The following is a 62572-nucleotide window of genomic DNA, read 5'->3' as shown; positions in this document are numbered from 1 at the left end:
GCCGCCGCTTCCCGGCCGCTGCTCCCGTGAGCCTCCCCCTCAGGTCCGGCTAGGCTGGGCCTCTGCTGAGGGGAAGCTCCGAGGGGGGAAAGGCTGGGGCTCTGAGGCGGCGGCGGCGACGCGGGAGTCGCGCCCGAGTGGTGGTGGTGATGCTGCTGCTGCTGCTGGGAGCGACGCGACGACGATGCCGCCGCCATTTCCCAGCTCTTAAGAGCGGCCCGGTCCTGTCACTGCGGCAACGGCGACGGAGCGCCCGCCCTCGCTTCCGCCTCCTCGCAGCCAATCGGCGCCCAGGCTGAGGGGACGTGACGTCACGCGCTGGGATGGCTACGGAAGCGCGTAGGGAACTGGTTCCCTGCGCGGGGCCTAAAAGTGAGCCAGCTCTTTCTTGCCTGCTGGCTTGGGAGTAAGCCCTGCTGAACAGGGGAACTTACTTCCAAGGAAACAGACAGATTAGGGCTTAAGACTCTCTTCTTTGTGTTTTTATTGTATTTTAGTGTTTTGTTGGAAAACACTAAAATGGGCGCGGTATAAATAAATAAATAATAATTATTATTATTATTATTATTATTATTATTATTATTATTATTATTCTCTTTCCTACACACTTTGATGACATCAGAAGGGTCTGCCGCTATCCATTTCACCTGTACTTAGCCAATTCTTTAGTTATGCAAAGTCTCCTTCTCACAAAAAGGGGTTATCTGCTAGATTAAGCTCACCCAGCTGGTTTGACCTCTTTATCAGCCACTTCTATAGGAAGGGCTATAAAATCAGAGGCCTGGAGGGGATGCCGGAAACCTATTTACACTCCCAATTCTAAACTTAATTAATTTACAACAAGATAACTGCAATCTCAGCTTAGGCACATGCACTCTTGAGAGCCTTCCTGCCTGCTTGAATTCTTCTGCTTTTAAAGCTGGGCTTCTCTTTGTTCCTGTGGATGTTTACTATCCCAAGCTTCATTAGTGTGTGACCAAGAAATTCTGGATGCCAAAGTTTTGTGCTAGTTTTGTGCAGTTTTTGCTGCAAACCTCATGTTTTGTGCTGCTCTCCGAAATGAGTAATTTACACTTGTTATAAGAAAAAAACTGCTCCCTTTCCCTTTTGGGATATTCCAGAGCCCAAATAGAGTCCTTAAGTGGGTTCCCTATCTGTACGAGAAAAATAACAAAGGCCAACCAGAAGTAAAGCGGCTAGTAAGCCTGATCTTCATTGAAGGAAAATAAACTTGCAACAGGGTCCCCACTCACCACAAGCAGGAGGGAGGGAAACTCTGAACAATGGGGCGCAAGCCCTTACATAGACTTGAAGTTGCCCACCCTGTAGCCCAAGACCATCCCCCCTTCCCAAAATCATACATACATCACAGAAGCAGGTGGTATACAGCAGAAATCCTGTCTGCCAGGATACCTGATAATTGTCACTGATTGCATTACCTGGGCAGTTTGGCCATTCTTTTGTGATGCTTAACACTTTTGTTCCTGACTCCAGGTCACAGGCTCAACCTATTCATACACAAATATGCCCTTAAGACAGGATTTACAATCAAAAAGACAATGGGAAGGATTTCCCCATTTGCCTCCCTTACTGTAGTGTAGAGAAATATTTGAGGTCATTGGGAGAGTCAAAATGGCTTCAGGATTGCTCTCCCATACTAGTTCAGACTCATGGTTCATATATTTAGATATGTGTGCATTTATGAATAAAAAAGGTAAAAATAAAGGACGCCTGGATGGTTTAGTCCAGTCAAATGCGACTATGGGGTTGCGGCGCTCATCTCGCTTTCAAGCCAAGGGAGCCGGCGTTTGTCCACAGACAGCTTTCCGGGTCATGTGGCTAGCATGACTAAACCGCTTCTGGCGCAACAGAATACCATGATGGAAACCAGAGTGCATGGAAACACTGTTTACCTTCCCGCCACAGCGATACTTAATTATCTACTTGCACTGGTGTGCTTTCGAATTGCTTGGTTGGCAGGAGCTGGGACAGAGCAACAGGAGCTCACTCCATCACGTGGATTCGAACCTCCGACCTTCTGATCGGCAAGCCCAAGAGGCTCAGTGGTTTAGACCACAGCGCCACCCGTGTCGCATTTATGAATATTCTATATTTGAGACCTTAAAATTCTTATAACACACTCAAACAGGGGTCACAAGGAAATGGCTAAACCTCCAACTTTGTCCAACTGATTGCAAACTGGTGCCAAAGTGGTGTGTTGGTTTGCTGCTGGTTTATGCTGCAAACCTCACTTTCTTCTTTTGCCAATTAATTTTTATTCATTTTTAAAATTTATAACACATCAACACCAAATTAAAGCTAATTTAATACATTTCCAAAAAAAAAAAAAACTGGCTTCCCAGTCTCTTTCTCAGATATTTCCATTTCTTCCCCTTTTTCATTCTGCTTATTTTACAGATTTATCTCTAATTAACATCCATTTCTTTAACGCAAATTCCTCATCCCACAGTTGTTCGTTTACCAACGCCTGCGTCTACATAAAACAAAATTATCTGAGACTGACTGACATTTACAGACTCACTCTGAGGCAGACAGCAGCATAACACAATATACCGGTACTTGCTGCTCTAACAGTTAAAACTTAACAACAGTTGATAATTCAACTAACTGGGGGTGGGAAATGCCTCAGGCATATGACATAGCAGGATTCTGTGCTACAGCATTAACCCTTTGCATATAATTTTGGATGCACCATTTCCACATTTCGGAATAATAACTGGAGGAATCTCCACCTAAGGGGAGAATCTTTCAATCAGAATTCTTTAAGCCCTTGGTAGCTGAGGCAAGATGGATTCTAGAACTACCAGATGAGCAGCCAAAAGCCTTGGAAACAACAGAACCAACTTCATCCAAAGTTGAATAAAGAGTTTCATTTGATTATGTTACTTAAAATGTGGCACTGTTATTCATATTAGGGATGGTGTTTGGTTTTGCATGTGGAATTTGTGTTGTATTTCTTATGCTGGGCTGTATCCAGCATTCTCTTACAGATAAGCTTTAATGTTGCCCAACAGAGGAATCCGACACATCATTTGCAAGGGGAATTGTGTGAGATATAAAATATGGTCACCAGGGGGTGTTCTCTACTAAGGATGGGATGATCAGAGAATTCCAATGTGTTTTTGGTCTCACTGGAACTCAGAGGTTCCTTGCACCCTGTTCCATCCTGCTGCGTGCACTCTTTATGTGAAATACATGCTTTTCAATGCATACACCAGAAAGAAATTTGTATGCAACTGTTTACATTTTAAAAAATTGCTAGTGCACAGAAATACATTGCAAAATGTAGAGAAGTGGGGGTTTGTTTTCAGGAGCATAGGGTATAATTCTCTCCCCAAACTGCCCCCTGCCAAATTTGTCTTCTGGACAGCCCAGGCCCTCCATACACACTGCCCAGACTTGCACCCTGGGTAGGTCACTTTGGTCCTGCTAATGCAGCAATTTGACTTCACCTCCTGAGGCACACTCCATTGTCTCTGGAGACAGACATATGCCAGCAACAACCATAAAGGTTCAGCATCCAAAATGGACCAAAAAGGGGAGGGGGGAAATCACAAGATACATTTCAGCCTCACAGATTTCAGGCCTTCAATTTGGGTCGAAATGCAGAGTTGAAACCAACTGCAGCGATCTCTGATGATACAAGTCTTCCTTTTATCTTTGCTGTCAGCAGCCAAGGCCAAAAGTTAATCACGTTACTCAGATAACCACATGGAGGCAGTCTTGCTGCATTTACTAGTTAAGTTTATTCCACCTTACTCAGCCAAACCTTGTCCAACAGTAACTTTTTTTGAGCTACAGCTGCGTACACCCACAACCACCTTCAAAGCACATTCCCCCTCCCAAATAATTCTGAGCACTGTTGCTGACTTCCCACAGAGTTGCAATTCCCAGCAGCAACCCTTACCAAATACAGTTAAAACTTTGTTAAGGGAGAGGTTTTCAGACTTTCCACCTCCGGGGGAACTCTTTCCACATTAGCTTGTCTGCTGAGCACATCTGTCAGTGCGTTACAGATTGTCCTGGGGCATATTTGGGAGGGAGGGAGGGAGGGAGGGAGGAAAAAGCATGCTGTCCCATGCAGGGCACCGGCCAGGATTCTTGGAACGCACGATGAACCAAGAGTGACCCCCTGACACGCCAAACATGGCAGAATTTCAGTGGAAGCAGGCATGTTATCCCTCAAGAAAGCATGCCTGTCAATAGTGATCTTCTCTTTGAATATCATCTAAAAAGCCTTGCAAGGTTCCCCAGCACATTACAAAGGTACCTCAGGTTAAGAACCTAATTCGTTCTGGAGGTCCGTTCTTAACCTGAAACTGTTCTTAACCTGAGGCACCACTTTAGTTAATGGGGCCTCCCGCTGCTGCCGCATGACTTCTGTTCTCATCCTGAAGCAAAGTTTTTAACCCTGTGATAGGAATTTTGAGGTCTTAGATACATGGTAATGTTCATAAGTGTACCAAAAGCACGTACATAGATCAGCACAGGAATACTGACCTGAAACCATTTTGATTCCCAAACTGACCAAATGTTCTCACTGCAAGGAGGGAGGGGGGTCAGGGAGCCTTCCCATTGTCTCAGGAATTGAGTAATCAGCATTCTAATGGGTGACAGACTATCAGGAAAGACAATCAGGGAAGGCAATCATAACCTGGGGGGGAAAGGAAATACAACATTCAAATTTCTGTTTTAGACCGCCTTTTCTGTGATGTATGTATGATGTTTCTGGGGGTGGTCTTGATCTTTGTTGTTGTTTAGTCCTTTAGTCATGTCCGACTCTTCGCGACCCCATGGATCTACAGGGTAGCAATTTCAAAAATCTTTATAAGGCCTTGCACGCCATTGTTCTGAGTTCCTCCTCCTTTCCTGCGGGTGAGGAGAGCACCCTGTTGCAACAGATCAATAAAGATCAGGCTTACTAGCTGCTTTGCTTCTCAGTATTCTCTGGTTGGCCTCTGTTATTTTCTCCTACCAATAGGGAACCTAATGTAAGGACTCTTTATGGGCTCTTGGATACCCCATAAGGGAAAAGGGCAATTTTTGTTTACAACAACCCGAGGTACTATTTTTGGGTTAGCGGAGTCTGTAACCTGAAGCGTCTGTAACCTGAAGCGTCTGTAACCTGAGGTACCACTGTACTGGAAAACACTACTCTCATACCCTCTAAGTGTCCCTATTTTCCAGGGACAGTCCCAGAATTACGAAACCCACCCCGACTTCTGATTTGATCCTGGAATGTCCCCATTTCCCCCGCCAGCAGTGGGCCCAGGGAAGATGGGCTGGCGCTCGTCTCAAGCGGCAGTGGCAGTGGCGGCTAAAAGGGAGCATCCCATTGCCTCTCCATGGCCACTGCTCCTTGCCTCCCTCCCTTGGGCAGTTCAAAGCAGCCACTGGAGTGCAGGTGAGGAGGATGAGAGTCTGTCACTGCCAAGGCTCAGCCCCTCTTGACTCAATAGCTCTGGGGGGTAGGCAGAGGGCAGGGCTGCCCTGGATGGGAAGAAAGAGGGAGCAGAGCAGAGTGCAATGGGATTTCCCAAAGTGTGGCACCTAGCAGCTCTCTACTCAACTACCCTCTCCCCAGCAATCTAGTCAAATACAGTGATACCTCGGGTTACATATTCTTCAGGTTACAGACACTTCAGGTTACAGATGCCACTAACCCAGAAATAGTACCTCCAGTTAAGAACTTTACCTCAGGATAAGAACAGAAATCGTGCAGCGGCAGTGGGAGGCCCCATTAGCTAAAGTGGTACCTCAGGTTAAGAACAGTTTCAGGTTAAGAACGGACCTCCGGAACGAATTAAGTTCTTAACCCGAGGTACCACTGTACTCGCTTACACTTAGAAGACAAGTCCATCCAGAGCCAATGTGGGCCTAAGCTTAAATATTTGTATTTATTACTTATTTACCATATTTATATCCCATCTCGTCTCCCAAGAAGCTCAAGGCAGCGCAGCACACATGGTTCTCTTTTTCCCCATTTTATCCTCACAACAACCCTGTGAGGTAGGTTAAGGCTGAGAAACTGTGACTGGCCTAAAATCACCCTGCGAGTATCACAGCTGACAGGTTCCACTCTCCTGCTCCGAATGGATGTTTGTACTAGTGGGGAGGCTGGACCCTTTGTGGAGCTGCCTCACCTAGCAGTTCTCTCTTCTGGATCTGTGCTCCTCTGGATCTGCAGCCCGGTATCTGCATCTCCAGAGCTCATCTCGCTTAGCCGGCTGCACGGACCACCATTCAAAGGAAAGCAATAAGACTGTAGCTTATAGGAGAGGTGATGAAAGGTGATGAAGGAGAGTTATTGCTTGGACACAAGGGCATTTCTTCTGTCCCACAGTTAGCTTTGGTGGAACACGTTTTGCAGCTTTTGAGATGCTATGGAAAGTTGCCAGGCTTGTTTTCCCAGCGCAGTTGCAAAATTCAGGGGAGGGGGTGTCTGCACTTATCACAGGTGTCAGTCTTGCTTTCAAGGTTTCCTCCAATTCTCTGGAATAAGCACTATTTGCCTCCAGCAGAAGCGTGCATCCACATCACATCTGATCCCAGTTCAAAGGCCACCTTGGCCAGTGGAAAGTACTAGGAGGCCTTTGGCAAGCCTCTGTCCTCCGCCCCCCCCACCTCCACAATTGTGTTATGGAATGTGGGGCCCACCTCCCCCCCCAGCCTTCCCTTTGTGCTTCAACAGTAGTCTTAGGTGCAGAGATTTAACGAAAGAATCTCCCCGCCCCCACATTCTCTCTCTCCATTCCTGGAAAAAGCACCATCTGCTAGATTCCCTTACTGCAGGCTGTCATGAAAGACTCAGGAGCCACCGGGCCAATAAGGCAAGTGGCAACCTTGCATTGGAATAATACACCAACTCAACTGATAGGGCAGCACCTGAAGAAAGTACAGAGGTGGCAGGGTTGTCAACTGCGTACTCTAACATTTCTCCGATGAAAATAGGGATGTCCTATTCCATAATAATTGTGAAATAAAAAAATTTAAGGTCATATATATATATATATATATATATATATATATATATAATGTTCATAACTGCATATGTAAACCACATGTCTGAAACCCCACAGAAAACCGTTTTGTCCTTCCCAAATTGACCTCAAATATTTCTCAGCAAGGTCGAAGGAAAATGGAAAAGCCTCCCCATTGTCTTTTTGTTCACAAATCCTGTCTTTAAGGGTATGTCTGTGTAGGAATAGGGTGAGCCTGTGACCTGGCTCAGGAACTAAGTATTTATCATTACAAAAGACTGGCCAGGCTTCCCAGGTAATCCAATCAAATGACCATTAACAGGTAACCTGCCAGACAGGAGATAAACAACGCACTCAGATTTCTCTTGTAGACCGCCCTTTCTGTGATGTAGCTATGATGTATCTGGGGGGTGGTCTTGAGCTACACCCCTTCTGTGATGTATGTATGATGTTTCTGGGGGTGGTCTTGGACTCCAGGGTGGGCAATTTAAAATGTCTATATAAGGGTGGGCACACCTTTGTTCTGGGTCCTCCTCCTTTCCTGTGTGTGAGGGGAGCAACCTGTTGCAACAGTTTCAATAAAGATCAGGCTTACTAGCTGCTTTGCTTCTCAATATTCTCTGGTTGGCCTCTGTTATTTTCTCCTACCGATGGAGAACCTACAAAGGACTCTATAAGGGCTCTTGTGTCCCCCATAAGGGAATATGGGAAGATTTTTGTTTATTACAATTGTAATAATAATTTTGTTATTTATACCCCACCCATCTGATTGGGTTGCCCCAGACACTCTGGGCGGCTTCCAACATATATAAAAACATAATTAGACATTTTAAATTTTCCTATGTGGGGCTGTCTTTATATGTCTTCTAAAGGTTGTATAAGGGACGCGGGTGGCGCTGTGGGCTAAACCACAGAGACTAGGACTTGCCGATCAGAAGGTCGGCAGTTCGAATCCCCGCGACGGGGTGACCTCCCGTTGTTTGGTTCCTGCTCCTGCCAACCTAGCAGTTCGAAAGCACCTCAAAGTGCAAGTAGATAAATAGGTACTGCTCCGGCGGGAAGGTAAACGGCATTTCTGTGCGCTGCTCTGGTTCGCCAGAAGCGGCTTAGTCATGCTGGCCACATAACCCGGAAGCTGTACGTCGGCTCCCTCGGCCAATAAAGCGAGATGAGCACCGCAACCCCAGAGTCGATCACGACTGGACCTAATGGTCAGGGGTCCCTTTACCTTTACCTTTACAGGTTATATAGTTACATGGAGAACATGGCTCAGGGGTCGCAGAACTGCATACCCTCCAACCTTTCTCCGATGAAAATAGGGATGTCCCAAGGGAAAGTGGGACCTTCTGGGATCAAATCAGAAACCAGGACGGCTTCTGTATATCCAGGATTGTCCCTGGAAAATAGGGACACTTGGAGGGTCTGGCACTGGCCAGAGAAAAAGCAGCCTGGTTTGCTCTTGGAACTCTGAAGGAGCTGAGCTGGGGTCAGGAAGCTCAGATTCCAGGAACAAACATGGCCCTCCCAGACTACACCCATCACCAGTCTCACTCCACATCTTCCTTGAGTGGATTGTGTCCTCCCCCTGATAATGCCTCTAGCATGCTGTGATGGAGGTGTGTGCGCATGTGTTTAAGAGTTGCATCCCTTGCTCTGTCTACAATTGCCTCTGGCCCCACCCACTATCAGTATGTGGCTCCTAAAGGGTTGTGCAATAAGGAATGAGGCCCTCAGGCTGATGGAAGGGGATGTACAATGAAAAAGAAGAAGACATCTGAAGGCAGCCCTGTTTAGGGAAGCTTTTAATGGGCGGGGTATAAATAAATTATTATTATTATTTAGAAATTAAAGAGCCTTTCTCCCTCTTCTGCAACCATGTTCAACCTCGTACAGATCCTGGGGAAGTGGGATATTGGGGAGCAAAAGCAATGACAAAGCCAGACAGCATCTTAAAAAGCCGAGACATCACTTGCCAACAAAGGTCCATATAGTTAAAGCTATGGTTTTACATCAGTAGTGATGTATGGAAGTGAGAGCTGGACCATAAAGAAGGCTGATCGCCAAAGAATTGATGCTTTTGAATTATGGTGCTGGAGGAGACTCTTGAGAGTCCCATGGACTGCAAGAAGATCAAACGTATCCATTCTTAAGGAAATCAGCCCTGAGTGCTCACTGGAAGGACAGATCCTGAAGCTGAGACTCCAAGACTTTGGCTACCTCATGAGAAGAGAAGACTCCCTGGAAAAGACCCTGATGTTGGGAAAGATGGAGGGCACAAGGAGAAGGGGACAACAGAGGACGAGATGGTTGGATAGTGTTCTGGAAGCTACCAGCATGAGTTTGACCAAACTGCGGGAGGCAGTGGAAGACAGGAGTGCCTGGCGTGCTCTGATCCATGGGGTCACAAAGAGGCGGACACGACTAAACGACAACAACAACAATTTTAATATTCTGTTGAAAGCCGCCCACAGTGGCTGGGGAAACCCAGCCAGATGGGCGGGGTAAAAATAATAAATTATTATTATTATTATTATTAAGGAAGCTTGGGAGCCTGAAAGGGTCCATATTTCTCAGACATGCTTCTCACCCCTGGAGTAGACAGCATTATCACCAACCAACCTCTGCAGCGCAAGCTCTCACTAATGGCTACAGAAACCACTGGAAAAACAGGCAACCCGAACAGAAAGAGAAAAACCAAAGAAAACTGTTTTTGAATACTTCCTTGGTACAGTTGGTGATAACAGATCTGCAGTCAAGATGCCAGTGATTATTTTTAGAAGAGCTCCCTGGCCAGGCTCACGTTCAAGAGTGTATGTATTTCCTTCTCCTGCAAGGCCCTGTGTTGCACATAGCTTGGCCAAGCCAAGGGAACTACCATATTTTTCACTCTATAAGACGCACCAGACCACAAGACGCACCTAGTTTTTGGAGGAGGAAAACAAGAAAAAAATTATTCTGAATCTCAGAAGCCAGAACAGCAAGAGGGATCGCTGCGCAGTGAAAGCAGCAATCCTTCTTGCTGTTCTGGCTTCTGGGATAGCTGTGCAGCCTGCATTCGCTCCATAAGACGCACACACATTTCCTCTTACTTTTCAGGAGGGAAAAAGTGAGTCTTATAGAGCAAAAAATACGGTAACTGCAAGAGGATTTTGCTTTGGACTTGCCTTTCGCAAGAGGGCATATTTATAGAAAACTGAAAGTAAGAGACACTTCAAAGTGCCCTCATGAAACATTCTTGGACTGGTCAAATGTACCCCAGAAATGGGTAGTCTGGAAAATTTCCAAGGGGTTAGCCTCTCATGCCATCCAACAACAAAAGAGAATTGGATAGCTCTCTCTGAAAACAAAACATTAGCGCCACTCTGGTCAGGCTAATATACACAGGCAGGGATAATAACAGAGAGTCAAGATGTGAGACTTCAGAATTCAAATGCTCACAGGCTGCTTTTCTCCTCCTGCCTAGCAGTGTTGGAGCTGGAATTCGGTTTCAGAGGCCGCTTTTTAATTCCAAGTGACCTTCCTAGCACAAAAGGTCCTGGGATATCTTGTAAAACCAGCAGTCAGCTCTGCCGCATTAAACCGGGAAGGAAAAGAAATGATACATTAAGCTGAATTGTCCAGAAAACACGTCAGCTGCACATCAGCTGAAAGACCCCCACCCAAAAGACCATCTAAACACAACACCCAACTATTATCTTTTCCCGAGGAAAGAAAACCAACAGGTTTCTCAGAAGTTTGCATTAATTCCATCCTTCATACAGATTAATTGTTCCAAAATTACAAAACAGTCATTTGAGGCAAAATGGTCCTCTCTCTCTCCCTCTCTCCTGGTACAGTATATGAATTTGCTCCCCAAAATTCTCCATATGAAACTTGATGCTAAAAATTCATCAGATACTCTCAAAATAATTTGGTGTTTCATTTTGTTCTGGAATACTGACACCCCATAAAATATTATTTCAGTATCTGACATTTTGCTTCTATCGCTGTTGGATAAAAATAACAAAGAGTCTAATCACACCTTAAAGAGTGACACATTTATACAGCATAAGTTCCCCTGGACAACAGTCCATTTCTCAACCCTCCAAGTGTCCCTATTTTCCAGGTACGTCTCTGATTTAGAGAAGCCATCCCAGTTTCTTATTTGATCCGGGAATGTCCCACTTTTCCTTAGGATGTCCCTTTTTTCATTGGAGAAATGTTGGAGGGTATGGAGTTATCCGACCCCCAAGCTATCTGAAAGCAATCCTGTATAGGGAAGCTTTTTTTAATGTTTAGTGTCTTGTTATATTTTTGTATATGTTGGAAGCTGCCCAGAGTGACTGGGGCAACTCAGTAAGATGTGTGGGGTATACAGTAGATAGTAAAATTATCATTATGAAACCAGAGAAATGTTGGAGGGTATGAGATACATGAAGCATTTTCCCACGTTGCAGGCACATATATACATGGCAACAGGGGCCGGGGGGAGGTTGTAAACAATGAGGTCAGAGAGCAATGATCCTTTGTCTTGTTCGGCCCACAAGTGATATCAATAAAACGCTTGCTGAATTGTAATTCAGTGACTCCATGCTGCTGTCTCCCTTTGAAATTGCTCCAGGGTGACTACTCCAGGATGGTCATTTACAGAGTGCCCAGAAGAATGAAATGTTCCCCCACTAGTTTTTGAGTATTTCCATTTGCGTGGACAGGCGGAGTCCCCCCAACCCCCAGGCAACCCCTGAGCAGAATAATGACTCAAGACAACGTGCTATGGGATTAAAATTGGCCACAACTTTATTAAATTTCAGATTCAATTACTCTTTTGCACAAACTAGCGTGTTTGCCCTTTGCAGAAGGGCATTGCTGGCATTGGAAAATGAGCAAGTAAATGAGACTTTGGTGTTGTGGATTACCATCTGAAGTCCTGTCACAGTTTTGCCCAAGTAAATATGTGGACCAATATTTGACTGTTTTCATAGTTGCAATGGAATTAAGTACGGTATCTGACTTAACTGGTTGGGTGGCATTTAAGGTAAAGGTAAAGGGACCCCTGACCATTAGGTCCAGTCGTGACCGACTCTGGGGTTGTGGCGCTCATCTCGCTTTATTGGCTGAGGGAGCCGGCGTACAGCTTCCAGGTCATGTGGCCAGCATGACTAAGTCGCTTCTGGCGAACCAGAGTAGCGCATGGAAACGCCGTTTACCTTCCCGCCAGAGTGGTACCTATTTATCTACTTGCACATGACGTGCTTTCAAACTGCTAGGTTGGCATGTAGTGATTGGTAATTATAACATCTGATTTTTTGGCAATTTTTTAAAAACAGCATTTGATCTCACCTTTAACGCAGACCAATGCAAAACCTGTCAAGGGTCCAGTCTTTATGTCTAGCTGTGCTGCAGCAGCTGAACCTGGAATAAGGGTCTCTTATCCCAGCCCAAGTGCAAGGGAATCACTCCCTACCTTGCACCAACATGGCGTCCTGCTTCCTGCACCCAGGCAGCCACCGCTGAGGGAGAGACCCAGGCAGAAGCATATAGTTGCCTCCTATGCCATCAGTCCATTCGTCTCTCTAGCCTAAGCTGTCCATAACAGCTCTTCAAGGTCTTCAGCTGAGAACTTCCTCAATTCTGCTACCTGAGAGCCTTTTGGCTGGAGAGATCAAGAGAAGAGCCTGAACTTTCGACATGCAGAATGTGTTCTCTTCCATGAAGCCACAGCATGGTGCACATGCACCACAAAATTCTTTAACACAGTGTCTGGTTCCTGCTGCCATCTAAAGGACATTTTTCTCAGAGGTCATAGCGTGATTTATGTATTTTGGTTTTAGCTCATATATTGTCAGTTTGGCTTCAAATGAGTGTGTGTACCTCACCAAGACCTTTGGGTGAGGGGTGTGTGGGTGTGGGTGTGGGTGTGGGTGTGAGAGAGAGACTTAACCCTGTGTTTTTGCACTGTTTTGAGTATGCTCCAGAAAGGTCAAGACTAGGTCTAGAGCAGGCTCATAGTAATGCAACAGGCTGCCTCTTTTGAGGACAGGGAAATTCACTGCATCTCTGTTTCCATATAATTTAATTTATCCTGGATGATAGATAAATAGATAAATTTAATTTATCACACCTACTAGAAAATTATACACAGCCCACGGTTGTTTCCTTAGCTTAGTGGCCCTTTGTTCAACGCATTGGGTTTCCTCTGTATTTCAACATGGCGGGGAGGGGGCTTCCCTTTCCCATGAACTCCAAATCTCCAGCGACCACTCATGAGCAATGAGCTGCTGTTTCAACTTCTAATTCACAGCGCACAATATCCACCGATACGCAGGATCGCCTTGCTGTGTAAATAAGCAATAAAACAAAAGCCGAGAGATGTTCTGAATTTAAGCACAAATCTTCACTTCCTGTGCGTTTTCTGAGGTACTTTTCTCAGCGGACTTCTATACCATTTTTAACCCCTAATCGTTCCCCCCCCAAGTTTCGCACAGCAATTGTACTTTTGATCTCCTCCTGACACATTCCCTCCCCACCTCCTGTGTAGCGGTGGAGGAACACTCTCTGGCTTTTCATAACAGGAGCCACGTTATATGCCAAGCAACTCCAACCTGCAGAGGGGTGTGCTTCTCAACAGGGGCTGGTTCCTGGTAGGTGTTTACACAGGGTGTAGCACAATGAGGCCTGTGGCTATTACAGTAAGGTAAATATTGGAACTGGCAATTTGAGACATTCCATAAGTGTAGGCATGGTGAGAGACCAGGCAAGCCCTTCCCTTCATTTATGCCGCATGTCAGAGTCCCTGCTACATTTGTAAACAATGGCCCAGCTTTGTCTGGGTGTCTATCTTTTGGTGCACTCTCTGGGCTTTTCATTCAACGACCTTTTCCTCCACCTTAAACCCACCCTTCTCAATCATTTACAACCCTCACCCTCTGCCACCAGCCAAGAAATGATGGAGAATGGCAACGTCGCTTTTACAGTGTGGTTCTTACACATGTAAGAAGGAGGGAGCGGGTACCGCTGTGGTCAAAACCACTGAGCCTCTTGGGCTTAGCGATCGGAAGGTCAGCAGTTTGAGTATGTGGGACAGGGTGAGCTACCATTGCTCTGTCCGAGCTCCTACCAACCTAGCAGTTCGAAAGCACACCCGCACGAGTAGATGAATAGGTACCACTGCGGCAGGAAGGTAAACGCTGTTTCCGTGCGCGCTGGCACTCGTCGTGGTGTTCTGTGTGCCAGAAGCGGTTTAGCCATGCTGGCCACATGACCTGGAAAGTTGTCTGTGGACAAACGCCAGCTCCTTGGCCTGAAAGCGAAATGAGCACCGCACCCCATAGTCAAGTTTGACTGGACTTAACCATCCAGGAGTCCTTTACCTTTTACCTTCTTATACCTGTCTACCCAGACGTATGTGACGCTCAGTTCAGCGGGGCTTACGCCTGGGTAGGTGGGCATAAGATTGCAGCCTTAACGTGTGGCTTCCTGTGAGGCATTTCACACCTGCCAGTCTAAAACCATTTAAGATTTCAATTTTGCCCCCAGGGTATGTCATTCTTCTCCATCATCCTGCACTAAGCCTAAGAATCTGTCACACTCTTGGCTACAGTCTTGATCTTCTGGAATGGAATGATTGGGCAGGATTCATTTAATCAATCCTGTCAGTGCAAGTCCTGTGCAAGGGCTGTTGCTGGAGCAATAGGGCTTTCCTCTCCCCGACTTTAGCCCTCCACCCCACAAATTGGCTTGGGGGCTCTGGAAAACCCCAGAACAGCACACGGGCAGTGGGGCAGAAGTGGGGGGGGGGGCAGAACGCAGCGCTGACAGAACGCTCACCATAATGTGATGTTGAATTCCACCCTCAGAAATTAATTTTTGGCATTACAAGACATGTATAATTTGTTTCACAATGGCTGAGAAAATTACTGCGCAATCCAAAGTATTAAGCTCAATGGAACTCACCCTCAAAGATGTGCATAGGCTTGCAGCCCCTTAACTATTCTGTAACACAGGGCCTCCAATATCCATCCTACTAAGACAGCTCAGAAGGATACCATGGTTAAAGGTACCAAAACCTGCTAAGAGATTCAAGTAAGAATAACAGGGTGACATTCCCCTTGTCCTTCTCTAGATAAAGGTCCATCTGGTCCTTTGTGTGTTTTAAAGGATTGTTGCATTTTTTCCTTTATTTTCTTGTTTTTATCTTTTCACAAACTGCTTTTATAATCTTTTATAATCAAGTGGTGTGTAAATTTTATGCCAGAAAATAAATAACAAGGCCTGAACCCAGATTGAAATGGGTCAAGGTAATATGTTTCACCAAAACAGCACCTGCAGTTGGTGCACCACAACGCTTGAAATTGACTTCTCTATAAAAGGCGGCGGGGCGGGGGGGTATTTGCAATGGGGCAGTAGTTGTCACAAAGCAACAAAGGATCCAGGGTGGACTTTTTCAGGAGTGGGAAATTTCAGGATGCCTGGGACCACAATGTTTGATTGCTACAGCTGCAAAATAAATAAGGGGCTTATTGCAGTTTAAGCCAATCATGAGGCAATATGTGTTATAATAGTACAATAAACTTTTCCCACAATCTTGGAAAACCCATCTGCACAGACAGGCAAACTATGTGGTAACACAGTCCCTGAGCCTCAAGGAAGTTTTATATATATATAAATATGGGAAATGGATATTCAACCATGAGCTGATGTTGGCCTTTATGTCCGGTCGGGTTTTTCTGTTTTGCTCAGATCCTGCTGACGTATTGCTTTTATGTTGTTTGTTTTTATATCTAATCTGAACAGTTACTGCTTTTGTCATTTCTGCACAGTGCTGTTAGCAGGGTGGCAGCATGTCCTAGTTTACACAGGACAGCTGTCTAACTGTTGTCAATTGTCCTGGTGTTTCCCACAATAGTGAGACTGTATTACATTTATATTTAAACTGAACTACAGTGGTACCTTGGCTTACATACACTTCAGGTTACACACGCTTCAGGTTACAGACTCTGCTAACCCAGAAATAGTGCTTCAGGTTAAGAACTTTGCTTCAGGATGAGAACAGAAATCGTGCTCCAGCGGCGCAGGAGCAGCGGGAGGTGCCATTGGCTAAAGTGGTGCTTCAGGTTAAGAACAGTTTCAGGTTAAGTACGGACCTCCGGAACGAATTAAGTACTTAACCCGAGGTACCACTGTAATTAATTCCAAATTTGCATCTATATTCATACATTAGCACATGCAATCTTTAATGCAAATCAGTCATCTTTTGAGGTATGCTTAAGCGATCATCCTAGTTGCAGGACCAAGCCCATGGCTCATGAATGGTCACTGAGGTGGAACAAAGATCATAAGAAGAACCATTTGGACCAAGCCAAAGGCCCATCTTCTCCAACTTCCTATCCTCAGAGTGAGCCTTTTTTTCCTCCCATAAAATTTATCTGCCGCTTGATTGTAAAGAGGAAGAAAAAACAAAGCGGTTTAAAAACCTTAAAGAAGCTTATGGGAAGCTCAGAAGCAAGAGCTGAGTGTAACAGCATTCTACCTAACTGCGATTCACAGCAATTAGTATTCAGAGGCATACTGTCTCCAACAATGAATTTATACCCCTGTCTGCGTCAAGAGATCAGAACTGCTCCTGCCAAATTGGGGGAAGAACTGAGGGTTTTTTTCCTGCCAAAAAAACATTTATTCAAAAGGTACAATGCAGTTACAATACAATACGTTTTCAATCAATATATCACCTCTGCAGACACCTCTGTGATGGTGGCATTAAAATATCCTCTTATCCTTCTATAAAAAAGAAAAAGGGAGACCAGATCGTGCCAAAGGTATTTGAACTGATTTGATGGCAGAATCCTTGATGGAGCCCTCCCTCACCAACATTTGGTTGTCTAGGCTTTGGCAAAAGAGGAGCCCCTTTGCAGGAGTTTCTCACTACCGAGAAAGACCTATTTATCGTTGAGGGAAATCATGGCTCTGTAGCACCAGAGCCTACTAAAAACTTTCCCTCACAGACCTTGACAAATGGGGAGATATATATATGCGAGAAGGAACTCTCCATCAGATATTCCAGGCTCAGGTCATGTAGGGTTAAGAACCAGCATCTTAAATTTAGCCCAGAAACAAACAGGCAGCCATTCAACCCCTTGAAATCTGAAATGGCATCATCCAGCGAACTCTGCATCATGTGATTTAGCTGACTGCATAGATTGGTTCGGAGACAGGAACAAGGAGGAGAGACCATGAAAAAGTTTAGAGGCTTCAAAAGAAAGCATATGCCATTCCCAGCTGTTATCATTGGTATTCTTCTGACCGGGTTTTGCTCTTAAGAACACTTCCCTTGGCTGACCAAAATGCCTTTCCTTAAATAGCCTGCTCATAAAATTCTGCAGAACTATCCCGAGCTATTTAGAGCTCCTAACAAATTCCACGTTGGAAAACAGTACCATATTTACAAAAAGCCTGGTGTGATGCACCTCAGCCCATGCTACTTATGTACTTCTGCTTCTGTTAAATACAAGCAAACGATGTATCTACAAATAGCACCCAATGAATGTGTGATCTGGCAAAGTGACGTTGATCTAAGCCTCCTAGTGACTACAGAGAAGTGGATGCTATCATACTGTACATGTGTGGCACTACAACCCGGCAGTGGTTTATTCCATTGCAAATCAGACACCTGGCCCATAAGTTGCCAAGAAGGTGCATCAGCCCACATTCTTGCTCCTTTGCATTGGGCGGGCTATCCAACTTTTTAAATAATAGTAACAATAATTACAATGACACTGTAAAGGTATCAGGGGGTTGCTCGAGAGCAATTAGGCAAATGCCTCCCTGGTCGGCTCTAAAGCCTTGTTTTTGGTGCCAAATAAACTTTCTCCATGCAGAGCGCCACTCTCCCATGGCTCGCTCATTCACTGGCAGAATCTGAGAGTGGGCGGTCCTTGAATCTTCCCCAGCAAAGTAATCTCTTGACACCCAGTCTACGCCTCCCTTCTTGGCGCGTTAGCCTACTGCGCACGAAAGGCGTGGGCAACGGGGGACCTCCCTCCTCCCCGCTTTGCTCAGGCAAGGTGTCCTAGCACCGCCTTGCAGCCTCCGGGCCCTGCTTCTCCTCCCCACTAGAGGCGTGGCTTCTTTCCTCCGCTAAGGAGGTGCTGCTTCCCACGATCCCTGGGGGCTCTCTGTAATCCATCCGCTCCTTCCCCTCTCGTCCCTGAGCTGATGGCAGTTCCCTGACAGACATATATTCATTTATGTGTATCTGTGCCATCAACGTCGTACAAGTGCTGCTAAAAACCGCCTTGGGCTGTGCCTCAGGAGGACCCTGTCACCAGGTAGACGTGTCCTTTGGGAGAAGATGACTCAAGAGGGCCTACAATAAGAGCAGGTCTGTTACGTCTCCAACTTTCCAAGCATCTATTCTTATCCAGATCAGTCACACTGCCGAGCATCATAGTCACATGGGATTATTGCTGAGCTGCAATTTGACACCAGCATTTTAATGGGCGCTATTAATTTGAGCTGTTAAACCAGTATTTTTATTGGTAGAAAGGAGAGGCATCCAGCAGGCAATTCAGAGCAAAACCAACTCTGGGCCAAATTACACATTATATGGAAGATTCAGGAGCAGTGGCGTGGTGTGGTATGGCTGTTGTCGGCATGCAGAGGGCCGGGAGGCCAGCTGGCTAGCCCCGGCTGGGCCATTCCCTTCCAGCAGTCCTGCTACGAAGACCATCACCACTGCTCCGACGTAAATCAGCGACCCGGGCTTCAAAGCCTGGGCACACTATCAGCAGATCGAACTGCGCACACAGAATAGGCGTGAGGCTTGTGGAAGCATACTACAACTACACATTTATTAATCATAAATCAGGACAAAGAAACATGTCGTCTCTCTCTCATGTCGTCTCAGAGAGAACAGTAAAAGCAAAAGCTATACAGTGGTACCTCAGGTTAAGTACTTAATTCGTTCCGGAGGTCCGTTCTTAACCTAAAACTGTTCTTAACCTGAAGCACCACTTTAGCTAATGGGGCCTCCCGCTGCAGCCGTGCTGCCAGAGCACAATTTCTGTTCTCATCCTGAAGCAAAGTTCTTAACCCGAGGTAATATTTCTGGGTTAGCGGAGTCTGTAACCTGAAGCGTATGTAAGCTGAAGCGTATATAACCCGAGGTACACAATGGAAGATCCCAGCAAGCTGTGCTGGAATGTAAACAGACATGTGACACGTAACAATCCCATGTCTGTTCCTTAAGGTGGAATGGAAATGTCAACAGTGGCACGGGTTGCCAGTGCCCATCTCCTCCTCTTCCACTGTGCAACCACCTGTGCGCCCAGCAGCAGTGGGCAGGCAGCATGCAGAGGAGGAGGCAGGTCCAGGTAGTGGCGCAACAGTGGCAGTGAGGGGCAAATGGTGCCACCTCCTTCCACTTGCCTAGAGCTTGTTGCTTCAACTCACTTCATGGGCAGGCCAGCCCTGGCATTGGCTGGGGAGGAAGGGACAACCACCAATGGGCTCAGCTGCTCTCTGCCCCAGCCAGCATGGCTAATGGTCAGGGGAGATAAGAGTCCAACCGCACCCCAAAGGCTAGAGGTTTATCATCCCTGCCCCACAGGGATGCTGCTGCAGAAGTCTTCACATTACTGGCCCTTGGAATTTCAGACATAGCCCTGATTCTTTAGTTGGTTTAGTCTTTAGAATCATGGAAAGAAAAATTGATGGACTATGCAGAACTGGCAAAACTGACATACAAGCTACGGGACAAGGATAACTGTGACTTTAAAGATGAATGGGAACCCTTTACAAAGTATTTGAAGACGCAACAAATCAAACTGGACTCCTTGGATGCTTTTGAATAAACATTCACAAACTTTTTATTGCTAATAATCAGCTAAATAGTTTGAGGATCTATACAACTGTGTGACATGCAGAAAACAGCATTTTTAGAGAAATCAAAGACTGGAACTGAGGAAAGTCGGGGGGGGTTCTGTGGGGGGAGGGAGGAAAAATGGGGGGGAATAAGGATGATATGTTTCTGGATAATATGTTTTGTTTTAATAAAGTTATATTTTTTTAAAAAAAAGAAATTTTCAGAGATAGCCCAAGGCAAGATGAGACAACATAAGGAATGCATGTCTGTTGCCAAGAACAGCAGCCTCAGGTCTCCTTGCTTCACCTCCACAGCAATGTCCAGGAAAGGAAGACCTGTGAATTAATGCCGCCACAGTCAATTTCCTGGCCCTGGCAGCCAATGAAGCGGTGCAGGAAGCAAGGTCCTGTGAGACTTATTTTCCTAGGCTTTAGGAATAAGATAGGAAAGTACCTTCTAAGAAATCAGAACATTGGCTCCACCTAGTCCAGCAGTGACTCTCCAGGATCTGAGAGAGAGAGAGAGATCGATCTTTTCCAGAGATGCTTGAGATTGAACGTGGGACCTTCTGAGGTCATGAGCGTAGCCAGGAATTATGTTATGAGAGAGCAGGACATCCACCTGTCACCATCCTCTGTCCGGCTCCATCCAGCAGATTCGGAATGAAATCTCTCAACAACAGTTATTTTAAATTGTTTTCTTTCGACCCCAAGTGCTCAGGAAAATCTGTCAAAATCTTCAGTCATTTGAAACCTAGGAAGTTAAATTTTTAAAAAAGTAACCTTTCATGCGGTTAACGAGTACAGTTTGCAAAATTATAAAGCACACGTCTTTTTCATTTAAAAAAAATCTAAACTAAAACAAGTTTTATTGGATTTGCGGAAAACCATTTCAGCACTTTCTTCTCAAATTTTTCTTTTGCCCTCCAATGAACTATATCATCGATTGAGCCCTGAGGGCTTTCTGCAGTATAAATAGTCTGTGGGAAACTTCCAATTCATTTCTAGACAGGCCTTGCAGGTGCAGGCTCTCAGGAGAAAATGCCAGAAACTATGAGAAGCTTCCAGAACCGAGCTACCTGTGACACGATTGGTCAGCTCATGGAAGCCACACCTATCGCTCAGTCAGGTTGCCAGTTGCATCACTAGAACGCACCACATCTTCCAAGCGACCTCAGAGAGCATTTCAATTTCAAATATTCTGATTATTTCTACTTTTAGTTAAGTTTCTTTTTTTTATGTACCGTATTTTTCGCCCTATAGGACGCACTTTTTCCCCTCCAAAAATGAAGGGGAAATCTGTGTGCGTCCTATGGGGTGAATACAGGCTTTCGCTGAAGCTTGGAGAGTGAGAGGGGTCGGTGTGCACCGACTTCTCTCGCTCTCCAGGCTTCAGGAAGCTATCAGAAAGCCTGGGGAGCCCGCGGGAGTTCCCGCAGGGCTCCCTAGGCTGCGGGTAGCAGCCTGCCGTCCGGCGCGTGGGAGCCCTGAAGCAAAGTGCCCCTCGCGCTGGGCAGACATCGGTCAGCCCCACAAGCTCGGGGGACAGCGGAGAGGTGCAGTGCCACCATCCCGCTGTTCCCCGACCTGGTTTGGAGGCTGGCTCTGGGGAGAAGCGCGCTTCTCCCTGCCGCCAGCCCCACAAGCTCGGGGGACAGCGGGGAGGCGCAGCGCCGACATCCCGCTGTTCCCCGACCTGGTTTGGATTCCCCGACCTGGTTTTTGGGGGGAAATAAAGGGGGGGGAAATTTCCTTTATTTCCCCCCCAAAAAAACTAGGTGCATCCTATGGGATGGAGCATCCTATGGGACGAAAAATATGGTACTTGATTGGGGGCCAGCTGCCGCCCCCCCAACTATGCCCCTGGCTGAGGTAAGGAGACGCATAGGAAGCTAAGAAAAAAATGGCTATTTAGTATTGCTTGCTTTTTGACCAGCCCGTTTTTCCCTTGAAGGCCAGGATGACCCTTACAAATATCAGATACAGAAGCAGAAAATCCTGCATTTAGCTTTCTTGCATAACTGGGGTTACATTCTTTTAAAGAATATTGTGCCAAAAAATCACCACTGACTTCAATTATTCTCTTTTAAAAAAATTAGCAGTCTCATCAAACCATGTGACTTTTATTCAAGTATAAGTAATTTGTAACAGCTGGGGTTTTTTTTAAAAAAAAAAAGACAGAAGATACCTTTAACCGGGTGGCATGACTGAGAGCTTCATTGGTCAATAAGACTTGGCAGTGCCAAGGGAACTCCGTGATAACTAGCAGGCAAACTCACAGGCTTCCTGCCAACCAGATAAGCATTGCAGGAGGTGTATGAACCGGGAACCAAGTCCAGTTTCATCCTCAAACACATTCAAGTGGAACTCAACTGCAGTAACATCTCGCAAATTCCCACATTGCCTCATCCTTTCTCACATCAGAGTACATATTACACAATCTATTTTATGTGGTGTGCAGAGTCATGCAGGCTCACAGATGCAGGTGAGAAGTAACTTTGAGTGCAACAGTGCCTATAGTATCCCCAGGCGAGCACAGAATGGCAATTAGGGTAGCACTAGTGAGTAGAGAGAAACGTTGCTCCTGATTGAATGTACCGTAGTTTTCGCTCTATAAGATGCACTTTTCCCCTCCTAAAAACTAAGGGGAAATGTGTGTGCGTCTTATGGAGTGAATGCAGCCGGGAGGCTCTGCTCAGTGCTCCCTTTAAAGAGCTGCGTGGAGCATGTGTGTGGCTCTTCGGGACTTTTCCCCGAGGAGGGAGAAGGGCTCCCCCAGACCTCTCATGGGGGAGGCCCACAAAGAAGGGCCTCAGAAGATGATCCTGGTCGGCTCATATGGAGAGAGGCGGTCCTTGCGGTATTGCAGTCCTGTGTTATTAAAGGTAAAGGGACCCCTGACCATTAGGTCCAGTCGTGACCGACTCTGGGGTTGCGGCGCTCATCTCGCTTTATTGGCCAAGGGAGCCAGTGTACAGCTTCCAGGTCATGTGGCCAGCATGACTAAGCAGCATGACTAATGCCGTTTACCTTCCTGCTAGAGCAGTACCTATTTATCTACTTGCACTTTGACGTGCTTTCAAACTGCTAGGTTGGCAGGAGCAGGGACTGAGCAACGGGAGCTCACCCTATCACGGGGATTCGAACTGCCGACCTTCTGATCGGCAAGTTCTAGGCTCTGTGGTTTAACCCACAGCACCACCCGAGTCTCTGTGTTATTAGAAGACACCTATTCCTCTCACAAACCTGCAGTTCTCAGAGTCGTTTAATAGTCAATTGCTCTTCCTGGGGGCGAAAATTGCCGGTTCTCTATTACTGAGGCAGAGCAGCTTCACCTTATGTCCTGCAGTATAGTAGCTTCAACATGACCTTCTTACAGTTCATAATGGAAGCATGAGGCAAATCCAGTAGGATCAGAACGGCTCACAGGAGTAATGAGTCCAGAAAGTCATTGGTAGCATTTCTCCTATGTTTCCACTTCAATATCCTCCATTGGAACCAACCATGTTTAAGGGTGCTTGCTGATGAAAGTTCAAGGCCCAGTTTTCATGGGTCAGGGAGCCTACTTCTGCTCAGGAACTGGGCTTCTGCTGTCCATAGGAACACAGGAAGGTGCCTTTTACCAAGTCAGATCATTGGTGCATCTAGGTACCAGGAATAAACCTTCTGCCGCCAATGTCACAAGTTCTGTTTTTATCCTTTCCACTATCAGTAGTCAGTGGCAGGAATGTGTTTTTCTGCGCTAAACTGCTGCAGACACAGGGCCACCAATGAGAAGGTGCAAGAGAGGCACTCTGCCTGGCCTTCACTAAGACTCTGAACAAGTTTTCCAGCTACTGACTTGAAAAGGCATGCTAGGATCTCTGTCATTTTACGGCGCAGAGGAAGAACAGCCTCTTCCCACCCCCACCCTTTATTAACAAGTCAGTTCATCATCAGAACCAAATAATGTTTGTTTAAAAGACATGCTCATGTTATGCAACCCCTGTTTAGAACTGACCCATTGACCTCCACGTAGATATCAATTTAGTACAAGCTCTGTTGGGGAATGAAACCTTGTCAATTTATTCCCCAGTCACATCCAGTGACTTTGAGGCAGTTTTATGCCCTGTTTGATCTTGGTCACTCTTTAAATAGCTGCCAGATTTCAGAAAGCTGGCACTTGTTCATTATGATGCAATGCAGAAATCTCCTTGCACCGACCCAGAGAATTAGGCCAAATAATTATGATACAGAATATGCCCAGCAGAATGAAAATTCTGACAAAGAATGAGATGAGGAAGGGGAAGACAACTCTCTGATAGCACATGAGTTTGAACTTTAAAAGCTTTAGAGCAGCGTATCTTCTTCTACATTTCAAGAATAAATTATTATCTCATCCATCTAAAATGATCATTGATTAGTGGTGATGAAATGGGTAAATATACCTGCTGGTCATGGTCAGACGTGAAGGACATTAGGTCCTCTCGTGATTTTGGAAGGGTTTAAATCAGGAAGCAGCAGCGATCTCCCAAAAAATGCTGAACAACTTTGGGCGATCTCAGGTATTGGTGGAGCACACCCCAACCTCTGGCAGGGGTTGCATCAGATCCATCTAGGTGGAGGGGGCAAAGAGATTCCTTCTTTCAGATCCCATTTGTATCCCAGGAAGCTCCAGAAACTCATAGAGTCCATCTAGTCCATGAGTAGGCAACCTAAGGCCCGGGGGCTGGATCCGGCCCAATCGCCTTCTAAATCTGGCCCACGGACGGTCCGGGAATCAGTGTGTTTTTACATGAGTAGAATGTGTCCTTTTATTTAAAATGCATCTCTGGGTAATTTTAGGGCATAGGAATTCGTTCATTTCCCCCCCAAAAAATATAATCCGGCCCACCACAAGGTCTGAGGGACAGTGGACCAGCCCCCAGCTGAAAAGGTTTGCTGACCCCTGATCTAGTCTGTGACTAAGTACTGTACATTCACACCTTTTCTCCAACAAGCGCAAAGGGACAAATGTGCTTCCCACTGTCAGGCTTCGGGAGGAAGCAGAGAAAAACAAGGTAGAGTCTTTTCTAATGAGTTTGTTTATTCATCATGGCAAGAGACAAAAGAATGCAGTCTGCCTATCGATAATGGCATTGCTCCAACTGAGCTCCTCCTGCCTCCCTTCCCAGCAACACCATTTTCCCTTACGGTGGCTTGCCATGGCCAACTGTCTCTGGGTCCTTTGCTCTTGCACTCTTAATGAAGGCCAAGTTCTGGGAGAAGGGAGGTCAGAAATACTCTCCAATGGCAACGTGACAGCTGGTTGCTCTGCCTCCCTTTGCCCCTTCTAACACCTCCCAACTCTTCTGTTCACCAGTCTCTGCACTGTGACCTTCCTCAAACCCCAGCTGTAAATCAATACTGCCTTCCTCTTCTCTGGAAGCTTCAGGAGAAGAGGGGAGTGGTCTCCACCATTCCCCCTCCATCTCGTCCCCTTCAGTCCAGTCTTGACATCCACCCACTTTTATACAAACAATAACCTTGGGAAACATCAGGTACAGTGGTACCTCGGGTTACATACGCTTCAGGTTACAGACTCCGCTAACCCAGAAATAGTGCTTCAGGTTAAGAACTTTGCTTCAGGATGAGAACAGAAATCGTGCTCCGGCGGTGCAGTGGCAGCAGGAGGCCCCATTAGCTAAAGTGGTGCTTCAGGTTAAAAACAGTTTCAGGTTAAGAACAGGACTCCGGAACGAATTAAGTACTTAACCTGAGGTACTACTGTATAGATAAATAGATACCGGATCAAGGGTCACCCAGTGAGAGCTTCACAGCTGACATATGAAGACTGAACCTGGGTCTCTCCACTCCTAGTTCAACAAAATGAATTAGTTCAACACTGTTCTCTCTCCACAATGCCAGGAGTTCCCAAATTGTAGTCCACAAGCTTCATTCAGGTGGTCCACAACATGCCCACATTATTATTGCTATTATTCATTTCATTTCTATACAGCTTTATATTTTTAAGGGGGGAAACCCTTAAACACAAAGCAGTTTACAATACGCTAAAACATTAAATAAAGCATTACTGAAGAAAGTCAGATACAAAGTATATCTTCAGAACAACATAATTAACATGGAAATAAAATATTATCTTAAATATTTCAAAATAAAACATTAGAAAGGAGGTCAGCTACAGGGTGCACATTTAACGCAACCGAGTTAACAAATATATCTATATCTTAAAACATTTCAAAAGAATACATTACTAAAGGAAGTCAAAACAAAAAAAAATTTTTTTCTTCCAGTAGCACCTTAAAGACCAACTAAGTTAGTTCTTGGTATGAGCTTTCGTGTGCATGCACACTTCTTCAGATACCTTCATGCACACGATACCTGCATGCACTTCAGATACCTGCATGCACACGAAAGCTCATACCAAGAACTAACTTAGTTGGTCTTTAAGGTGCTACTGGAAGAAAAAAAAAATTTTTTTGTAAAGGAAGTCAAATATTAAACTTTCATATTAATTTTTAACTGTATTTCTATTGTTTCTTTTTTATTCTATTGTATTTTATTGAGTAAAAGGCCACCTAGGGAGTTCATGGCTTCCTGGCCAATCTACTCTTAAGCTGCTGCTGCACCTCTATGATGAGCTGTGATTCTGCTGTTGAATGCCTGCCCTTAACACATCCATTAGAGGGGTGAAAGACCTAACAGGAAAACTGTTGGCAACCCTAGCTATTTACAGTCAGGAATATATATATATATATATATATATATATATATATATATATATATGAGATAACTTTGCCAGTGGGGTGGAGGGCATCAAGCTCATAAATACTCCAGAGCAGAAGCTTACAGAGAACAGTAAAGACTGAGAGCATTCATTAGAAGCCTAGTTAAGACAGCAGGATGTCCTATCAAATATCTATCCAAGCTTCAATGACCTCTAGGTAGTGAGAAGGATGTCCCAGTGATTTGTCTTGACCATCTGCATTCTAGTTGGCCAAAACAGATGTCCTCAATAAACATACCCACAGCCTTTATTAGCATGCCCTGGAGCACAGATTTACTCAAGAGATTCCCTGACAGTTATGACATCGCTAGCATAGTAAAAATGCCATTTAAAATGTTGCTTTCACTCAAACTGTTTTCAGAATGAGGAAGCAGAATTCAAACACCTGAGAACTTAGGGCCACAATGGACATTTCATGCAGCACTATGTCTGCTTCCTCTGTTCTCCTTTCAAGCTGAAGCACCACTGTGGCTTTTGAGTTTCAATGAAAGAATGGAGTACAGAGGGGTGGGCTTGCTCCTTCCCTTCTGAACCCTTCCCCCTGCTTGCCTCTTTCAAATTCACACAAGATCACAGAATTGCTTTTGGCCCTGCAGGGCAGAAGAAGTAGATGCCCCTGCAGGAGGTGAAAAGCAGGAAGGTGAATTCTGAGCACAAAAGAAGCCCAAAAAAGAAAGGGTTAAACAGCTGCTGAAACCCAAGAGGCTGCTTTCAGTTTAAAAAAGAAAAAAGGGAAAAGATACCGTATTACTATTATTGATTACATTACTATCTTGCTCTTCATCTGATAATCAGAGGGTAATTTACAATGTAAAAACACAAAAATAATATACCGTAGTAACAAACAAAATCTCTCCCTCTCACTCACACACACAGTTTAAAAGGCCACAGATACATGTGCAATATAGCATTCAAGATTTATTGTTCCATGGAAATCACATCACCCTTACCAACACACTGTGGGCCTTTTTGTTGTCCAAAGGGCAGTGGACACTGTCAATAATAGTGCATGCCAGTCCTACCTGGACAGAACATTGGAAGACACTGGGAAGCTAATCTGTCAAGGCCAAATCAAAACAGGCTGAGTTCCAATGCCCACATCAAAGCCAGACAAAAAAGTCTGTTTTAATGACTGGGCAAGTCTATGAGAAGAGTTGTTTTGAATTACTGCAATGTTCTCCTTCCAGGTCTTCTCCAGAACTCTGTGCTGCATAGTCTCTGGGTTCAACATAACACTGATTGAATAGGTTTCGCTACCTAAGGCAAAGGAAAGATGTCCTTTTCGCTATTCTGCATACAAAAAGCTGGCATTTTTTATACCTATAAAGTCTGTTTTTCACCTATAAAGTCTTAAAAACGGCTCAGGACCACCGCAATACCTCAAGGACTGCCTCTCTCCACATGACCAGACCAAGACTCTGTGTTCATCATCTGAGGCCATTCTTCATGTGCCTCCTCCATGAGAGGGTGCCAAGACAAGAATGGGCCTTTTCTGCAGTAATTCCCTGCCGAAGGCTCTCCCCAGGGAGCTTTGCCTGGTGCCTTCGTTATACATCATTAAAGGTAAAGGTGAAGGGACCCCGACCGTTAGGTCCAGTTGCAGACGACTCTGGGGTTGCGGTGCTCATCTCGCTTTACTGGCCGAGGGAGCCGGAGTACAGCTTCCGGGTCATGTGGCCAGCATGACTAAGCCGCTTCTGGCGAACCAGAGCAGCGCACGGAAACGCCGTTTACCTTCCTGCTGGAGCGGTACCTATTTATCTACTTGCACTTTGACGTGCTTTCAAACTGCTAGGTTGGCAAGAGCAGGGAACGAGCAATGGGAGCTCACCCCATTGCGGGGAACTGAACCACTGACCTTCTGATCGGCAAGTTTAACCCACAGCGCCACACACAAACGTTCCTCTTCAACCCAGCCCTTTAAATGTGTTTATTTTTGGAGGGTGCTATTGCTTTGTTTTTGTTTCTATTAATTATTTGGTGGTTTTCTTTTGTATTTTATGCTGTGAACCGCCATGAGATCTTTGGATGAAGGGCGGTATACCAATGTAATTAATAATAATACTGCAATCTTATTTCAACACTGGTGATGGGGCAGAATCCTATACCACATGAGGGCAGTAGGTTACCTTAGGGGATACAGGGCAGGTTGCACAGCACACACAGCTCTGTCCTGCAACAACTTGCCACCACTTGCCACCCACCAGCATCTGCCGCCCTAGGCAGCCACCTTACTCTGCCAAATGGTAGGGCCAGGCCAGCCCTGTTTCCAGAAATTTGTCCTGTTTTTCCTGTCTGCAGCTCTTTCCCTCTCTCTCTCCCCCTCTCCCCGCCTCCCCGCTTGCTCCAAAGGTTGTCTCCTTGCTTCTGATCTTGGCATGCTTCTTGACCCATCCATCCTACACTTTGTTGACAAGATCAGCTTCTATTTGCCTTCCACTCTGGTGCAATCCTTGCCTGAAAACTTCGTAGTCTATTGGTCATTTTCAGATGTTTTTACACCAAATCACTGTACGCTCCTCAGAACAGGGATCAATGCAAACTGATGGCACTTATATAGGTTGGCATTAGGTGCATGAGCCTGGAATTCACACAAACCCCTAAATATTTACAGTCAGCTACACCAAATTTATCCAGCACTCAATTGTCTTTCTTCTTGGCAAGTATTGTGGCCACTATCTTATCAGACATCTGGCCCCTGGGCAGTTATTTACAATGCTTTCTGGGTATACAGAATCATAGAATTGTAGAGTGGGAAGAGACCACGAGGACTATCTAGTCCTGCCAGTCCCCTGGGCAATGAAATAATATTTTGCCCCACGTGGCACATGAACCTACTACTTTGAAACAAAAATTTTTTTTTCCTTCCAGTAGCACCTTAAAGACCAACTAAGTTAGTTCTTGGTATGAGCTTTCGTGTGCATGCACACTTCTTCAGATACTACTACTTTGAGATTGAGAGTTTCATGCTCGATCGACTGAGCTGTTCCAGCTGGGATGTGAAAATAATCCTCAGTCAGGGCTAGCTTTACTGCTTGTGATAAAGATTAATATTATCCCTCCCTCCTAAATTGTGGCATGTGGAGAAAAGGCAGAGGCAGATGTGGCCGATTCCATGCTTTATTATCTCTGTTTATAGCCCTTTGCCCATACTTAAACTAGAATGTCAAGACTAGGATTGGGAACACCCAGGTTTGAATCCTTCCCCACCTATACATTATTATTATACATTTTTACCCTGCTTTTTTCCCTGACAGAGACTCAAGGCAGTTTACAGATAAAACAGGAACAGCTAAAAACACTGGGGTGGGGGAAAAGCTCACAGGGGGACCTTGGTCCACTCCCAGGATTATTGGGAGAATAAAAGCTGTCCTGGAAAGAGACCCATGTGTGCTGAGATATCAACCGTCCAGGGGTCCTTTACCTTTTTTTACTTTTACAAAGAAAAACAAGTACTTGCTATGAAACTCCCATGCAGGGTCACACTAAGGCTCACTGTGTCCCAAACTTGAGTCTCCCACTGTTTTTGGACTACAACTCCCATTAATTCCTAGGGACGCGGGTGGCGCTGTGGGTTAAACCACAGAGCCTAGGACTTGCCGATCAGAAGGTCGGCGGTTCGGATCCCTGCGACGGGGTGAGCTCCCGTTGCTCAGTCCCTGTTCCTGCCAACCTAGCAGTTCGAAAGCACTTCAAAGTGCAAGTAGATAAATCGGTACTGCTCCGGCGGGAAGGTAAACGGCGTTTCCGTGCGCTGCTCTGGTTTGCCAGAAGTGGCTTAGTCATGCTGGCCACATGACCCGGAAGCTGTACGCCGGCTCCCTCGGCCAATGAAGTGAGATGAGCGCCACAACCCCAGAGCCGGTCACGACTGGACCTAATGGTCAGGGGTCCCTTTACCTTTACCATGACCAATGGTCAGGGATGATGGGAATTGTAGTCCAAAAAACACACACCAACCACAACCAACTGGAAACCCAAGTTTGGGAAACACTGTCTGCAAAGGCACTATATATTTGACACAGGTACTTTCTAAACAACAACAACTGCCCTTCAGAAAATCCTGAGGGGACTTTTTAACTTCCAACGGGGTCGCACAACTCTAGGCTGCATCCAGCGCCCCACATTTTCGGGAACGTTAACTTGTCCCACCCAGAGCTGCACGTTCCAGGCACCCAGAGCAAACCATAGTTCCCAGGATTATTGTTGTGCGTCCAGTTGGGGAAAGGAAATGCGTTTAGTATGTTGCGCTTATTAGGAAAAGGCGGCCTTGGGCGCCAAGAGCGACGCCTCAGCCTGAGAGAAGGCCCTAAAACGCGCACGGGCCTGGGGTGGAAGTGGGCGGCTTGTCCCAGGCCTTCCTCCACGCTCCATCCCATTCCCGGCCCCCGTGCGCTCCAGATGCGCGCTATCACTCGCCGGGGCCGCCGCCCCCTCCCCGCCAGCCAGCCCGGCGTCCACGCGCCATCCTCCTGGTCTCTCACGGGGAAGCTGCGCCGCCATTGGCTGGCGGAGGGCGGGTGAAGAGGCCGGCCATTGGCCGCGCCGCTGCTTCCTCCCCTGCCGGGGCTGCTCGCCGCCGAACGGGCCGCTCTTAAGGGAGCAGAGGGGGCGCTCGCTTCGCGTGCGCGCAGGAACCGAATGGCCTGGGCCGAGGAAGGAGGGCAGGGCGCCTCCGCGCAGGGCAGCGGAGCCGAATTGGGACGGCCTGTGAAGCTGCTGCAAGCCCGGGAAGCTGGTGCGCGGCCCTGCGGCTCCAGGTATGGGGCGGGGCGGGGAAATGGGGCGACCCAGGTGCGCAGGGGGGGATCTCTTTCTCTCTTTTCCCAGCGTTTGCTTCCGAGGTCGGCCCCCAAGCGAGCCAGGTCAGGAATGCATTAAACAAAATATATTGCCTAAGTAGCACAATGCTATGCAGAGAAGGGACTTGGCTTCCGCGTAACCGCGCGCAGGAATTGGCTGCGGCGATCCTGTGCGCGCTTGCTGAGTGGTGGGTGGGTGCGCGAGGGAGGGAGTAGATTCCGAGGAAGCGCAATAGGCTTGCGCGCAACTTGGAAGAAGAGAGCAAGTCCGGTTGAAATCGGGGCCACAAGGAAGCATCTCTTCATTCAGCCCGAGCCGGATCCAGCCTTGCAGCTCCCTGAGCCACGAAAAGAGAGGGATTCCCCCGAGGCGAAGGTGCTGCGCACCTGGCGAGGCAGTTTTGAAAGCGGGGAGTGGGACTCTGCTTCGTTGTGCGCTCTTTTCGTTTTCCGCTTTGGAGTCAGTCCTTTTTTTAAAATAACAAACGGGATATGAGAGCGCCGAACTTGGTTTCACAGTGGCGCTAAAGGTGAGTCGAACAAAAGCGGCCTTACAAGGCGCGAGCCTGGAGGCTCTTTCGACTCCCCTCTTAGGATTCCCCTTATAGGGTAGAGATGACCCGGTCTGACAACAGCTTGCCCCATCAGGATGCATGAGTCATGCCTGAGAGGACCTTTAAAATTTAAACCGGGGCTGTGAATGGTTTATCTTCGAAGAAGCGCACCTGCCGGAGATAATTTCTGTAGCAAAGGTTGCTTTTCTTTTTTAAAATGGTTCAGATTGGCTTACAATATTTTATAATGCCTGCTTTTGCCTGAATCCACTGCGACTAGCAACTTGAAAAGACGAGAAGGTGGCGTTTGTCCCCTGCTTTGAGATTATTGAAAGCCCTCCCAACACTTAATGCTCAGAAGTCCTATTGAATTCAGTAGGGCTTTCAAGTTTGCCTAGGAATTTAGCCTGTAATCTCTAGACACATTTCCTCTCTGAATCCACTTCTGTGTGAAGAAGGTGTTCAGGGGTGTGTGTGAATATGAATAGAGGTGCCTCTGCCTATATATTTGATCTCTGTAAGAACTTGGAAGGTGGTTGCCTTGTTGGCATGAATGTAAAGGAGGAGGAAGGGGTGGGGCCTGGCATTAGTTTTGGAGCTCTGCTAATCCTGCCTTGCCCTGCTGTTTCTAGGCAATGAATCTATAGCTGCTGTGCCTTGTGAAATCTGGGTGCACCTCCAGCCCAGATCATCTTGCAGCATCTTTACAGCTAACCACCTTCGTCCTTATGAGGTATGTAAAACATACTACTATATTAGTTTATTTTATTTGCGCACAGAAAGAACCGTTTCAGTATCCATTTTCTCACTTTTCTAAGCTCGTTTAACAGCACAATTTTGTGGCGTCTACTGTAAGCAGGCCCTTGTTGAATTCAATCAGGTATACTTCCAGGTTGAATGGGTTTAGGATTGCAGGCTGTAAAAGCCATTGCAGGGTCAGGGATAGAATTGAACAATATTGGTAGCAGTTTTGGATATGTCATAAATTGCCCCCAAATAATTTTGAGGGTTCTACTCTGCTGAGAACTTTGATAATCCCTACTTCTAGAAGTACAGTTCCCTGGGAAGAAGCAGCAGTTATTGTACCAATTTGAGGCTGCAGATCCTAAAAGCATTAGAAAAATCCTGCTGGATCAGGCCAGAGGGCCAGCGAAGACCAGCACCTTCCCCTCAAGCCATGCAACCAAAGGCAGATAGAAGATTGCAAACAGGACATGAGTGCAATAGTAATCTTCCGACTTGCAGTTCTCAATAAACAACTGTTATACAGTGGAGGTAGAACATAGCAATCAATCGTGTTTAGTAGCCATTGATAGCCTATGCATGGTGGGACATTTCTACCTTCTAACCATACATCGGATCAGGCTGCACATCTGTCGTATGCTTATGTCTCATTTGGATGATGGGACGCGGGTGGCGCTGTGGGTTAAACCACAGAGCCTAGGACTTGCCAATCAGAAGGTTTGAATCCCTGCAACAGGGTGAGCTCCCGTTGCTCAATCCCTGCTCCTACCAACCTAGCAGTTCGAAAGCACCTAAAAGTGCAAGTAGATAAATAGGTACCGCTCCGGCAGGAAGGTAAACAGCGTTTCCGTGCGCTGTTCTTGTTCGCCAGAAGCGGCTTAGTCATGCTGGCCACATGACCCGGAAGCTGTATGCCGGCTCCCTCGGCCAATAAAGCGAGATGAGCGCTGCAACCCCAGAGTCGGTCACGACTGGACCTAATGGTCAGGGGTCCCTTTACCTTTTACAGTTTCAGAAATCTAGGAGCATGGCTTTTGTTCTCTGTGTTGGAGGGTTTCTGATGGAGCACCGATAGACTCTAAGGCTTCATCATGCCCATACATAAAAAGAGTGCACCAGGAGACTGGAGCAAAACCCACATCCTACCTAAGATGGCTAGATGAAAAAGGGAACGGGGCTCCTGCAGTTTCAATAGCTGTGTAGAACAGGGAATTTCAGCAGGTGTGGAGTTGTTGTGCAACCTGCAGTGCCTGTGTCTTTAAGGTTATAGAAAAATGAGCAGTTGCTTCTGCATCATAAAGGACATGGACAAATGGATTTGCAGTAAATGGTGAAGGTGAGAATAAGCAGAAGTCTGGTGGCTGGGTCAGATTAAGGTCATTCAGGAAACAGTTTTCTAAAATGGAGAAATAAGTCTGCTGTCATTTCATTAACAGCAAAAAAAGAATGAAAACAAATGAACCTGATTTTGGCTCTCCCAATATTGTTGAAAGCACTATAGTAGCTGCTAATATTGTTTGTATTTTTTTTAATGGCTTGAAGCAGTGATAAGATTATATAAAAATGGCCTTCCTTAGACAGACCAAAGATCCATCTAGTTTAGTTTCGTGTTTTAAACAGTGGCCAGCCTTAGGAAACTCTCAGTCAGTTAACTACTTTCCCTGTTGGTCTTTTTATGCAATATCTGGTATTCAGATATATACTGGCTCTGAATGTGGCAGTTTCATGTAGCTGTTGCAGGGGGTTGGACTAGATGGCCCTTTGTATCCCTTCCAATTCTACAATTCTTTGATTCCATATGATGATAGCTATTGGTTAATCTATTAATGAATTTGTGAAGTCCATTTTGAAAGTCCTCTTAAGTGCTATGATATTAAGCTTGCACAGTGATAATAATTGCTAACTTTGGACTACTAGAGCTGGGCTTAATTTCAGTGTAATTCAAAGTGATTTTAATAAAAACCTGACCATGCTAATGTGCTACCCTCTCTTTTTATATACATTTATATCCTTTCCTTCAATAGAGTTAAGGGCAGTATACATAAAAATCCATATTTAAATATTTAAGTGCCTGTTTTTTGAAACCTGGACTTGTACAGTGAACCCCAGACTAATATGTTTGGTTTCAGATTTTGACACCCTTTAGGTGTGAAAACCTCAGCAAACTCAGTTCTCATACGGTCCCATAGGAAGCTTTGTACTTGTGACTCTCAACAGAAATCTCTCAAGGGCTTTATCCTTCCAAAGCTTGAATCGCAGCAAAACTTTCACGCTTCATCTGGGAGTTACTTGTAACAAAGCAATTTGTTTAGTCTTATTAATGAGTAGGATGTGAAATTGGTCATATTGGGAAATAGATGCAAAACTAGCATGCTAGCTCTGACTTAGTTTGGAGAGAGTATTTAAGAAAATCAAGCCTATCTTGGCCAGCATCCTGTTCTCACAGTAGCCAACTTTGAAACAGCAGTTGGGGCATGACACTTGAATTCCAGCAAAAAAAAATTATCAATTTGCAAATAGGCAAGAGGCCAAAACTGACTTCTTTCCCCAACATCTGCCAAACTAGATTCCAAACAGGGAATTTCTGATGTTGTGGTTCTTCCTTGTTAGACATCAATTTTATTCATTAAATGAGGGTTTCGTTTTGACATATGGTTCCTGAAATCATGCAGCATGTGACTTTTTGAACAAAAGAAAACCTGTCTTTTAGGATTTTGAATTGGTCAGAACTGTAATGAGTTCTTAGGAAGCTGGATCCATCTAGCTAAGTATTTAATAATAATAATAATTTTTATTTATACCCCGCCCTCCCCAGCCAAGGCCGGGCTCAGGGCGGCTAACAAGCAATAATAAAAACAAGTTGAATGAATACAATTTAAAAACAAGATTAAAATACAACATTAAAATATTGAAACATTAAAATATTAAAATGCAGCCTCATCACAGGAGGAGAAAGGAAAAAGAAAGAGGGGGAGGGAATCAAATTGGCTCCAAGCCAAAGGCCAGGCGGAACAACTCTGTCTTACAGGCCCTGTGGAAAGAAATCAGATCCTGCAGGGCCCTGGTCTCATGAGGCAGAGCGTTCCACCAGGCCGGAGCCAGTGTTGAAAAGACCCTGGCTCTGGTTGAGGCTAATCTAACTTCCTTAGGGCCTGGGACCACTAGGGTGTTGCTATTTATGGACCTTGAGGCTCTCCGTGGAGCATACCGGGAGAGGCGGTCCCGTAGGTACGAGGGTCCTAGGCCGTGAAGGGCTTTAAAGGTCAAAACCAGCACCTTAAATCTGACCCTGTACTGGTAAAGCCCTGGGTGAATATGGAAGTGGAAGCAGCTTTGCAGACTCTCAGGCAGAGGACATGCTCAATCCTACCAGGAAATGCTGCTGTGTTGTGAGGAAGGAATGTTGTGAGGAAGGAATTGTCCCATAAAGGTTGACTTGTGTTTTGTCAGGGGCTATCTGCATGACAATAGAACTGGCAATACCTGGCATGCTGATAACAGGTATCTGAAACAGGTCTGGCACATTGTCTCTCAAACAAAGAGTCTTTTGGCACTTTAAAGACTTAACACATTTATTACTGCATAAGCTTCCCTGGATTGTGGTCCACTTCATCAGATGCATGAAGTGGGTACAGAGCAGTTTTTGGGTGGGGAATGAAATGCAGGAAAGGACACACAGTGATAATTATGTACTTAATGCTGGTAATTCATAAAAAACAGCTGCTGGTTACACAGGCATGCTGGCACAGCCAGTTAACATAAATAATGTCCTAAAAATCATGTTCAGTCCATAAATAATGGCAGTACAAATGATTGAACTTCTTGATGCAATCTCCTTGCAAAGTTCCTTTATCATCACCATCGTAAACTTTTATTGCACAAGCCAAAGGCCATGGCGTCATCCGATTCCTTTATCTTGAGTAGTTCTTCCCATTCAGATGGTTTGATGTATTGCAGTTCAGTAGTTTCATGTTACAGCCCCCCTCTGTTGAAGTTCCTTGGAGTAGTTCATCCCGTTTTGATATGCTTTGGGTTAAGTGCAGACAAGTGAATTTTCATATAGCCAAGAGGAATTTCAGAACATGATGGCTGTCAAACTTGGTAATCTTTAGAGAACCATTTCCACATTGGCATGTCTGCTGAGGGACCTTTGAGCATCTGTTGTATGTTGCAGAGGATTCTGGATCATGTTCTGGAGAAGAGCATGCTGTTTGTGTTGGGTATTCATGTTAGTAAAGGTAAAGGGACCCCTGACCATTAGGTCCAGTCGTGACTGACTCTGGGGTTGCGGCGCTCATCTTGCTTTGTTGGCCGAGGGAGCCGGCGTACGGCTTCCGGGTCATGTGGCCAGCATGACTAAGCCGCTTCTGGCAAACCAGAGCAGCGCACGGGAACGCCGTTTACCTTCCCGCCAGAGCGGTACCTATTTATCTACTTGCATTTTGACGTGCTTTTGGACTGCTAGGTTGGCAGGAGCAGGGACCGAGCAATGGGAGCTCACCCCGTCGCAGGGATTCGAACCGCCAATCTTCTGATCGGCAAGTCCTAGGCTCTGTGGTTTAACCCACAGCTCCACCTGCATCCCTGGTATTCATGTTACCCTGCATCAAATGTACTGCAAAACCCACCCAGTACTCCCTATCTTCTCCACCTTGCAGGAGAACATGAGTAGTGGCAGGCAAGTTGCCTTTAGGCAGCTTGTCTGCCATTAGTCAATCATCTTCTCAATGAGAAGCTTCTTGTTTCTAAGGTTCCCAAGAATGCTGTTTGAAAATTGCTTCCCAAAGAAATATACACAGTAGTTGTATAGGTAACCCTTGCTCCACAATGTTATGGTATATATGGGCTTTACTCTGAGACCAAGTTGTGAAAGGTATCTAGACAGTGTAAGGCTGAGCAGAAACAGAGATTGGTTTGCTTATCCACAAAATGGGTGTTGTCTCATGTTTGTCAGATATAATTTTATCTGTTGGCTGAATCAGTGTGCACTTTAGTCAGAATTGCATATATGGGGAGAGCTTTCCTATTTGCAATAATCTCGCCATCTGGAATGATAAATTAGCAGAACTGGTTAAAAAAAATGTGCAGGGACTTCTGTGGTTAACTGCGAAACTTAAATTTGTTCAGCTTAAGCTATCGCCCATTGCTTCCCTTTTTTCCTGTACCGTACCTTGTTTTCTAGACTAGGAATGGTGAGTAAGCCTGTGGACCTTCAGATGTTGTTGGACTACATCTCCCATCATCCCTAGCTAGCAGGACCCGGTGGTCAGGGATGGTGGGAATTGTAGTCCCTAAACAGGTGGATACCCAAGTTTGGGAAACACTGATCTGGAGGGTCACAGACTTCTCACCCCTGCTTTAGACTACTACCTTCTTATTTCAGTGTTTTCTGTTATAAGCCCTTCAAATATCCTGGATGACAACAACCAGCCCCAAATAGCATGGTCAGTGGTCAGGGATTATGGGAGTTATGGTTCCAGCAGGGTCTGGAGGGCACCTTGTTAGGAAAAACTGACTAGTGCGGGACAATATAGGGGATAGGTGCTCCTGCGCCATAGATTCTAGTCTTCCAACCCAAGATTTACACTCATTTGAGGTCCAGAATATTTGAAACTGGTCCATTGTTAAACTTTGCACTAAACATCACCTAGCTAATTTATTACTCAATTAGGCCTAGGAAGTGGTAGCATGCAGAGCAGGAAATACATTACAGTGGTACCTCGGGTTAAGTACTTAATTCGTTCCGGAGGTCTGTTCTTAACCTGAAACTGTTCTTAACTTGAAGCACCACTTTAGCTAATGGGGCCTCCCGCTGCTGCCGTGCCGCCGGAGCACGATTTCTGTTCTCATTCTGAAGCAAAGTTCTTAACCCGAGGTACTATTTCTGGGTTAGCAGAGTCTGTAACCTGAAGTATCTGTAACCTGAAGCGTATGTAACCCGAGGTACCACTGAACTTTCCAGTCTAGTCTTTACGTTTGTGGTGGTTCTTTTAACCTTTTTTGTCACTCATTCTTGGATTTGGGCCATTTCTTCAAACTGTTACAAGAAGTTCAGATTCTTGAAATGTCTCAATACTGGTTTGGCCGCTGACCGAACTTGCTAATGCTAGTTCCGGTCGCACGTCTGCTGCGGCTTCCTTTCCAGCAATGAATTCAATAGAGTCTGTCACTGCTGCTTAATCAACGTGCCACTTCCTGTTTCAACACTTCCAAGGAAAGTTTCCAGTACTGGTGGGCAGGGCTAATTTGCTGCATAAAGAAGCCTTATTAGAGACAGTGTACAAGTTGCACTTCATTCAGCTGCCTGAACCAATCCGTGCCCTTGTTGGGATACCAGCATTTCGGATTGCAATGTGGTTTCCGTCCAGCAACTTCTGGGTTCCTGGGTGAGCATGGTGATGAATGTGTCCCTGCGTTTGCTTTTTGAGAATGCTTTCAAGTGAGACTTGGTGTTTCTCAAACTTGGGTCTCCAGCTGGTTTTGGACTACAGTTCCCATCATCCCTGACCACTGGTCCTGCTAGCTAGGGATGATGGGAGTTGTAGTCCAAAAACAGCTGGAGACCCAAGTTTGGGAAACACTGTTTAGAGGAAGAGTTGTTCCTCCATTAGACTGCTTAAAATAAATATAAACTATTATATATTTCTGGGGTTGTCTGGTGCAGAGAAGAACGAGGGCTGATAATTGTGTTCATGTGAAGTAGAAGACTGTTAGGATGGAGCAGGAATCTGAACAATGGATCTTCTCTGTTGAAATTTTGCATTGGAATCACTGCATCTGAAAATGCTGCATATTTCTACATGATGGGAGGAGCATCATTGTTAAATTAGTACACTTTTCATCAACATGGTTTGGTTGAAATTTTAAAAAGAATATTCAAATTGATTACAGTGGTACCTCGGAACATAATCTGTTCCGGAAGACCGTTCGAGTTCTGAAAGGTTTGAAAACGGATGCGCAAAGGGCGGTCTGCAAATTTAATTGAGAAAATTTAGGAACACTCAGCGGAAGCCATTCAACTTCCGAGGTGCATTCGGAAACAGAAGCATTTACTTCCGGGTTTTCGCCATTTGAAAACCGGTTCGGAAACCGAGGTGCCACTGTAATTTAAACAAAGTTCTAAATTGTCACAGGGGGTGATGTAGGAAATGTGCTTTGAAACCAGTTTTCTCTGTTTGATAATTTGCATTCTTCTGAACATATATCCGAGCCAGCTGATAGCAAAAGCAGTCAAAATCTGTTGGTTTGCAGGTATTCAGATTGGAATGCTTTTCATTATGCAACCCATATACCTCTTCTGTTGCATAATTTTAAATCTGCATGAGGCAGTTGTGGAATTTCTGTTTCTCTGTACCAAGGATGTTGGCCAAGATCACTTACTTGGTGACTAAGGCTACCATCCTATGCGCACGTACCTTGGAGCAAACTGATGGAAATTTGTAGGACTTTCTTCTGAATAAGCATGCTTTGGATTGCTCTGCATGTGAGGGCTGTGGATTCAGGCATTTTAAAACTCTATTTAAGGTTTTTGAACTTTTTAGGCTAAATCTCCCATCAAAACGAAATACACAGCCCTTAAGCAATGCCATCGAGCTAAAGATATAAATTGTGAATGTGGCAAACACGTTTTGCAAAGATGTGTGTATCGTGGAGAACTGGGATTGGTTCTGGAATGCTGTTGAAAACTAGAAGCTAGGGTCACCCAACGAAGCTGAATTTTGGGAGATTAAGGACACCTAAGAGGAAGTATCACTTTAAACAGCTCATAGTTAAACAATGGAGTACAGTACCATATAATGTATTGATGTGGGAGAATGTCATTGTGGTCACATCCCGTTCGTTGCTATCCCATAAGCACTTGGTTGGCCACTGTGGGAGCAAAATGCTGCATTATCCCATAATATTTGCTTCAACGTCTTTAGGGCACCTTCATAACCCAGGTAATACAGTTGGGGGGGGTGACAGACCAATAGAGGTGGCTTTTTTAGCAAATGGCAGAAAACCTTATGGAATTATGGGATAATGCACGCAGTGACTTGCGATCTCAATCACACGCAGTCTGTAGTCTGCTAGCAATAGGAGTACAATATGGGCATGTCTTTAAGTTAACATCTTACATTAAAAACCTGACAGTACCAAATTATCGAAAGCTTTTCACCAAAGCCAGACTAAAAGTCTTTCCTTCTGCAGTGTTGGATGGCAGGTTGAAAGGAGTTCCCTACTAGGGCAGACTTTGCTCGTGTGCTCAAGACATCGATTCCATAAAACACATTTTGTTGCACTGTGCAAAATATGAGCAAGCCAGGGCTGAACTAATATTACCCTTGCTGGTACCTTTCCCGGGAAAATCAGAGGCTCACTATGTCAGGTTCCTATTGGAAGACCGGACAAATGCTAGAACATTAGCAGTGGCAAACTTTTTATCGGTGGTTGCAAGAACCAATGATCCCTATATTCTGAACAAAATGCTTGTTTAACCTGGAGGTAGGCTGTATGAATTGTGTATTGCTTTGTAACGATTTGTTGGGTCTCTGGACCGTAATAAAGGTTGATGATGATGCTGGACTAAATAGGCCTAGTCAGATCCAGTAGGAGACTCCTTGCATATAAAACCTGGGTTTTGTAGCTGCATGAGTTGTGATATGGCCCTCTGATTATTGATCAGTCTTTGTTTTCTTCCTTCTTCTTCAGAATATTGGACTCCTTTCCTCACAAGCCCACAATGGCAGTGGATGTAGCCATGCAGGTCTACCTTCGCACACCCTACTTGCGAAGGGAGAGTTTTGCCTGCAAAATTGCTCCGAAGCCGAAGACGCCTTTGCGGCCTTGCATCCATTTGAACAGCAACACCGAGCTAAATGAACTGGGGGAGGAAGTCAAAGCGCTGCAGAGTAACCGGGTGAAAAAGAGGGTTTCCTTTGCGGACAGCAGGGGCTTGTCTCTCACGGTCGTTAAAGTGTTCTCCCAGTTTGACGAGCCGTTGGAGATCCCATTTAATATCACAGAACTAATAGACAACATTGTGGGCCTGACGACCGTGGACAGAGACGACTTTGTCTTGGATTTCGTACAGCCTTCTGCAGATTATTTGGACTTCCGGAATCGCCTCCAAGCCGACTACGTCTGCCTTGAAAACTGCATGCTGAAAGATAAAGCCATCATCGGCACCGTGAAAGTCAGGAATCTTGCATTTGAGAAGGCTGTGAAGATCCGGGTGACATTTGACACCTGGAAAACCTTCACAGACTACCCATGCCAGTATGTTAAGGACACGTACGCAGGTTCAGATAAGGACACGTTCTCCTTTGAGGTCAGCTTGCCAGAAAGAGTTCAACCCCATGAAAGAATAGAGTTTGCTGTGTGTTATGAGTGTGATGGCAAGGTATACTGGGACAGCAACAAAGGCCTCAACTACAGGATCATCCGGTCTGAACTCAAATCTGCCCGGGAGATTTCTCAGCCGCAGGGCGGACCTGGCTTTGGGATTGCCTTTGACCAGTTTGGAAGCCCCCGGTGTTCCTACGGCCTGTTTCCTGAATGGCCCAGCTACTCAGGGTATGAGAAGCGCGGGCCTTATTACTGAATGAAAGATCTGGGCTCTGTATTTGCAAACATCCTGCTCAGCAAACGTCTGGGCGTTTGCTGCAAGGGCACAGTTGAGAAAGGAGGCTCGCATGAGTTGGCAGAAACTGAAACTGAAGGACTTGCGAAACTCCTGACTGCAGATGGTTTTTAAAAACAGGTGCTCTTTGCATCATCCTGGATGTAATGAATTTAAACAGCTAGAAAAGGGGAGATCTCTTTGCTGTCTTAAGACTAACGTTGCCAAGTCTCCCAAGTCCAGTTCAGCTTTCACTGCTTCGGTCCAAGCAGTTCTGCTGACATGTTTTGAGGTTCACCACAGTATTGCAAGCCGTACAGAGAAATGTTTGCCAATGCTTCACCTGTTGAGCTATGGAACCCTGCTGGGGTACACATCTCCAAAAAGCTATTCCATGTTTGACAAAGAACTATGGAGACAATATCCAGCCTTGTGAGGGAGCTATGCTAGCATCTTCCCTTATCTACTTTGTCCGATCTGGAAGCGACCAAGGCGTTCAAATAGAAGTGGCTGTAATTTTAGCTTGTATTATGACTCTGCTCCCTTCCATTTTAGGAAATGCCTTCATTTGTGGGAAGATAGCAGGGTGCTTACTCACTGTTCTGCCTTTTTTTTTTTTTACGAGAACAGTATGTTTTAAGTTCTTCTCAACAATGGCTGAGGCAGGAGAGTCTTTGGGGAGGTCATTCATGTTATAATCTCGTAGCCCCTGAGCAAAATGTGTGTGTTAGCATAGGTTGAGGGGCTGCGATCTTATTAATGTGCCTTGAACAACTACTTTGGGTTGGCTGCAAAGAGTAAAAATATCTATTTTTTTATGAACACATAACTTTTCATATGACCGTTTTATTTAAATGTATTTCTTTTGAGCCTGGTATAGTTGTCTGGTTAAATAACTGTTTTGTTTTACTACTTCCCCATCCCCATTAATTTTATAAAATTGAGTGTTACTGACAAAATCAAATAAAGGTTATCGACTCGTATGAGGAATATTCGTTATGTTCAGTGCAACATCCCTGCCCCACTGCTCACTCACAGAAGGGACTGTACATCAATGATACAGCATGTGTTCTCTGCTAGCAGAAAATTCCAGGTTTAAACCCTGGGTAGGACATGGAGAGACTATGATTGAAACCCTGGAGGGCCACTTTTGGGCAGTGTTGACCATACAGAGCTAGGCAGCTAATGACCTGACCTAGTAGGAGGCAGTTTTGCATGTTTCTGTAGGCTAGGAAAGGAGAGTGGAGGAAGGGCAGGAGGAAGCAAGGGCTGTGGAGCCTTCTCTATAAGCCAAAAAAAAAAAAAGAAAGAAAGATTGGGTTGTTAATTTCCACACTAGCTTCACAGTACATAGCTACAGCAGACAGCCATGTTTCATGGTCCATTGGGGACTGTTGGATCCAAGCCCCTACGTTGTGACTTGAACACTAAAGAAAGCCATTTAGCTTCCCTCCACCCTTTGTACTGTGCAAGCCCAGCTCACAAGAGCTTTTGACTGCTGCAAATGAATTCTCAACCCAAACACATGAGACAAACGAATCTGTGGAGTATTGCGGCTCAGTCGTGAAGCAAACGTGAGTTATGCCAGCTCTACTCAAGTATGGGGTTACAGTAAGGCGGACTGAAAGTTAATTTTGTTACGTGAGCTATAGCTCCATAATCTGCTGATGAAATATTGTAAGACTCTTGGGTCAGATTTCTAAGCGCCCGGCTACCTAACCCTACTGGTTCCTCTTGCATTCTGTTACATGAAACTGCTCAGATCATCTTGAATTGTAAAGTACATGCATCCATACAATGCTGTGTGCTTTAGGTTGGCACACAGTAGAAGAACTTTGTCTTGGAATGTCCACTTGCTGTTAAATATGGAAAAGGATCCTAATTAATGTGCCACTAATGGCCAGAACCTGAATTCCTACTTGGAACCGTGCTTATAAGCATCTGCATGTTGGAAATGCCAGCATTAAGTACCCAGGTGGTCTCAGATGCTAGCGCTTTTAAAACCCAAAATCTGCTCCCCCACAAAGAGTAGAAAATAATCTGCTAGCGTAACTTGGTCTGAATCTAGCTTCCTAAGAGTTGATGCTTATCTAGTCACCAACCCACCACCTCCTTTACTAATCTAGAACGGGAGGAGCGGCTTCCGAGGCACTGGGATGTTCTGGGGAGAAGTGAGAGTGGCTGAATCTGCTCCAGTGTCTTCATTTATTCTCTTCGGTTACAGAAAAAGCAATCCAGCTCACTGCTATGGTTGCGATAGCTTTAACAGAGTGATAGAAGGAAAGGATTTATTTCCCAGCGTTGAAAACCGTAATGAATGAGTGAAATATAGTTAAAATACAACCTTAGGATTGCAACCGGTAAGATTACAAGAGCCCGTATTAAATGGTTTCATCTTTTACGGAACAGTTTCTACCAGATACTTAAATTCCTCATGGGAAAATAATGCTATTTTTGCACTTTACTTCTGAGTAGATGTCATCCATGGAAAAACCAGCAAAATCACAAACAGGTTTTTTTTCCAGAACTGTCCCTAGATGTTCAGTTTTGAGTAAAGTGGAAAAGTTGAGTTGTGAAGATCCACCAGTCTTTGACTGAAGGCTACTTTACCCAGAGGTCTGAGTCGCACATTGCCCCAGTATTTGGATTTTATATGAGGCTGGGGTATAAGAGTGAGATTTAATCTTACAGGCCTCTAGTCATGGGCTAAGCTTACAGATTAAAGACCTGCTTGTTTGATCCACTACATGTAAAACCTACATACTGGGACCATGTGTAGGAACTGGACCAAGGACTCAAGTAAATGGGGAAGAAGTATTGGAACTGAGGAGCTCCAGCAAGATCACTACATAAATCCATCAGACTGTTGGAAAAGTTAGGATCCAATTTCTTCCATAAAGCTGAACTCCCAAGGGCTTAAATTACTTCCTTTGGAGCTACTTCAGGACAGTACATTCTTGTAAATAATAATATATATGTGTAGCTAGATGGGTGGGGACTTTACTGACTCTGCTAAAGGTGTCTGTAAGTAACTTGCCAGGCAAGCAGCTGGAGACAAGACTGTGAAATGGAAACTAGGAATGGTTCTCCCGAACAACCCCTTTCATTTCAACTCTTCCCCCGCCATTTTGTTTTTAAAGTCATCTTCCTGGCTTCCTGGTTCCAATTGCCAATATGAATGTAACTGAGGAATTGCCATCCTTGGTTTTATGCTTCAGTGCCTTGCATGTTTTTAAATATTTTGTACACAACTGAAAAAATGCACTTTACAATCACAATGGATTTGTTTTCTGTAGTACTGTCTGTAATATCACAAGGCTTTTGTTTTTATCTTGAATAAAAGAAAATGTTACAAGGAGACTTTGCGTTTTGTGATGTGAGAGCTCGGTGGTAAAACATACCAAAGAATTAAATCTGGAGGCTAAAAAATTGCCTGGGAAGAAGAGAAAAAAGGAGGGCAAATTAAGGATGAGCGAAGTCACACCTGGGACGCGGGTGGTGCTGTGGGTTAAACCACAGAGCCTAGGACTTGCCAATCAGAAGGTGGGCGGTTCGAATCCCCGCGACGGGGTGAGCTCCCGTTGCTCGGTCCCAGCTCTTGCCAACCTAGCAAATAGAAAGTATGTAAAAGTGCAAGGAGATAAATAGGTACCGCTCCGGCGGGAAGGTAAATGGCGTTTCAATGCACTGCTCTGGGTCGCCAGAAGTGGCTTAGTCATGCTGGCCACATGACCCAGAAGCTGTACACCGGCTCCCTCGGCCAATAAAGCGAGATGAGCACTGCAACCCCAGAGTCGGCCACGGCGACCTAATGGTCAGGGGTACCTTTACCTTTACCTTTACCCTCTAGTAGGCATGGATGAATATCTGTTTCTCACTTTCCCAGTATTAATTTAAGCTGACGCCATTTCTTCATCTGTTTGCAAAAACATACCCATGTGAAAATTAGTACACACTTTGTACATGTTTTGAAAGCAATTTCCACAATGCAATGCATTTTTAATATGTTATTCACACTTAACACACTTTTCTGTGTGCATTTTCTCTAATAAGCATTTTTTTTAGCATCTTTTGTTCGGGAAGAATAGCTGTGCTTTGGTTTGCATATTGGTTCCGGAAGTACAGGCTAAGCAGCTTTACATTAAAATGCAAACTAAAATTCCTTTCCCACCCATACCTATGCATTAGAATGGCAGCCTCAGTCCATTGAAAGCAACAGGGATTATAGGCAGCCAGTTGTTCTGAGGACATTAAATAGCGCTTAAATGAGCAATTTTAACTAGATTGGGGCACAGGATTTAAGAGTAACTGGTGTCAGTAGGAATATTTTGTTCAAGGAAATCAGAATCCACTTTAAAAGGCTGCAGCAGTGCAGCAGTAGCAGTGTGTCTGTGACTGATTATTTATATGAAAGAGAAACTAACACTAAATTTAAAAGCAGCTAGACAGAACAAGTTGCTTGTGGACATTATAGAACCCACATGATGAATGAGAGACTGCCCAGAAAAACTTGACAGTATTTGCTCAACCCAAATTCAGCAATTTACCGGATAATTCAATTCTTGGTCTCTGAAGTCTTTCAAGACCTATCTGCGAATAAGCCCTACAGAAATCAGTGGGGATTCCTTCTGAGTAAGGAAATCAGCCCTGAGTGCTCACTGGAAGGACAGATCCTGAAGCTGAGGCTCCAATACTTTGGCCACCTCATGAGAAGAGAAGACTCCCTGGAAAAGACTCTGATGTTGGGAAAGATGGAGGGCACAAGGAGAAGGGGACAACAGAGGACGAAATGGTTGGACAGTGTTCTCAAAGCTACCAACATGAGTTTGACCAAACTCCAGGAGGCAGTGGAAGACAGGAGTGCCTGGCGTGCTCTGGTCCATGGGGTCACGAAGAGTCGGACATGACTAAACAACAACAGATATTTATATAGCAAGGGGCATTTAATGCTACAAAAGTGATTTGATGGAACAGTTTTTGATACTGGTAGAAACGTGCAGTGGAAATTAACTGGTTCTGATATAAAATTATATTTGCCCAAACATTTCTAAACACAGTGACGTTCTAAACACAGTAGGTTCATTTCCTACTAAAAAGAGGTGTTTCTGTGTCTGTCTAAGAAACAGGTTTTGGGGAGGGGATGCAGACTGGACGTCTGTTAAGAACAATATGCACCTCTTTAGACATGCATTCTAGCGCACGATGGGCAACGCGTTCTCCTTTTTTCATATGCTTTAGTGATAATATGAATGAAACAAACCATATTTTGTAAGCAAGTACGTAACATTCAGCCTTCAACTGATAAAGGGTAATGCTATGAAACAAAACGTAAGTTTTCCATGTATGGAAGATTAAAAGGGAGTTGTTCAAAGTGATGGTCTGCAAACAACTGAACTGAAAAGGACCTTTTTATAAATGTGTTCAGGCATAACTGCTTGATTCTGCTCCAGGATAAAGGATTAGAATTTCAGAGCTAGAATGAGTAAGTCTTCACTGCCCCACCCCTTCTCAACACGTTTAGTTGTACTGCTTGCACATCCTATCAGTTTACATGGCACTTTACAGAATATTATAAGCAACAACAACAACAAAAGCCAAAGTATTGGACCAGGGTATTTACAATCTAAATGTTCCCATTGAGGTTGGCAAAAAAAGGAAAGAAGAAAGGAGCACATAGCAAAGGATGGATGGTAAGCAAACACAATCATACATAACTGGCCACCATTTTTGCCACTCATTCCTATTCTAGACCACCCACAGTTTTACTTTACTGACAAGTATAAATAATTCCCACAATGGGCAAAGGCTGGTATAATAAAACTGAAAGGTATTTTCCCAGGAGGACAACTGATTGCTATGGTAAAGGTAAAGGTAAAGGTACCCCTGCCCGGACGGGCCAGTCTTGCCAGACTCTAGGGTTGTGCGCTCATCTCACTCTATAGGCCGGGAGCCAGCGCTGTCCGCAGACACTTCCGGGTCACGTGGCCAGCGTGACAAGCTACATCTGGCGAGCCAGCGCAGCATACGGAACGCCGTTTACCTTACCGCTGGTAAGCGGTCCCTATTTATCTACTTGCACCCGGAGGTGCTTTCGAACTGCTAGGTTGGCAGGCGCTGGGACCGAATGACAGGAGCGCACCCCACCGCGGGGATTCGAACCGCCGACCTTTCGATCGGCAAGTCCTAGGCGCTGAGGTTTTACCCACAGCGCCGCTCACGTCCCATGTGATTGCTATGGATAATCTGGTAAAACAATTAAACAACGTCCGAACTAATTGAATTCAATTGCTTCAATTACACTCGTCTGCTAGGATGCTAGTCTGTAATGGTGAAAGACTGAGATCCTTGACAGCATTTGAGAGACTCTGCACACATCCAAATATGGAATCTAAGGGGGTAGCCTCATCCATAGATAAAATAGTTCCAGTTACAGATAGGTAGCCGTGTTGGTCTGCCATAGTCAAAACAAAAACAAAAAAAATCTTTCCAGTAGCACCTTAAAGACCAACTAAGTTAGTTCTTGGTATGAGCTTTCGTGTGCATGCACACTTCGTCAGATACACTGAAACATTCCCACCACCCTTCCCACCACCCTTCTGAGTAATACCCCTCCCCACCTTCTCACTATATAGAAGGATCTGGCAACTTCTGTTTCAGTGTATCTGACGAAGTGTGCATGCACACGAAAGCTCATACCAAGAACTAACTTAGTTGGTCTTTAAGGTGCTACTGGAAAGAAATTTTTTTTTGTTTTGTTTTGACATAGATAAAATACTAATAGATGATCTTATGAGTAACTCCCACGATCTCAGTGGTATGGGAAGAGGACCTAGGTCACCAGACTGAAGAGTATGACTGGGACAAAATCTGTTCCAAACTCCCGTCTAAGGACAATTTGAACTAGGCTGCCAGAAGCCTCACTGAAAGTCATTTGTATGTGGCATTGGACTTCTCTTCATCTTTCTAGGGTTAACCATACACTCTCACTGGAGGGGCTGTTATTTAATAGGTATGTTCCTGCACATGTGGTGGGAAATGTCTGCTGCTAATAGTATTTTTGGTTTAATATATTCTCCATAGTTGCAGCTATTCGAGTACAGACACTTACTCCTGATCCCACTCTTGCTCTCCCGTCTTTGGATTATTATTATTATTGTTATTATTATTTATAATAATATTTATTGACAATAAAGTTAGCATTTTTATTCAGGTGAATTGTTACCTCACAGGCGGGCTAGCCCTGACTAGGATCTTATTACCATTTGTGGTGGAACTGCAAGAAGGTTCAAGGTTTTTAGAGCTTAAAAATACATAAAGTAACTCTTATTACAGGTCAAATGGTTTCCTGTGATCAAAGGCTAGTATTATTAAACCTTTTTGAAAAACTTTTTGTTTAAGGTTTTTATGATAGCCACCAGACAAGTTGTAGATCAAAATTGGAAGGCAGTTGCTAATTTGACACTGGAGGAATGGTGTGAGAAGATCTGGAACATAGTGCTCATGGAAGAACGATCTAAGCAGCTTCAGATTCTAAAAATACACCAAAGATGATTTTGAGGAAACATTGTGGGGGGCAAAGACGCCACCATTGACCCCTAGCAATTTCTTGAGTAACCTGCTGAAATAATGAACTAGGTATTACTTAACACCTACAATTGTTCTCAGTATACTGGTACCTCAGGTTAAGTACTTAATTCGTTCTGGAGGTCCGTTCTTAACCTGAAACTGTTCTTAACCTGAAGCACCACTTTAGCTAATGGGGGCCTCCTGCTGCTGCCGTGCCGCCGGAGCCCGATATTTCTGTTCTTATCCTGAAGCAAAGTTCTTAACCTGAAGCACTATTTCTGGGTTAGCAGAGTCTGTAACCCGAAGCGTATGTAACCTGGAGCGTATGTAACCCGAGGTACCACTGTATTGACACATGATTTGTTAAATAACTTACCTCTGTGTGAATGATATCTATACATGGGATGGATGGAGGAAGGATGGAGGGGGGAATAGGGGGTTCTTTTGAAATAGACAGTTTATCTGTATTTACAACTGAAAATGCATAGACTATAAAAAGGGTGCTGAGAGTTGATAGGAGACACACACACATGCACACCAGCTATAATCCCCAAAGCTCCCTGGGAAGAGGGTTGATTAAGCCACTCTCAGAAGCAGTCTGCTGACAACACACAGAACCCTTAACCAGTTACATTTCCCAGGATCCTTTGGGGGAATGACTGTTTAAAGTACGGTAATATGATGCGGGTGGCGCTGGGGGTTAAACCACAGAGCCTAGGACTTGCCAATCAGAAGGTTGGCAGTTCGAATCCCTGCGACTGCGTGAGCGCCCGCTGCTCGGTCCCTGCTCCTGCCATCCTAGCAGTTCAAAAGTACCTAAAAGTGCAAGTAGATAAATAGGTACCACTCCAGTGAGAAGGTAAACGGCGTTTCCGTGCGCTGCTCTGGTTCGCCAGAAGCGGCTTAGTCATGCTGGCCACATGACCTGAAAGCTGTACGCCGGCTCCTTCAGCCAATAAAGCGAGATGAGTGCCGCAACCCCAGAGTCGGCCACGACTGGACCTAATGGTCAGGGGTCCCTTTACCTTTACCTAATATGATACTGGTAAAATGTATAGTTGAGATGCAGCCTAAGGTGCCTTGGAATGAGTAGAGAAGAAAGCAGGGAGGACAACAGTAAGTGGAGTCAGAGCACTGGTTTTAAGAAAGAGGTCAGACAGTGATTAGTGGGCAGTGCCCAACATGACCTAATGAACCAGCCTCCACTGTATCTTAATTTCTTCAAAAGATATGTCATCCTTCTCCAGCATTCACCCACCCACTTTCTCTTCTTCCCCCAGCGAAGTTCCTTTTTCTAAGAATAACATCCTTTAAAGCAGGTGAGTAATCAACCACCAACACTAAGTTGCTTTGCCCAAATGTGAAATGGGAGCGTGGGGTAACAACATACTGGATTCTAGCTAATCGGTCAACATAGTATGGAACAGTTTTTCTTTCAAAATTTTGGTGTAAAAAAAATTCTAGTTAGCAGTTCATTTCCCTGTAATGTGAAATTTCACGAGACTTCTTACGCATAGTACTTGTTCAACTTCCTGTGGGTGTGTCCTCTAAACCCTCCAAGAGAGGGTCTGAAGGACAGCCAATCGTTAGGAGACAAAAAGAGTGTCTATTAAATGGGAACATAGTTCAGCGAGGACTCCATAACTGAGAGCTCTGAGTACGCTCCCAAAACTGGAAATCCCAGGATTCTTTGGGGAGCCTTGACAGTCAAGGCAGCATAAACTGTCAAGCTAGATAGTTTGGAATGTTAAGTATTATAACCAGTAATTTTTATGCCCAAGACACAGCTTTAAAAAATGGTATCAGAATTTACACGCTACAACGTAAAGGTAAAGGGACCTTAGGTCCAGTTGCATATGACTCTGGGGTTGCGGCGCTCATCTTGCTTTATTGGCCAAGGGAGCCGGCGTACAGCTTCCGGGTCATGTGGCCAGCATGACTAAGCCGCTTCTGGCGAACCAGAGCAGCGCACGAAAACGCCGTTTACCTTCCCGCTGGAGCGGTACCTATTTATCTACTTGCACTTTGACGTGCTTTCAAACTGCTAGGTTGGCAGGAGCTGGGACCGAGCAACAGGAGCGGGGATTCAAACCGCCGACCTTCCGATTGGCAAGTCCTAGGCTCTGTGGTTTAACCCACAGCACCACCCGTGTCCCTTACGCTACATGTAAAGATACGTTAAAAAATATATGGATGAAGCGGGAAGGGTGAAACATGACTTCAGAGGAAGGGTGTCCTCCATGGCCAATTCACACACACATCACACAAACACATATTTAAACCATGAAGGGGCACTTTCCCTTACAGTTGAAATTCTCCCATGAGTGAGAGTTGAGATTCTAAGAACACTTGCCTGAAGGCACACTTCCTTTGACCACAAGACACCCGCTCCCCTAGGGGGCACACCCTCCCACCCCCAGCTGAAAGGAACTAAGAGGGAGGGGATCTCCAAGCCCATCCTCCTGCCCCTGAAGGGAAGCAAGTGATCATGACAGATCTGCTCAAAAATTATTGTGGACATCCTCACACACCCCAGCCCACAGCGATATGAGTCACAGGCCTCTGGTATCCCCCCTCCCCCAATGGAATGTGGAAGCTAAATGTGCTTTTTTCGCTCTGTGAGGCATAGAACCAATGCCAAGCTGAGACCCTCTGCTTCCCTCACTAAGGCACTGGTATCTGGGCTTTCCATGGGCCAACTGGAAAGCATGTCTGCCGTCAACATATTGCATAGGCTACATTAGCAGCTTAGAACACCGATAGTTGCACTGGGAGGAGATTCTCTTTAAATGTTACAAATTTCCTTCCACGTATGAAAAAAGGCAGTATACATTAAACGTTTGAAATGTAGCATATATATGTCCTGAATTCACAGACTGTAACTGCTCCCTGGTGAAGTTTTGTACTAAAAAGCTATGCTTTGTGATTGTTGTGCATATAATTTTTGAGAAAAGAAGTCCCGGTGCAACAGATTTGCTCTGAAGGAACAGAATTGCCTAGGTTGATATTGTCATGGCTGGCAAAAGGGAGGGGATTGCTAAGTTTCACAGTAGATCCTGGTTCAAACTGGAACTCAGCCATGAAGCTTACTGGGTGACTTTGGGCCAGGGCCAGGAGAGGATCAGGCATGCCGCCATATCTCCTCGTAAGAAAGGTCAGATATAAACATAAATGAATATAGCAGATCTGTGGCACAGCTGTAAAAATTCCTGGCAACTATCATTATCTGTGATCAAGTACCTTATGCACTAAATGGTGTCATACTTGCAAATGCACCCAGTATCATTATTTCTGCCCAGATCAGGGCGAGTAGTCATACCGGAATTACAGTGCAATTCTAATAAAGTCTACTCAGAAATAAGCATATTAAAATCAATGGGGCTTACTTCCAAGCAGGTGGGGTTAGGATTGCATGCAGCCTTAGCTGTCCTAATGGTATTCTGTGGGGCTGCAATGTTTTTCTCTATTTAAACTTCAAAGGAAGGAAGGAAAAACACAGGATAGTGTTTGGATAGTAGAAACCCTAAAGCAATAAGGACCCTTCGCATCCCACCAGTCACAAATATGAAGAGAGGCAGCATACATTTAAAGTGCATTCAATAGATATTTAAATCACACAACTTCCCCCAAAGAATTCTGGAAACTGAGGTTTCCCTCTCACAGTCCTATAATTCCCAGTAAAGGGACCCCTGACCGTTAAGTCCAGTCGTGGACGACTCTGGGGTTGCGGGGCTCATCTCACTTTATTGGCCGAGGGAGCCGGCGTTTGTCTGCAGACAGCTTCCGGGTCATGTGGCCAGCATGACTAAGCCGCTTCTGGTGAACCAGAGCAGCGCACGGAAATGCCGTTTACCTTCCCGCCAGAGTAGTACCTATTTATCTACTTGCACTTTGACATGCTTTTGAACTGCTAGGTTGGCAGGAGCAGGGACCGAGCAACGGGAGCTCACCCCGTCGCGGGGATTCAGACTGCCGACCTTCCGATCGGCAAGCCCAAGAGGCTCAGTAGTTTAGACCACTGCGCCACCAACATCCTATGTTTCCCAGTACCCACAACAAATTACAGTTCCCAGAATCTGGGCGGGGGGGGAGTAGTCATGTGCTTTAAATATGCTTTTGGATGTGTTTTAAATGTATGGTGCTGATTGGCTCCTCTACAGAACCGAAGACCTAGGTGTGCTGGAATGTGTATCAAAGTCTTTGGGGGCAAACAGATCCAGGCCCCAATGTTATGCCAAGCCTGCTTACTTCACCGTAGGCAACCAAGTTGTGGCTTTTTTCAACCCACACTTGTGTTTGGTCTGTACCCCCACCCTGGCCGGAGGAGCCACCTGTCTCACAAGTACTTTGTTTCCGCTAACAACTTATATAATAGGAGTAAATGGTCTGTGGTAAAGAAGTGTTTGTTGCCCGAAGGGACAGGCTGAACTACATCAAAGTGCAAAGAAAAATAGAGATAAGTGAGTGCAGATGGTAAGTGTCTTAAAACATCTAAAATATATTACGATAAGAATGATAAAATGCTGGAAGTGTTAAGATTTATACAAAGAAAACACAGGGTGAAATATCAGTCCAGGCATGAAGCTTGCTTGGTGATCCTTGCTCCGGTGATTGACTTTCAGTGAAAGCTACTTCCATACCCTCCAACATTTCTCCAATGAAAATAGAGATGTCTCGTTTCATAATGATAATTTTACTATTTATACCCCACACATTTTACCGGGTTGCTGCAGCCACGCTGGGCAGCTTCCAACATACATAAAAACGTAATAAAACATTAAATATTAAAAAAGCTTCCCTATGCAGGATTGCCTTCAGACAGCTTGGAGGTTGGATTATTCCATACCCTCCAGCATTTCTCCAGTGAAAATAGGGACATCCTAAGGAAAAGTGGGACATTCAAATCAGAAACTGGGACGGCTTCTCTAAATCAGGGACGTCCCTGGAAAATAGGGACACTGGAGGATTTTCACCTGTTGTGAAGATGCGACAGGGGAGACAAAAACCCCCATATGCTGTCTGAGCTCAAGGGTAGATTACAGTTGTGATTAGAAATTAAAAGCCTAGCTTCACAGACCTGTGTGTGCAGCAAAGGTCACAGATCCTGCTCCCTCATAGCTGTCAACTTTCAGATTTGAAAATAAGGGATCAGCAGCCTCACCTGTCCCGGGACAGTCTACGGGATATCTAACAATCCGGGATAGCAGTGGGAAGCAGCGGGAAACGGTTCTGAAATAAGGGAATTTCCTGCAAAAAAAGGGAAGGTTGACAGCTATGTGCTTCCTAGTCGCAAAGAAGGAGAAGCTGCCCCTCCAGACCACGGCACAGAAACCTAACCGGCAGTGGGCTGTAATCGCAGAACAAGCCCATAATTCCTGCTCCGGGGTGAGGTGAAAAATGTCTTGACATGTTTGATGGCATCTTTTATCACTTCACTGACAATCCAAATCTGGCAAAGGATGTTGTACTTCCCCACCCATCTTTTGGGAACCATTAATATCTCATTGAGAGCCAGCCAGCATGGCTGAGCTTCACATGATGGTGGCAGGAAGCCAGGATTAAAAGTAACTTGCAGTAATGAGATTGAGATCAAAGTTGCTTTCTCTACGTTGTCCTTGAGGGTTTTTTTTTAATGTTTAATGTTTTATTATGTTTTTATATATGTTGGAAGCTGCCCAGAGCAGCTGGGGCAACCCAGTCAGATGGGCGGGGTATAAAGAATAAAATTTCTTCTTCTTCTTCTTCTTCTTCTTCTTCTTCTTCTTCTTCTTCTTCTTCTTCTTCTTCTTCTTGTTATTTAATGTTGTTGTTGTTGTTTAGTCGTTTAGTCATGTCTGACTCTTCGTGACCCCATGGACCAGAGCACGCCAGGCACTCCTGTCTTCCACTGCCTCCCGCAGTTTGGTCAAACTCATGCTGGTAGCTTCGAGAACACTGTCCAACCATCTCGTCCTCTGTCGTCCCCTTCTCCTTGTGCCCTCCATCTTTCCCAGAATCAGGGTCTTTTCAAGGGAGTCTTCTCTTCTCATGAGGTGGCCAAAGTATTGGAGGCTCAGCTTCACGATCTGTCCTTCCAGTGAGCACTCAGGGCTGATTTCCTTCAGAACGGAGAGGTTTGATCTTCTTGCAGTCCATGGGACTCTCAAGAGTCTCCTCCAGCACCATGTTATTTAATAGGACATCCCTATTTTTATTGGAGAAAGGTTGGAGGGCATGGCAATGGCAACAAGGCCAGAAGATTCCAGGGATGGGCAGTGGGGCCTCAGCAGGTACCCAGTGACTACTAACCCTGGAGGCTGGCCCAGGACTAGAGGAGTTAATGGTCTTAGGCAGCTTCAGAGCAGGATATCCCTGCACCATCATACACCAAAGATTAGGAGAAAGGTCAGGGGATCTTGTGTCCCAGCACCTCATTTTCTAAGAGTGCTTTCATCCCTGCATATTAAAGTCACAATGGCACGAAGTCCAAATAGACTGCTGCTGCCCAGTCATCAGCTACCAGATATGAATCTTGACATTTCCATTATGCAACCGCCAGAAGAACTGCAGTGCAGTATCTTAGCGTCACGTACTCAGGTTAAGTCTGCCCTCATCTGAGCTTTCCCAGTAGTCCACACATTTCCATTTTGCATGTAAAGGAACCTGCGAAGGAGAATGTTTATGGCATTCTATAGAAAGAGAGAAAAAAATGGATTTGCATGTCCTCACCTCACAGCTGCCCTGGAAACTTTGACTCCACCAAATGCACAGGGTCAGTGTCTCACATGTCGAGCAGGACATAGCACTCATGCTTCAGGCTTAAGGGTCCAGTGAAATATAGTTTGGATGCAGCCTATGAGACGTGGTCTCCATCTGGGCCTTCTCAATACGATGGACAGATCAAAGCCTTCAAAATGAGACAATGTAATTTGCATGCTGCACATGACCAGCAAGATAGTGACACAAATTAGATGGGCTATTTTAGCATTTTACTCTCTCTTTTTTCCAATTTCTGTCCACTACTGTGTTTCTCCAGTAGTTCAGACACTGGTGACTTCAAAATTGGGATCACAGCAGTGGGGCATCCCTTGGGCTTGATCCAGAAGCTGCAGAATTCTGCAGTGCGGTTGCTGAGGGAAACCCTGTCAGCATCTAACACCTCTGCAAATTCTTATGTTCTCAGGATGCTTTCTTTCGCTGGATGCATTTAAACAGAGGCTGGATGACGACCTGTTAGGGATGCTGGTGTTGCATCTTGTATAGTACACCCTGGATTAAACTGGGTTTGATCTGGATCACCTCCAAGATGCAGGCAGCATCCGTTTCAGGCACGACTGATATGTGTGCAACCACGCAAACAGGCATCGCGCCGAACCAAGAAGTGTAACAAAAATGTCAAGGAAAGGTGTGGGGCGCTTACAGGCTTTTTCAACTGTGTTTCAAATATTAATTACCGTATTTTTCGCTCTATAAGACGCACCAGACCACAAGACGCACCTAGTTTTTGGAGGAGGAAAACAAGAAAAAAAAATATTCTGAATCTCAGAAGCCAGAATAGCAAGAGGGATCACTGCGCAGTGAAAGCAGCAATCCCTCTTGCTGTTCTGGCTTCTGGGATAGCTGTGCAGCCTGCATTCGCTCTATAAGACACACACACATTTCCCCTTACTTTTTAGGAGGGAAAAAGTGAGTCTTATAGAGCAAAAAATACGGTACTTCACTTAAACACACGGCACTTTGGAACGTAAATTGGGAGTTGCCTATACCTTATGAATCTATACACATAACTAGTGCCTTTGGTTATTCCCACACCACCCCGGCCAACTTTCCTCTTCACATTTCAGAAACATGAATGGGGGGGGCGGGGAGTTGAAATTCTCCCAGGGAGACATAGTCCTATTTCTGAACATTCACTCAAACTTTAATTGCATGTCTGTATGTTTAAAGCAGCAGCGACATTCCAGAGTCCCTGGACACGACAGAGAACTACCCCCTTCCTACTCTCCAGGGGACACTTCCCTGTCCATGCACTTGTGTTTTGGTTTCTGGGTCAGATGAGGACAAACATTTGCAAACGCTGCCATGTGTCTTGCGGCTGTAGAGGCGGGTGAGAACTATCAGGACCCCGTGCTGCTCTGGGAGTGCCCAATGTAACTTTTTCCATGGACTTCTTGGCAGCACTGCAAGGCTCCTTCCTTGCAGATTATGTAAACTAAGAGAAGGAAGGAGAGGAGTCTATATACACTGTGAAATGGCAGCTAGGAAGCTTCCTTGTACTGTTTTCTTTTGTAAACAGTGCACGATCTTTGCCCTTTTGCAATGACGGCATTTTCACTTTCCACGTAATTTAAATAAGAGTCGCTTGCTTGTATGCTTTGCTCCTTATAAGCAAACGACAGTGGGAAATCAAGAGACTTTCTTTTTAAATGTGTTATCATTTCTTCCAAGACAACAATGGCCACTTACACCACAGAGAACTCATAATCCACCTACTTTCAGCAGCCAGAAACACCATAGCCAGACACTGGAGAGACCTGTCAGGAGTAAGCATGGACCAATGGTACCAAATAGTATGGGAAACAGCCCTACTAGAAAAATTAACCAATAAACTGAAACTGACACGGGGACAAACAGAAGAAGACGCCTTCACCCCCGTATGGCTCCCCTTTATTGCGTACACAGCCCAACAAGACAATGACAATAATCCGCCAACAGCATACAAATCAATATGGCTAACCTGATCCAAAACACCCACCCACCCCACTCACACATGAAAACAAAAACCACCACAGCCAACCACAAATGAACAGCCACACCCTAGGCTAACCCCAACCTCTCTCACCACCAAAGGAACACAAGCGAACAGCAGAGAACCTGCACGAGTAATGCTGACACCAAACCCTAAGTACATTAAGAAAAATAGAAACATCGCCCCCCGACCCCCCCATCTTCCCCCCTCAACCCCTATTCTTCCTAATGTCTCAACAAATGAAACTGATTTGTAAAAATGTTACATGGAAAAAATACGAGAGACATTACACATACTTCTGTAAATCAAGAAAATATTTAATTAAAAAAAAATGGGGAAAAAATGTGTTATCGCTTTGTAAAGCTCCATGCCAGTTTGACAGTTTTGTACAGTAACTGCCAACAACGAGGCGGCATTGCCAACTGTGAAGACAGAGTGGAGGAATCGTGGCCAGTAGCTATCCAATGCCCTCTCCTCCACGAATCTGTGTACTCTTTTAGGTTGGTAACCATTACTACCTCCTTTTTTGCCAATTAATTTTTATTAGTTTTTATTAGTTTTTTTTATTATTATTATTCAAAATTATAACAAAACATATTATCCAAAAACATATCATCCTTGTTCCCTCCCCATTTTTCCTACCTCCCCCCCTCCCACACAAAACCCACCCACCCCCCAACTTCCCTCAGTTCCAGTCTTTGGTTTCTCTGAGACTGCTGTTTTCTGCATGTTACAAAGTTGTATAGATCCTCAAACTATTTAGCTGATTATTATCAATAAAAAGTTTGTGAATGTTTATTCAAAACCTGCCAAGGAGTCCAGTTCGCTTTGTTGTGTCTTCAGATACTTTGTAAAGGGTTCCCATTCATCCTTAAAGTCACAGTTATCCTTGTCCCGTAGCTTATATGTCAGTTTTGCCAGTTCTGCATAGTCCATCAATTTTTCTTGCCATGATTCTTTAGTTGGGGTTTCTTCAGTCTTCCATCCTTGTGCTACCAGAACTCTCGCGGCCATTGTCACATACATGATGTTTTTCAACTTTTTTGGCAGGTCTTTCCCTACAATCCCCAACAGTTTTTATTAGTTTTTTTATTAGTTTTCCAAATTTAACACAAATTAACAACAAATTAATTCAAATTTAACACAAATTTAAAAGCTGACTTTACACCCATCTTTCAAGCTGCTTATTTTCCCTCCATCCTTTGCTGTTCACAGTAAAATACTTTTTCTTGATTTCTAATACTTTCCCATCCATTACTATTTCCATTGACTGTGCTTAGACATTTACTGTATTTGAAGGAGATAGCAACGATTATGGGAGCCTACTCCCACATCTCCACAATGGTTTTATGCAGTCCTTTTCATCTAGAAAAGGTTGTGAAGTTGTTGAGCTTTCAGAAGAGAAGCAAAGCACCAAAAATGTGCTGGTTTTATGTCACACCATGCTCCGTACAATAGCAATCTTGCCCCCCCCCCAAAAAAACCCCCTGATTTCCTGAACAAGAAACAGTTAGGAACTATTTTTAACAACAGAACAAACAAGCCTTGAGATTTCAAAAGTATTTCTGGCTGCTCCATTTTTATCTATCAGATTTGCCTACCTTAAATAATTGTGTCACTGTTGCTTAACTTTGCAAGGGGAAAAACCTACAGTCTTGCACCATGATCTGCAAAAATAGAAAGAGAGTAACTGTTATGGGAATGCAAATCAATTCTGGCCTTGAAACAGAGGCTGCCTTGGACAATGGTTTTGTTGCATCTACCAATTTGAAAGCAAGCAAACCTAGACACTGAACTTTCTAAGTTGCCTGAACACCTGTAATCAAAGTTGCATCTGCATCTGCCTCACACCTTGCCCAGGTCTCCTCCCAATTCTCCTTGCTTCATGATCATAGCTGTCAACGCTTCCCTTTTTTAAAGGGAAATTTCCTTATTCCGAATAGGTTTCCTCGCAAGAAAGGGGGAAAGTTGACAGCTATGTTCATGATCCACCATTTACTGACAGAAGATTGGGAAGCTATTGATCATGAATTGTTAAAAAACAAAAACACCACCCTACGTAGCAAGCTCCACAGCATGTTTTCCCCATAAGGCCACCTTGTCTGTTACCTTTGCAGGGAGAATTGCTCCTCCAGTAGTGTCTGGAATGCAGGCAGACCAGATCCATAGAGAGTCTTCTCACACCAGTGACTGGGAATGCTAGGAGGGGAAGCAGCCACCTGATCCAGCCGACCTAGACACACAACCAGTGATACACCAAGTGAGCATCTTCTGAGCAAGAGCACATTGCCAGGAAGGTGGTGCTTGAAATGGTCCTTTGGTGCAATGGTGGAGTTAAAAATCAAGCTCAGTCACTGAAGTCATCACCCTCCCATGCTAATACTTGGGCTTAAGAAAAAGAGAGCCAATTGTTATTTGGGCAGTGTGGGATAGAGAGGGATAGAGAGACAGGTAGGGATAGAGAGAAATAGAGAGAGTTAGCAGTTGCATTGGAAGTAAGCATGGACACCGCAGGGGTTTGAACCCCGTCCTGGCAACCAGGAGCGCCAACCACCAGTGTCTTTTGCTTTTTTTTTTTGAGCAATGCAACAAGGGGAAAAGCAAAACCTGAGAGAACATTCTGTGAATGTTCTCTCAGGAAAAAGAAAACCTTAAGAGGTTAAGAAGAGCTCTTTGGGGAGACCTGTGAAGAGACCAGCAGAAAAGAAAAGGAGGAAAAGGAGAGACCAATACAAAAGACATTGTTTTGAAAACAGACAACTGAGTGGTGCAATGTGAACTTACCTAAAGCAGCACAGTCCAAATGCAGGTGACTCTCACTTCAGATACACTGAACTCTGCGAAGCCTGAAGGAAAAGAGAGCTGGAAGAAAAGAGGACGTCTTCTCCTACCTGCAGGTGAGCCTCATTGTGGTGACACAGAATAGGGCCTCCTCTGACAATTCTGTCACTGCAACCTGAAAGAATCTTAGCACAATGAGTTGCAGACGGAACAGAAAATGAGATTTATTTTTATTTATTTTTTTAAAGCTTTCTTACCACCATGACTTCCGGGACTCTGCTGGAAGAGCTGGCTTCATTTGAGTGTTGCAGGATCTTTGGAGAGACCTGTGAAGACACCAGCAGAAAAGAAAATGGGAAAAAGGAGAGACCAATAGAAAAAACATTGTCTTGAAAAAAGACAACTGAGTGGTGGAATGTGAAGGAAAGAAGAGCTGGAAGAAAAGAAGAAGTCTTCTCCTACCTGCAGGTGAGCCTCATTGTGGTGACACGGAATAGGGCCTCTTCCGACATCTCAATCACCGCAACCTGAAAGAGTCTTAGCACAATGAGTTGCAGACGGAACACAATAGAAATTTCCTCCCTAGCCAAGCAAGGGATACTCACCTAAATGTCCTCCAGTCACAGAATATCATTTTGACCGCCATTTTATTTGAAGCTGGAGGAGCCATTAATCTAGAGGGGCAGAAGAGAGAGATCTAGAATCACTAGTTTGTCCCCAATAACCTTCCACCAATCCTACAGAAATGTGATGACACAGAATAGGGCCTCTTCTGACAACTCTGTCACCGCAACCTGAAAGAGTCATAGCAGGTTGGGCCAAGAAAGTAGGGGGTGAGTCATTTTGCGAGTATATAATGTGTTTCGATGTGCTAATGCTGCAGAAAACCTGGACAACTTTCAATATAGTCCTGGAGGGTTACTTTACCCATGAAATTAAGGCCACTAAACTGTATGAGAAAGAATATTGCAGGATAAATGCCTTTTCTACCTTATCTTTCCCCCCCCCCCAGCAGCTTCATCCTCAAAATGCCTTCTTTGCTTTTCCACACTGGAATCGACATGTCACCCCATAGATTCCAATTAGGTAAAATATTCTGATCTGTGACAAGTGCGTTTCGCTGCTGCTTCTGCTGCTGCTACCTACGGCACTTGCTATCCACCAAAATCTTGGCACACTCATTCTAAGGGAG

At 45.1% G+C, this 62572-nt stretch overlaps 1 protein-coding gene across 3 annotated transcripts; it reads left to right on the top strand.

Moving 5' to 3' along the window:
* The first annotated feature begins 30798 nt into the window (after positions 1-30798).
* PPP1R3B (protein phosphatase 1 regulatory subunit 3B) lies at positions 30799-45660 on the top strand. 3 transcript variants are annotated; one of them, XM_083631781.1, is made up of 3 exons: positions 30799-31936; positions 32593-32693; positions 41396-45660. In XM_083631781.1, the coding sequence occupies exons 2-3, from the start codon at positions 32689-32691 to the stop codon at positions 42285-42287; spliced, it is 897 nt and encodes a 298-aa protein (XP_083487907.1). In that variant the 5' UTR covers positions 30799-31936; positions 32593-32688; the 3' UTR covers positions 42288-45660. The 3 variants fall into 3 exon arrangements, with proteins under 3 accessions (XP_083487907.1, XP_083487906.1, XP_083487908.1); XM_083631780.1 differs by having other exon boundaries at positions 31050-31364; XM_083631782.1 differs by having other exon boundaries at positions 31448-31469.
* Positions 45661-62572: the final 16912 nt, after the last annotated feature.

Source organism: Podarcis filfolensis (assembly GCF_964270895.1).
Source record: "Podarcis filfolensis genome assembly, contig: HAP1_SCAFFOLD_171, whole genome shotgun sequence".
Taxonomy (NCBI): Eukaryota; Metazoa; Chordata; class Lepidosauria; order Squamata; family Lacertidae; genus Podarcis; species Podarcis filfolensis.
Note: the sequence above shows the minus strand (reverse complement) of the source record. Positions and strands in the feature narration are given on the sequence as shown.